Here is a 71,879-nt window from a genome sequence, read left to right as displayed (position 1 = left end):
ACCGCCACCTATCTCTCAAATGGACTATTGACACTCTGTTTACAATCTTAATTAGGAGTGTCAATGGTTTTGTTTGTGTTGTTGTTTTATTGTATATTTTAGCAGTGATTCCCATTCACCTCCATTATAAGACTGATAGACTGCAAAGGTTTGTGTTAAATACTTGGTTTTCAAAGTCTCCTACATCTTGGATGCCCTGGGGGTAAGCGGATAAACATCAAATTTTCATTTTTGGGGGAACTAAAAAAAATTTTTTTCCTTTTTTTTTTTTAGGTTTGTATGACATGCATCCGGTGCAAGAGTTGTGGCGTGACCCCAGGAAAGAGCTGGGACACCGAGTGGAATCATGACAAGGGTCTGTGTCCTGACTGCACTAGGTTGTTTGATCAAGGTGAGACTTGTAGGGTCTTACAAGCTGACAGTCAGATTTTTATATAGGCCTATAACAAGGTGTTTCAGCATTCTTCACGGATGTTAGATAAAAAGGATGTTACATAAAAGAGTATTTTCATCACCCATCCAGTCAGATGAGCTCAAGCTTAGGACCTCAGTGGAAACCCAAATAAAAATGTGATGTGCTCTTTAGAAACACCAGGGACTTTTTGTTTTATTTTTTGAGTTCTCATAATACAGTGCCCTTAGTTGTCAGTTGCCTACACTCTACAGCGGTTTCTTCAGCTGACTCTCACAGGGGTAAAGATTCCTGTTGTTAAGGAATGGTTTATGTGTGTAGTGCTAGTACAAAACGTTATAATTTGACTGGGTTTTATATTGAGAATGTAAAATGAAATTATCATGAAGTAAAATCACGTTTTTCTACTTTAATATACAAAATCTGATTTATTCCTGTGATCAAAGCTGAATTTTCAGCATCATTACTCCAGTCTTCAGTGTCACATGATCCTTCAGAAATCATTCTAATATGATGATTTATTATTGGTTCTGGAAACTGTTGTGCTGCTTAATATTTTTGTAGAACCTTTTTTCAGGATTCTTTGATGAAAGAAGAGCATTTGTTTAAAATGGAAATCTTTTCTAACAATATACACTACCATTCAAAAGTTTGGGGTCAGTAAATTAAATGTTTTAATTTTTTTGAATGAAATTAAAGCTTTTATTCAGCAAGGATGTTAAATTGTTAAGATGTGATAGCAAAGATTTAAATTGTTAGAAAAGATTTATATTTCTTTGAAGAAATGCTGTTCTTTTTAACTTTTTAATCATCAAAGAATCCTGAAAAACAGTATCGCAGTTTCCCCAAAAATATAATATAATACAAATAGTTGCCCACATTTATAATTTTAATAATCAGCATTTTAGAGGGATTTCTGAAGGGCCATGTATATACTGTAATAACAGAAATAAGTTATATTTTAAATTATATTAAAATACAAACCATTATTTTATATTGTAATGACATTTTGCAAGATTCCTGTTTTCTGTATTTTTGATCAAATAAATGCAGGCTTGATAAGCATTAGAGACTTCTTTAAAAAACATTACAATCGTATGTGATTAATCATGCAGCCCTCATTTATATATATATATATATATATATATATATATATATATATATATATATAAAAATTAGGGTGTGTGTGTGTGTGTGTGTATATGTATGTATGTATGTATGTATGTATATATATGTATACGTGTGTGTGTGTGTATATATATATATATATATGTGCGCGTGTGTGTGTATGTATGTATATTTATATATATTTTGTATATATATATATATATATATATATATATATATATATATATATATATATGTATGTGTGTGTGTGTGTGTGTTAATATAATTAATTTTATTAAAGATAATGCAAATAAAATTTTCCAACATGTAGTTAATTGATTTAGGTTGAAATAGCAAATTAACTGCTTTAAAGATAATCTTAGTTGGCGCAATCACATAAAACACGATTTTTTAAATAAATAATTATTTGTCTGCCACACTGACCTTTTAAATATGTATCCTTTCTGTGAAAAAAAAAAAAAGTGTGGTAAACCCATCTGCATAGTCAGATAACATTTTCTTATGCGTGTAGGAAACTACTGCACCATGTGCTTCAAGTGTTATGAAGATAATGACTATGAAAGCCAGATGATGCAGTGCTCCACGTGTAACCACTGGGTCCATGCTAAATGTGAAGGCCTGACAGGTGAGTGAGTGACAGAATGTGATGCATTTGATTTATTTTATTTTTATTTTTAAATACTTCATTTTATCATATTTTTATCTTATTTTATCCACCAAATATAATAAGACTTTTCGGCTTTTATTTCAATGACACTTTTAGGCAATTAAATATTTAATATTGATTTATTGTGCATTATAAATGTTTTTTTTTCCCCTTTTTTTTTTTGTATGTGGCTGTAATAAAAAAAGCATTCTTTTGAATCCACGGAGAAAGTATAAATAAAAAAAAAAAAAACGTTTTTTTTTTTTTTTTTTTTTGCTGTTTTAGTATTTATTAAACTACTCCGTTCACAGGGTTACCAATTTGCAAGCATCACATTGCATTTCCCAATACTTGTAAGACAAACACAGTGGAACTTTCCCAACGATTGCACATTTTTTTTGTGCAAATCATAATTTGAAGTTTCTTAAAAAATATATTGGTCATATATAACTCTTCAATATTAAGCAGAAGTAACTGAGTAATAATGTGAGTTTTCTAACCGTTATATGCTTATTAAGCAGTAGGAAGTGTTAGGCAAGCTACTTGGAAAATGTAGTAAGCTAAGCTAACAATTACTCATCATTTAATGAAACTTCACTACACTAAAGCTACAGCCCTGGGAAATTAAGCAAGCTAAACTACAATAACATGACAAAAGTAGTTTACGACATCTAAGCTATTTGTTTACAAAATGAATTTATATAAGTCAGTGCTCTCTCTGTGATCAACAAAACTGTATGTCAGGAAGTCAACGGCTTGTGTCTGACTCCTTCTCACAGATGACTTGTATGAAATCTTGTCGAGTCTGCCTGAGAGTGTGGTGTACTCCTGTCAGCCGTGTTTACAAGAGCAGCCTGATGGAGAGGATGTTAATGGAGCAGTCTGGAGGGAACTGCTTGACCAGGAGCTGAAGACTGGCTTGGAGAGGGTGCTTTCTTGCCTGCTGAGCTCCAGCCCCACTAAGCACCTGGTCACCTGCAAAAAGGTGGGCTTCCAGTCTCTCCTAAACCAAGTATGCCGTTCTTTTAAAATGTTGCAGCAGCCCATTGTTTCAAAAAGCAGTTTGCTTTGTTTCGCATAAACATTTTCTAGATTGTTGACATCTTAAATACCGTGTGTACTTGATTCCGATAAACCATTTTTCTCATTTGTAAACTCTGCGGTTTTCTTGTTCCGTGATGGGGTTTGGCGTCTCACAGTATTGTTGATCAAAATCTCCAGAAGACGCACATCTTGCTGACATCCTGTTGATTTGAACCAATCAGATGATGACTTTGAAACTCCCTATGTTCCATATTTTGTGGGCCTAGATAGTAGGGTTGTAGTAAAGTAAAGATAATAATAATGATAATCTTAGAGAGCACATTCACTACGATAAGTTCCAGATTAATCAATACTCTGGAACTGAGAATAAATAGAAAAAAAAGTCACTTTAGTTTGGGGACCAATTCTCGCTATTAACGTAACTATTAAATAAGGATTAAACTGCTTTTTGGCTGCTTATTTATAGTCAGTGAGGTAGTTGTTAAGTTTAGAAATGGTGTAAGTTTTAGGGACCTAAATATGGTTCTGCAGAATAAGTCATTAATATACGCTTTATAAATTTGAATAAACGGTCAACATGCTAGTAATATGCCTGCTATTATGCAATTTGTTAAGTTTTACCAAAAAAAAAAAAAAAAAAAAATTGTATAGGATTATGGTATCAATTACATTTCTTTAGCCATATTTGGACAGTAACTGTTTCTCATGTGGCCGTCTGTCAAATAAAATTACATGGGACCTGTGTTAAAACCCATTGATTATTGACGGTGGAGCAGAGTTCTGTGATGCTCATGGGGCCAGTCACATGATTGTCTGTTGAAAATAACATGTCATATGTTTGGAATAATAAGAATAGTCATGTTTAACAATATCTTATTTATTATTTTAATTATTTAAATCTACCGTTTAAAAATAGGAAAATAGACACACACTTGTCTCTCAAAATGATGGATGTCATTAAAAAATGTAGAGATTAGCAGAAACAAGTTAATGCAACCTCTTATTTGCGTGGTTTATGTTATATGTATATAATTGTATATAATATATATTTTAATATGGTTTTGTATAGTACTTGCCGGTATACCGGTTCATACCGAAAACTGGTGTATATTTTCGTTACGATGTTCATTTTTAATATACCGCCATACCGATGTATTTAATTACTCAACGTTCTGAACAAACGTTATGCTGCGCCTCGGCGGCGCGAAACTGTTTCTGACGGACCCTTTACAATGTTGCACTTCTAAGCAGCGACTACGAGGCGTGATGAGGGTAAACACAGCAGTGCTCTGGTGTTATGTTATAATGCCTGTTTCACACACACCCATGTTAACGGATTCCAGCGTTCATACTGCACAAGGTTGCGGTCCATCAGTGCGTTCATGGAGCAGTGCGTCTGCAGCAGTGCAACGATTGTTAACGTTTTCGCAGGAAAAATGATCATGGATTGACACAGAAATGCAGTCATTTCACAATAAATGTATACTAATTAAAGCTGTTTCACACGCAACACATGTTGCTGGCTAGGTTTAAAACAAGAAAAAGAGCACTTTTAGATAAACAAGGAAAACAATATATATATTCACTTTTATGGAAGCAGAAAAAAACAAAGTTCATTAAGACCTCTGGGATTGCTTGTGATAAAGATTTAAATGCAAAAGGCACGAGACTGTTTCTGTTGATGGTCATTTTAAATATTTTAACAGATGTGCTTTGGGGCTGCAATTAAATTACCATTTAAAAATTTGTATTTAATTTTTTTTATTATTACTAATAAAACTAATTGTGCTGTTTTTTTTTTTTTTTTTTTTTTTTTTTTTTTTTATACTAGTGGTGGGAAAAAATCACAACATTCTGGATTCGGTTTGCAATTAAATAATTTACAGTCTCCTATAAATGTTGTAAAAACTTGCATCCCATGTGAAACAATTACCATCCAAATCAGGCTTTTGGCTTTAAAACCTCTTTTAAACCTAGTATAAACCTTTTAAAATTGCAGCAGTCTGTTTCTGTTGATTGTTTAAAATGCAGTTAGAATGATGTACTGTAATTTCACACATGTCCATTAAAATTCCAACTAAATGTTTTTATTCTGTGAATAAAGCCATTGGAATTAATAGTCTGAAAGGTTAAAGAAAAGTCACGATTCATATAGTCCTAGTTATTTCTTTCAAACCAGCATCAGTCATTGTGATCAACTGTGAAAAGTCTTGGAAAATCATTAGTCAGAATGTGCAGAATTTCTGCGGTTTGTGCTTTTAATCGTTCCAGTCCAGTCTTACAAAGCCAAATCAAGAGGAAATGTATATATATGTCTGTGTGTGTGTGTGTATAATCTTTTACAGGAAATAAACAGGACGTCTATAAAAAGGAACAATGCTTAGTTACAGATTTCTGATATTTTGTTTTTTTATTTGTAGTGCACTATAATGGGTTCCCTGAACACTGTGGATGAAAATGTACCTGTCTGTGACTTCCGTGCTATTGGAAAGAAGTTTGAGGAAGGCCTGTACACATCCTTGGTCAGTGTCTGTGCTTGTCTTAGATCTGAGATCAACATAAGGAGAAACTCTTTAGCACTGTAGCTCAAAGTTTGCCTTCTGAGTCACAAAATGTATTTGTTATTGTTATTGCTAAATTGAAAAATGCCAGAGTTATTGGTCCATATTCCAAGGTTCATTTTAAACATAAAAATGTTTTTTAAAAATAAAAAAAATAGGAATGTTGATTTAGTTTGTGCCTTTGCCAAGCAGAAATCCTTTCATGAAGATGTGGTGAAAGTAATTCGCAATCACATGGAAGATGAGGAAATTTTACCAGAGGACCAAAGACCCACTGCCCTTGCCCGCTCGTATTACTGGAAGGTCAGATTCTTACATATGTAATTATAAATAATCAAGTTTTTTTTTTTTTTTTTTTTTTCACCCGACCAGTCTGAGTGGCTTAGGTCATTCTGTGAAAACATTACTAATGATGCACTTCTTAAAAATACAAGTGTGGCGTTTTAGTCATGGTATGACTGTAATTTCAGTTGCTATTTGACACGACAGTTGTTTAAAATAGTGACTGTTAGTTTTATCATCTAGAAGTTTAATTCAATCTTGCATGAATTTTTTTACTTTTGGCAGTCCAATCACATGAGATAAAACAAGTAATATGTTAGCATGCATTTCAAAATATAGTCCTAGAAATGCTCTTGGTTTTCGTGGTTAAAATCTGTTTTTCAATCTTTTTTTTAGCTCTTAGAGGAAGTATATGGTTGGTTTAACAGTCGGGACCCTAAAATATGGGATCCACGCTCTAAACATCTGCCAGCGTAAGCACCATCAAATTCTTTCTGTTTGAAATAAACATTCATGTATGCGCTGAAACCGTTTCTTTTGGCAATAACACATGCCTCCATTTCTGCAGCGGGATGCTTGCGCATGCTGTGATGCCGCCAAATTATGAACATGTTTATGCTCAATGGCGTGAGAGAGATGCATGTCACAAGATGTTGGACGGCGCCCCACAGATGACTGGAAGACACGTGGATGTTAAATTGGGAGAAGAGGAGGATGTGTCCACACCTTTAGCCCATAACTCTACAGGATACTTTATGGACCCAAGGGCATTACAAATGAACCTGAAAGGTAAATAAACACACAAGTATTGAATGACATTAGTAGCCATTCATGATTGTGAAAGGAAAATATGGAAAGCAGTGCAAATTATCATAACTTTAAATTTTGTTCAAGGTTTTTTTTATATTATACAGATTAGAAAAACACAAATAAGCCCTCCTTCCCCAAACACCAGACCTAAAGACAATATATAATCAATATCCATAAAGAAAACATAAAAAGCATGAAGTAAAGATATATAAAACAAGTTCCCTTTCTTTATAGTTGCGTATAATGCAAACTCCAAGGTAATTGAATTTCTTAGGGATAATTTTAAAAGGAACCAAACCTAAAGATGATAGACTGACCCTATCACCAATAGGCATTCATTTACTCTTCTGTAAATGAGGCAACTCATTTTGTCTCAGAGCTAGAGCAAGTGGTTCCATTGCAACTGCAAATAAAAGTGGGGACAAAGAACAACCCTGTCTCATGCCACGTTGTAGCTTAAAGTAAGCGAATATATTTTTGTTAGTGCATACAGCAGCCGATGGAGACGTATATAAAAGTTTGATTCAAGGTATAAACTTATGGCCAAATCCAAACCTCCATAATGTGTCAAAGATAGCCCCACTCCACCCGGTCAAAAGCCTTTTCAGCATCTAGTGAAAGCACTACCTCCAGTGTGCCGGGTGGAGAGGGTCTATAAAGAATGTTCAAAATTGTCTAATGTTAGAGAAAGAGTAACAATTCTTTATAAAACCTGTTTGGCTAACGTTGGATTTTGATGTTCTCCCAGGGAAGAAGAGTCGGCCTACTAAATCTGACCTGGACACAGTTTTGTCAAAAGACGACGAGAGACAGTGCGCTCTGTGCCAAAAATACGGTGATGCAAAGGCCAGTGTAAGTAGTTAAGACATACAATGTAAACTCACCACAGTATTCTACCTTTTATTATAGCTTTTTTTTTTACTAGGCCTTAGCATGGATTGTAGGAATGGTGCAATGGTTCACAGTACTTTTCCTAAGGGTTCTTACAAAGTTATAATTATCAGATGGATTGTCATTAAACTGCAGTATACAACTCTTACTGTTAACTGGAATTACAATCCTTTGTATTATACATTTCTCTTCCCAGGATGCAGGGAGGTTGCTCTATCTAGGGCAGGATGAATGGGCTCATGTAAATTGCACCATGTGGTCTGCAGAGGTGTTTGAGGAGGACAATGGTTCACTTCTGCATGTTCACAGTGCTGTTGCAAGAGGTCGTCTGATGGTATGTCATTAATCTCATGTAATTCTGGTTCAACTGAGCCATTGGTGACACATTGTACTGTCTTGAGTTAATAACTTTAACAAACATGGTGGTTTATAGATTGTTAATGTACAATGTAATAGTTTGAAATTATATAATTTAGTATTTAAACATGAACAGTTTGCTTCCATCAGTTAAACTCAATATAATGTTTGGCTTTGCTAATGTTATGACTTTCCTTCCATAGCGCTGTGAGCGGTGTAACCGAACTGGGGCAACAGTAGGTTGCTGCCTTACTTCGTGCCAGAGTAACTACCACTTCATGTGCGCCCGCTTTCGCAACTGTGTCTTCCAGGATGATAAAAGAGTTTTCTGTCACAAGCATCGTGACCTTATAAGTGGAAAAGTGAGCTTTCAGTTTAATAGCATTTAATTTAGTCATAGCTGCTAATTTATTCTTGGTTTATAGTATTTACAAAAAAAAATCAGTTAAATAGAAACTTGGTATTACATGGCTGGTCTGAGAGAACACTTTTCTTTCTTCTGTAATTTAACAGATCATCACTGGTCAAGGGTTTGAAGTACTACGGAGAGTTTATGTGGATTTTGAAGGGATTAGTTTTCGCAGAAAGTTTTTGACTGGATTGGAGCCGGAGTCAATCAATTTAATGATAGGTTGGTCTTTTATTGTTGAAGTATATATAAATAACACAATGTTGTAATGTGTATAAATATAAATGTAATGCACTGTTGTATAAAAATTATTGTACAATTCCTGCACAATGTTTGAAACAAAAATTTTCACCTGTTAGGTTCTTTGCTAGTAAAAAAGCTTGGAAAGCTGAGTGAATTATCTGCCTGTCATGGAAAACTTTTCCCCGTGGGTTATGAGTAAGTAGATTTGAATTTTTTGTTTGTTTTTGAGTTTGCTCCTGACATAATGGACATGCTACTACTATGACACTTTTAGTATTGGAACTTACTTGCAAATCAATACATATTGTGTTTCTTCTGCTTTTTAGATGCTCTCGCTGGTATTGGAGTACTGTGAACCCCTTAAATCGATGCAAATACACATTTCGCGTTAGGGAGGTCCGTCCAACTGTTCAGGAAAAACCAGTGGAAGAGTCAACTGATCAGGGAGGAAACTGCACAATTGCCCACAGCCCATGCCCCCAATCAGGTCAATAATATTACTAATTGCAAAGTGATAGCTTGTGCTTATGGCATTTTTTGAATAATCAAATAAAGATATATGTTTTCATTAGAATCTGAAGCCCCGGGAGTGGTTTTATCTTCAACTAATCCTTCCACTGAAACAAATTCCACCTCGTTATCTATCTTTGCCAAACCAGACCTTGGTGCTCGTCCCAAAATCCCTTTATACCCCCAGAACAGAAGACCTGCTGGAGGACTATCCAGACCACTGCCTTCTCCAGGTAGTTAATATAATTTCAATGAAGATGCATATGTGGCCTTCACAAAGTTCATAAGAAGCATTTTAATGGTTGATTGTTTGTTTGTTTTAACCAGGAGCTGCCCCAACCAAACCTCACCACATCCTGACTATAAGTGATTTGGATGACACTCGAAGGCCACGACGGCATAGCCTACACCCACAGAATAGTAGTACCCGCAGTCACATGACCTCCCCTACTCTTGGATCTCCTGCAGGCCCAATTGCATCTAGAGCAGGTGGTTCCCACCACCCTAAAACCTCCCAGCCTACCTCCCCAGTTTTCCCCCTTGGTGCTACTGAAAACCAGCTGACCTCTTCATCAGCTCGTCCTGTTGGTCGAAGTGCTTCCTCAGTCCGGGGTTCTGGAATATTGACACCCCATTCTACCTCAGGACTGTTTTCACAGTCCACAAAGCAAGGTGGCATTGGTACTAGCCCTTGCACCAAACGATCCCTCACCTCTCCCACCCACCTCTCCACAAGACCAAGGCCTTTTGATTTTAATCAAATAGACTCTGTTGAACTTCCACATAATTTTATAGCATCACCACAGGAGCATCCAGCAGAAAATGGTGCCTTGCCATTAAGAGACCTTTTGGGTACACAAAAAGGTAATCATCTAGGTAGTGACAGGGATTTCCCTTACACATCCTTCCACTTAGAGGCAGACTTGACTGTGGCACCTGAGCTGAGAACAGAACTTGAAATTGAAGAAACCGAACTGAATGAAGGTGTTGCTATGAACTGCAGTGCACAAATTGTAGTTGAAGGTGAAGACAACCAGGTAGACTTCTGGGAGCCAGATGAAGAGAAGTCCATAATGTCTACCCAGGGATTGTCTTGTCCCATTGATCCTTGTAGGGACGACTGGGGTAATAGTTCTTCTGATGGGGACATGGAAAACTACTTCAACTTCAGACGCATGGTGGTTACTTCAAAGGCTCAAAGGGATGCCTCCCAGACATCTGCATCTCCATCTTTAAGGCAGATTTCACAACTTGATGGTGTGGATGATGGGACAGAGAGTGATACAAGTGTGGCTAATAATGATAACCAGGGTGTAAAATTGTCGAATCAAGCCCAAAAGCCACACAAACCACTCAATGCTGTGCCTCATGAACAGACTGCTAGCAATGGGCTATGTTTGGCATTTCCAAATCCTGTTTCTGATTTTTCTTCAATTTGGTTAGAACCCGTGTCCAACTCGGAGGTTGTTGCTGATCAAGATTCTTTTGGTGTAACTCAAACATTGCAATCAAACCCTAGGGTGGTTGTACACTCACAAGACACTTTGACTAATTTTGTTGACCTAAAGCCTATAAACCATGCATTTTCTATATATGGTAATGATTACCAAGCCCCTCATTTAATGGTAGAACCAGAGACACCCTTAATTCTGGAGAGATGTGATCCTCTTTCACCAAATGCACATTTCACTGATTTGGTCCCAGTCCAAGATTCTCTGAGTGACCCTCCAGACTCTAAAGAATTGTACTTGGATCCTAGTAGTGGCCACTTTGTGTCGTCTATAGGTGACTCTAGAGTTCACCAAAACAACCACTTGCAAGATGATTCCCCTGACTTAATGGAAGTGAATGGAATTCAGAGTCTACAGCAACAAAATCCTGTTCCTTCCACGGTGTTACCCAAATCTGCATCATCTTCTGGACCTTTATCTTCTGATTCCTCTGCACACGTTCCTTTTGCAGCATGCCCAAATCAGACACCTTCTGCAAATGTGTCCTTGTTCCCAGTCCAAACTCCTGAGGGTAAGACGGTCTTGCCACCCATGGAGAGTTTCAGAACCAAATTACACCCACCTGCTGAAACAAGGCATCCTGCCTCTTCAGTTCCTGGAGGGGCAATGCCATGTGTTCCCACACATTTGCCACAGAAACCAGAGTCTATGCTGTCTGTACCATCAGCCACTGGTGTACCCCTTGGGACTTATGGGCCAGCTTTGGGTACAGTGTCTGTCCCGTTGCATCCCACTTACCCGCAGCCTGTTGGCTCTACAACAGTTGCCATAGTCTCCTCCTCCTCCTCTATAACTTCTCAGCCATCAGCTCTGTGCCAAGCAATGCCTTCTGCCATTCAGCCAGCCTCTGCTTCTGGTGTCATCAATGGGTACAACACCACACCTATGCAAAGAGAAACAGCTCTAGGACGAAAAATTTCCATCAATTTTTCAACCCCCAGATCAACAATTGAACCCCAACAACAGTTGGTTACCCAAGCATTACCAGGTCATGCAATTCTTACTGTAAAAGAGGTTGGTGGAACCAATGTGGATCATACACCACATGTTTTACTTGTTAATCGTCTTGGTCAGATTTTTGTCAAAAACCCTGAAAGCAACACCTTCCAGCTGCCAACTCCAAATTCCCCTTCATATAACTGTGTTACACAAATCGCCAGCCTCTTGCAAAGCAATGCCTTATCGGCAACACTTGCAGCAGCTGGGAACTTGCCACCAGTTGCAGGTGCCACCATTCCAACCCAAGTCCCGCAAATTGTGTCCCCATTGGTACAGACCTCAAACACCATTACACAGCTACTTACAACTAGTACTAATGGAGCAGCTCCACTACCAGCACCAGATGTTAAAAAGCCACGTAGGAATGCCAAAGCTTCTGGAGATAGAGTGAAAAAACCAAGGAATAAGAAGGAGTCTTCCACACCTAGAAGAACAAAGTCTGTTAGCACACATGGCCCATCTAGCAAACAATCAACAAGTCAAATAGTAACCTCCTCAGATATATCTAATCAAGCAGATAGTGCACAAGCTATCATCAACCAAGCTATGGCTGGATATTATGATCCCAACAAGACTGTTTCCCGAATTCCCTCATCACCTCGTAACAGTACTATTTTTGGGAAAATTCATACAAGTTCAGTAGTTTTACCGGAAGGACTCCTTGTCAAACAAGAGATGAAGGCTTCCCCACCAGTGACACCAGAAGCAGCACCTCGACCAAAACAGGTTCGAATGAAAAGAGTGTCCTCTTTATCTGACCGTATTGCCACCAAGAAATCAAAATCTGACTTTTTAGACCTGGACCGCCCTACTAAATTGGAAGAACCACGCAAGTCAAACTCCATATCAGCCAGGTACATAGAACCAGTAGGAATTTACTCAAATTTACAGATGTTTTCTGTGCACTCAAACTCTGCATGGAATATTCCTTTATTTTTTCCCCTTTCTGTTCCAGGTATGGAGTTCGCATTAAAACCCCAACTGTCAAGGGAATTCTAGACTTGGACAAGCTGAATGAAGAGCCTAGTAGTGACTCTGAGAGTGCAAGGTGAGCCTTTAAGTGGAAAAGGGGTAATTCCAGGGTGATTTCAATAAAGTCATTTAAGTTTCAGTATTATTTATTCCTTTTTGAATTTAAGAAATAATAAACAAACATCACCTTCTTCTTCAAGAATATGAGGTTACTGGCAGCATTGTGAGTCGTGCACTGCTAAAGTATTTGCAATATAGTTTCAGTTTTGAAGAATCACATTTTAGCACCTAGCTTTATTTTTTTTTTGCTCATCAAACAGTAAATTCAGAACATACATGCAGTTTGCCAAATGTCTGTTATTATAATATTTTATATATTTCAAAGAAAGAATACAGAATACTTTCATATTAAATAATGGCACAGTATTTTTTATGTGGGCAGTTAATTCCAGCTTTTCCACTTAATATCAGACACAAAATGTCAGACACTGAAATGGCATATTTAAACCATTTATCATTTATCACTTATATGGAATTTATCATTTATTTCATTTTAGGCCTGGACCTTGGGATCGTCTTTCCTTGCCTCGTGGTGGAGACAGCAACAAGCCAGCGACCTGGGATCCTGCTAATCGTAATGCACTGTCTGACTGGAACAAATACTCAGGTATAATTTTTTTGTTTTATTTTGCTCAATTTAAGGTGTTTCGATGGATAAAACAGTGAGACTCTTTTCTTTTAGGGATGCTGTCCTGTTCAGATGATGAGATGTCTCCCTCAGATGGTGAAGAGCATAGTCCTCCCAGCCGAGACCAGCCCCACCTACGCTTTGAGATCACTAGTGATGACGGCTTCAGTGTAGAAGCAGACAGTATTGAGGGTAGGAGGTCATCTCTTTGACTGTGGTTGGAAAAAATATGCTGTTAAATGTAAAAATGTGATCTACTTTCAGTATGAAAATATTTTTTTTACAATTATTTTGTATTTGTTTTTAGCTGTTCTACTTATGCTATTATGTTCTAATTATGCAAAATACATGGTGAGTAGGTAATATTTATTGTAAAACTTTTTCATAATTAATTTGCCATTTGCAGGCCAAATACCTAAATATGTAATGTGTGCATGTAAATTGTAGTGTTTTTACATTTTTGAATGATATATAAGTGCTATAACAAGTCTCAGTTAGCGTAACACAGTATACGTAGCAAGGACTTTTAAATAATATAATAAATAAATAAAAAAACAGATAGAATAGAAAAAGAATAGAACAAGTTAGTGTTAGAGGTCTTTACATACAATTGCATAATGAAAATAAAATAGAATACAAAAAGATTAGAAAGGAAGTTAGACTTTTTTAAAGAATAGAATTAGAATAGTGAGTGCTAAAGTTAGAGGGTCAAATAAATATGGAAGAGATGTGTTTTAAGCCGATTCTTAAAGATGGCTAAGGACTCAGCTGCTCGGATTGAGTTGGGGAGGTCATTCCACCAGGAAGGAACATTTAATTTAAAAAGTCCATAAAAGTGACTTTGTGCCTCTTTGGGATGGCACAATCAAGCAATGTTCACTGGCAGAACGCAAGCTTCTAGAGGGCACATAAATCTGAAGTAATACATTTAGGTGAATGGGTGCAGAGTCAGTGATAGTTTTGTAGGCAAACATCAATGCCTTGAATTTTATGCGAGCAGCTATTGGTAGCCAGTGCAAATTGATAAACAGAGGTGTGACGTGTATTCTTTTCAGCTCATTAAAAATTAATCTTGCTTGTCGCGTTCTGGATTAATTGTAAAGGTTTGATCGAACTGGCTGGAACACCTGCCAAGAGAGAGCATTGCAATAGTCCAGCCTGGACAGAACAAGAGCTTGAACAAGGAGTTGTGCAGCATTTTCCGAAAGAAAGGGCCTGATCTTCTTGATGTTGAATAAAGCAAATCTGCAGGATCGGACCGTTTTAGCAATGTGGTCTGAGAAAGTCAGCTGATCATCAATCATAACACCAAGGCTTCTGGCTGTTTTTGAAGGAGTTATAGTTGATGTGCCTAACTTGATGGTGAAATTGTGATGAAACGGTGGGTTTGCCGGAATCACAAGCAGTTCTGTCATGGCAAGGTTGAGTTGAAGGTTATGGTCTATCATCCAGCAAGAAATGTCTGTTAGACAAGCTGAAATGCGAGTAGCTACCGTCAGATCATCAGGATGGAATGAGAGGTAGAGTTGAGTGTCATCAGTATAGCAGTGGTATGAAAAGCCATGTTTCTGAATGACAGAAACTAATGATGCCATGTAGACACAGAGAAGAGAAGTGGTCCAAGAACTGAGCCCCGAGGCACCCCAGTAGTTAGATTTTGTGACTTGGACACCTAACCTCTCCAAGATACTTTGAAGGACCTATCTGATAGGTAAGACTAGGGCCGGGCGATGTGGAGCAAAAAAAATATCTCAATATATTTTGCTATATCCCGATATCTTTACAGGAAAAATAACCCCCCAAAAACTACTATAAAAACAAAAATGCCAAATATTACATGATTAGGGCCCTATGAAATGTTTTATTTTTTTCTTTACCATATGTTTTATTGTTATCTAATTCTGTGTTTAAGCAAGTGTAATTATTTAAATGCATAAAAACAAATTTTTTTCTTAAAATAGCCTTATGTGAAATGTTTTTTCTCCTCTGAAATTCTGTGTATTCACATTTTTCTGGTTAGCAAATGAGGGCATAAAACATTCATTTATTTTATCTTTTAATTATTGAAGATTAAGCAAACCTTTTTTTGGTAAACAAAGGGGATTTTTTTAAATAATACATGGACGAAATGTTGTGTGATTATTCCCTAAATTACGTTCGTTTCATGTTAATACTAGTAGTATTAGTAGGCTATCTACATTCTGCTGAACAATAGGCTAGTAATAGATTTCTGGCAATTACTTTTATTTTGACGGGTTTACCTTTACAGTTCTGTGAATTAGAGCTGCAACTAACGATTATTTTTTCTGTCGACTAATCTAACGATTATTTTTTTGATTAGTCGACTAATCTACCAATTATTTTTATTACAATAAATAATTAATATAATCTAATATAAGTACAACTTCTAATATAATATTTCAAACTTTATTCATTTTCAACCAATGTGGTTGAAGTTTTTACAGTATAAAATAATAAAGAGGCAAATAAAATTATTTTACTATGGTAAATATGAGTTTATTATAGCGTTTATAATTAAACCACAGTAGCCATAAATTTAGCTGTCTGAGACGTCAAGAAATGTTCTTTAGCATCACAAACCATAAAATGTAGTCAGGGTTCTGCTATGGTTTAGGATGGTTTCCAGAGATCTGGAGCTGATTCTAGGTAGCTCGGTGGTTTGTGACTGTTGTCTCGTGGCGCGCTGTCTTTGAAGGGGCCGTTCACATCACGTCTTTTGCGCGCTCAAGTTCGTTATTTCCAATGTAGGCGCGCGATAAGCACGCTCATAATGTAAGCGACGCGCTCGTTTTTTACAGGCGCGTCCGCACCGCGTCGAGTTAAAAACATTTCAACTTTTCAGAATGCCACAAGCGCAAGAATATCAGACCTGAACCAGGAAGTTGGTCACCAGATCACACGGTAACCAGTTAAACCGCAACACCGGAGAGCGCCAAGATGTTTTCCTCTGAGGTGCTCGCGCATCGCAGTTGTGCTGCCGTGGTACACCATATCGGTTTTGCAAAGGGAACAAAGGGCCATTTTATTTGTCCTCTGTTTAAAGTATTCCCATACTTTTGATAACAGTAGTCTCTGTTTTTGTGATAGAATGCAACTTTCTCCATTCCCAGTATGCCATTACGCGAGATGTAAACAAACAGTGTCGACGCGTCGTTGCAGCACTACTGTGAATGTGATACTACAGTCAATGATGTGATATGATGCTAGTTTTACTCCAATCAAACAGTCAGATGCTTATGGAGTGACACTCAGTGCAGTTCCGGAGATGTTGTTCATGTGTTCAAGTCTTTATTTAGTGAGAGGAAAGACATTGAAATCACAGAGAGTGTCACACGCGCTTCCGGGTTGTGTAATAAAACGAAGAGGCGCTTCTGCTCCATTCATTAACACAGACACGCAGAACATGCAGGATTCATATTTAAATAGACTTTCCCGGCTTAATATTTGTAGATATTAGTCCATATTGCGATTTAATGTGAGTGCAATGATCCACTTTTGATTAATTAATAAAAAAAATTGACAAATTCTGTGACATTCCACGTTAAACTGTTTTCTGCATCGTGGAAATCATAGGGCCCTACATTAGACCTCTGCCTGCTGTTCGCCCGACGCCCTTAAAACCGATGTATCTCCATATAATGCAGCCAGTTGTCTTTTTTTTTATAGTAGTTCTGCAGCCTCCGGTCTGGTTACGGACGCCGCCATGTTTGAGACATCACGCGAGGGGAGGGGGAACAAAATCAAGGAGGCGGGGGACGAGCACAGCACAGAGAAGACAAACAAGCAAAGTGGCGGAATCAGAGCACTATATCGATATATACGATATGTCAAAATCCATATCGTGTTTAAAAATTGTCTCAATATATTTTAAATATCGAGATATCGCCCACCCCTAGGTAAGACTCAAACCACTGAAGTGCGGTTCCCGGAATGCCATTTGCCCTTTGCCAATAGGGTTGATATGAGGATCTGGTGGTTAACCGTGTCAAAAGCAGCAGACAGATCAAGCAGGATAAGTACTGAAGATTTGGATTCCGCTCTTGTCAGTCTTAGGCCTTCAACAACTGAGAGCAAGGCAGTCTCAATTGAATGTCCACTTCTGAAGCCAGATTGGTTGCTGTCAAGGAGGTTGTTCTGTGTTAGAAATGCAGAGACTTGGTTGAACACAGCTTGTTCAAGTGTTTTGCAATGAAAAGAAGAAGGGAAACTGGTCTGTAGTTCTCTAAAACAGATGGGTTGAGGGTGGGTTTCTTAAGCAGTGGAGTAATACAAGCCTTTCTAAATGTTGAGGGAAAAACATCAGTGTGGGGGGATGTGTTAATGATGTGAGTGAGTGCAGGTACAACTGCAGGAGAAATGGCTTGAAGGAGATGAAATGGAATAGGATCAAGCAGGCAAGTAGTAGGATTATTAGAAAGGATGAGTTTGGAGACTTCTGCCTCAGAGAGTGAATAGAAGGATGTATGTTTGCTGGTGATAGGAGCTTGACTTATTGTGGTGTGGAAAATTGTGCACTGATGTTTTAATTTTATTAATGAAAAACGTGGAAAAGTCATCAGCTATTATAGATGAAGCTGGAGGGGGAGGAGGAGTACATAGAAGTGAGAAATGTTTTAAAAAGCATGCAAGAGTTAGGCGAATTGTTAATTTTGTTATGGTAGTATGTCATTTTAGCAGTGAAGACATTAGCAGAGAAGGAAGATAGGAGTGATTGATACACATTAAGGTCAGTAGTATTTTTTGATTTGCGCCACACCGTTTAAGCAGCTCTAAGCTTAGAACGGTGTTCGCGTAGAATATCATATAACCGAGGAGCAGAAGGGTTGTTACGGGCTGGCCTGGAAGACAAGGGGCAAACAGTGTCTAAACAAGATGTAAGAGTGGAGCAGAAAGTATCAGTAGCACAGTTTAGGGGAAGGAAGTAAAGGGAGGGTGAGAGTGAGCATAGGTTACATTGAAAGATGACATTTGGAGGGGTAAGTGATGTGTCAGGGATCATGTTGAGGTTAAGAGTGAGGAGGAAGTGATCCGACATTTGTACATGATCAGTAGAGTAGTGTCACGTAAAAATAAGGTCCAGTTGGTTGCCTGATTTGTGAGTAGCAGTAGTTGACACTCAGTTGAGATCAAAAGAGGCAAGCAGAGTGTGGAAATCAGCATACAGAGGTTTATCTAGGTGAATGTTGAAATCTCCAAGCATAACTAGGGGAGTACCATCCTCAGGAAAGGTTGAGAGTAACTAATTCATCCAAAAAGTTACCTAGTGGTCCTGGGGGTCGATAGACAACTACAAAATGTATTTTAAGAGGGTAGTTCAGTAACTGAATGAGATTCAAAGAAGCTGTTGATACCCAAAGATGGTAAAGTATTACATTTCAAATCATTAGAGATGAGCAGACCAGTACCACCACCTCTTCCAGTCAAACGGGGGGAGTGGGAAAATGAGAAATTATTGGAGAGTGCTGCAGGTGTAGCAGTGTTCTCTGGTTTGATCCAGGTCTCTGTTAGGCCCATGAGATTAAGCTTTGAATGACTAATAATAGATGTAAAGGAATTTGCTTTGTTTACAGCAGACTGGCAATTCCAGAGACCAATAGAAAAAGAAAATGGTGTATTAGCAGATATAGGCAAAGTGTGCAGGTTGTTAAGATTGTGTGATGCGTGGTTTGCGAGTGGTAGTGATAGTAGGGTCTGGAAACACATAGTTAGAATTGGTTATAAAAACTGAAACAGAAATTAAACTAGTAGAAGGAAAAAGAGATTGATCAAAACAATACTTATATTCCCTGCTGGTGTTCCTGCCTGGTGGAGTCGATAGTCCTTACACTCTTCGTTATTCACAAGAGTTGGGCTTAACTGGAGGGCTGCTGTGACCGCTGCCGCGGTATACTAACCTTTTTTATACCCGACAAAACTTAAAATTAAATTCAGTTGAACACAATTGACTGTTTATCACAACAAAGGTCTAAGCAAGCGCCCGACACTGACAACGTATGCGATAGAGTAAACCAAATAAAATGTTTATTTTTCACATTCACAGTTGCTTGGTCCACTGTTATCGAGGGAGTCCAGGAGGCCCGTGCTGTCGCTGGACTGAGGCAGCTCACTTTTTCTGGGATAAGCGGAGCGCATGTGATGGGAATGCTGAACGATGCCATAGTGTACCTGGTGGAACAGCTCCAGGGGGCCAATCGCTGCCAGCGTCACAACTTCCGCTTCCACAAGCAAGCCAGTCAGGAGGAAGATCTGCCCATTAACCCGAGTGGCTGTGCCCGTTCCGAAGTCTACCTAAGGTCAGTTCACTTGCTTAACTGTCAATTAAGTGCTGGTAACAGTGATAGAAAAAATGTACAAAGAATTTAGATTAGTGGTCGACCTTATTGTGTTTTTAATTCGGTTGTGTTTTATAATTGATTGACAGTCTTGGTTTACAATTTAGAACCAGTTACTTTGTGCTCTTAAATAGCGTAATTAATAGTAGGTCTCTGTTAGGGGAATGTCCCTATATCATTAGCTTGAATAGAAAGCAGCTAAATGACTAATAACGATCAACAAGAAAGTAGGTGTTTTAAAGTGGAGAAAATGTTCTGCACTGTGCTTCTTGGTTGCCTTGCAGACATGGGGTGGGGGTTCAAATGTATACTTGTTTAGGAGAGCAAGAAGAGATGTTATCTAGGAGCACAAGTATTGTGATATAAGTTTGCATGCCTCTTTTCTGAGTATAGTTCACACCTGCTCTTTTTTTCTGTTTCACAGGAAGTCTACCTTTGATATGTTCAACTTCCTGGCGTCACAACACAGACAGCTTCCTGACACCGACCTGTATGATGAGGAGGAGGATGAGATTCTTCTCAAATCCACCAGGTCAAATAAGAAGTGCATTAAGTCACAGTTGAAAAGCCATCCCGCTGCTGATTTGTTTTTAATTTTATTTGTAGAAATATATATTTTAATAGGAGTTATTATGAGAGATACTCATAATCTCATAATCATGACTCATTGTCATATTTTTGTTGGGAAAAAAAAGAAGACTGAAAAGATTTTTTTTATTTTTTTATGACAGTGTTCCCTTCATATTCCCTTCCCCTAATCTTTTACTGTTCGTATTTCCTCTTTCTTGGTTATTTCCCTCTTTTTTTTTTTTTTTTTTTATTATTAATCAACTGTGGTTTGATTCACATGACAAATAAATAAAATTGCACTTTGTAGGCGTGCAACAAGTTTGGAGCTTCCGATGGCGATGCGCTTTAGACATCTCGAGAAGACATCTAAAGAAGCGGTTGGTGTCTACAGGTAGGTTGACCATTTTTAAACTTTAAATGAGGAATCGAGTTTAAGTTCTTTTCTTTGATTCCAAATTTGAGCAACTTCAGTAGAAAATATGAGCATGAGATGAAGTCACCAGTCGCATGAAGGAAATGTTGACCTGTAGTTACCAAGTGATCTCCCAAAAATAAACCTGTGGAAAAAACCCTGGTGACATGGCAATCTATAAAAATGCTCATATTTTTTTTTTGTAAACATCCCCTAAGATCTACTTAAAGGGTTAGTTCAGCCAAGTATTAAAATTATGTTATTAATAACTTACACTAATGTTGTTCCAAACCCATAAGACCTCTGTTTATCTTTGGAACACAGTTTAAGATATTTTAGATTTAGTCTGATTAATCGATTACGATTAATGAACGATTATTTTGTTTTCGGTTTTGTTTTGTTTTTTGCCCTCATAGTTCACTGACTAGGTTTGCACTGTAAATATGATTGACTATCAGCAGTTATTTTATCTATGTTCGTGACATTTCTTACTAGGGTTGGGTATCGTTTGAATTTTATCGATTCCGATTCTTAGCGATTCCTAGTTTCGATTCCAATAAGATAAAAAAATCCAATATTAAATTTAATATTAAGTCAAACATTTAGATGTCAAACATTTTTACAAAGCATTCTGTTGCAGCTGAATAACATGAGCAAAAATAAGCAGCCTACAAAAACACTGCAAGAGGAATTTTGCCTGTGATAAAAAAAAAATACCATAGCAAAAACAACTAGATTAATTTAAATTTCAAATATTAAATAGTTAAAGACAAGTAATAAGATAGGTCAGTAATAAGAAAGGAACAAACAAATCAATAAGCAATATTATAAATAAATACAACTAAACTAAATTTCAGTACAGAAACTGTAATTAAAAGTTTAAAAACACAGTTTTCTTTTTATAAATAAAATTAAGATTAATCAAGTGAAGTTAAATATATTCAGTCAAGATCAGTGAATGATTTTCTTTTGTTCCTTTGTTAACATTAATGACAGGCAGTGCTTTTTTAGGCTGTTGTCTCTTTAAGCAAAAATGTGTTTTCTTTCTCATCGGTTTATGTTCACGTAAGACAAAAACGGCTGCGTTTATGATGATATACTGATGTAGTTTTCTGTATCGTAATTTTGACTCGGAACAACCTTTTCTACAGTTAAAATACACAGAACAGTCCGAGAACGGACACAAACCAGGAACCCGCAGCGCGACCGCTGCTCTCTATGCACGCGCTTGTGCTTCATGTGCGCTGCACACAAACATGTTATAATACGTTTTGAGTTTCTAAGCTACTTTAGTGATAAATCACAGGACAGCGCTGACAACTAGTTTCTGTGTTCCTCTGTGCGCGTGATCTTCACTGTTTATATGAGTGTTTGTGCCACAATGCAGCTGCGCGAACATGGTAGCTCAATATAATAATACACATCCGATCATCTAATCGCTTGAATGTCCAAACCATAAAACAAATACAATAGACAAAGTTTAGTGAAGACGCAAGGCTCACTATATATGTTGAACCGGCGTTCACCTCCGTGTTTTGCTTTTATGCCACTGACTGGACGGGCCAGAGTCATGTGGCTACACATGCGCTAGTATGCTTTAAAGTCCCCGTGAAACGGAAGTTGCAAACGGCTTTTCTCCAGTGTTGTGACGTATTTCCGAGAGAAACGGAATAATAAATGAGGAAAATAGTGGGCGTGGCTTATTTTCCAACTAGCACCTGATTGGATCTAGATAAGTAGGTGTGTTCAATTGCATGAGACATGGTTCATTTCAACTCACCGTCGTCAAACTTTGTGAGGTACCAACCGTGTACACTGACGGGACAGCGTTATCTGTTAATGACAGATATTTCAAGAACCCCATTACGTGTTCTGTCCTATTTTTGGAGTATTCGCGCGTGAAGTGCTTCGAGCACATCCGTGAACACTCTGTTATCCCTCCTTCCTCGAAATTTAATAAAATCGATCCATCTGGACTAGTGATGGGATTTATGGCTCTTTGAGGGGATCCGGATCTTCACGATCCGTTCCTTTCAAAGAGCCGTTCAAAAGAACGGCTCTTTTGGCTCTTTTTAAATATTTAGTCAGTTTTAAGAAGCCAGCTTGGGGGCATCTCAGTTTATCCTGGAAATAATCACTGGGAGGAATGATGAGGTGAGATTTGTAGTCAAATAATTAAAACTCAGATATGACACACCAATACTTATGTTATTCATACAATACCTACTCACAAATAAACATCAAAAACAAAGCTGGCTGCAATTAATTTCTGTGCAAAACAGCTTTTACTACAAACACTTCCACACAAGAACATTGTTATCACATCACACAAGAACATTTTGATAGAAAACAAAAAAATATTTAAAGTAGATAAAATTAGAATAAATAAAATGGAAATGTCTACATACTACATACTATTACTACTGTAAACTTTGCAAATAGGACATCAGCCCCTTCAAGTCAATGAACAATAAGTGGGCTGCAATGAATGTCTGTGCAAAACAGCTTTTAGTGAAACATTTCTATACAAGAACAGTATCACAAAAGAACATTTTAATGTTTTTAAAAGAACAAGTTTTAAATGAACACAAAATTCAATGTAAATAAATACATAGCAGTTCCTTACTTTATGGCTTTTTCTGCCTCTCTTTTTTTGTCCTTGGGCAAATTTAATATCATCACGCTGGGTGCGCCCCTCCCCCTATAACTGTTCTGTCTCGCGGAGGAGCTTATTTGAGTGCATCTGTGTGAAACACGCATAGGGAAAATGAATGACAGAAAGAACGGCTCCCCTCCAGCGCGACTCGGCTCCCATCGTTCATGTTTATGAGCCGTTCAAAAGAATCGGTTCGTTCGCGAACGTCACAACTCTAATCTGGACCGTAACGAGGGAATTTTAGAGAAAGGGAAAAGTGTTCCGTGAGTTCCACAACCAAAAATGCACCTCCTCGCCATCTCTCCTTTCACGCGCTGTCAATGCTCGCAAACACACAGGCAGCCTGTTTACTGTCAGTTGGAGGGGCGTGGTTACGGATTAAGCAGACGCCCAATTCCTCAAGCCTACGTCATCAGTGAAGGTCCTCCAATGCAGAGGGGAGGGGCATTTTCAGATTTTGATTAAAGATTATGAAGCCAAAAATTTTTTTTGTGTGGATTGACTCGCATGGATGAATTGTTCAGCACAAAACGATCAATTTAGGCGAACAAAGTAAATATAGTCATTTTGATTTCATGTGTACTTTAAAGGGGGAAGTGTTAACAGGATTAAAAACCCGAAATAACCGACATGGGAAAATTACGTCGGTTAGAGGTTATGAATTTCGGTTTTGATTATTTTCCGATTAATCTAAGAAAAACATAATCAAAGTAGTCCATGTGACATCAGAGGGTCAGTTAGAATTTTTTGAAGCATCGAATATATATTTTGGTCCAAAAATAGCAAAAACTACGACTTTATTCAGCATTGTCTTCTCTTCCGTGTCTGTTGTGAGAGAGTTCAAAACACAACAGTGTAGTGATATCCGGTTCGCCAAAAAAACAAAACAAATGTTAACAGCTTAAGTCATTTGTGGATTAATGCGTATTGGAGACACGAACCGTTTAAAATGATTCAGTTCGATTTGGTGAACTGGTTCAAAAAGATCCGGTTACATCGAATGATTCCTTCGCGAACCGGATATCACAAACTGCTGTGTTTTGAACTCTCTCTCTCACAACAGACACGGAAGAGAAGACAATGCTGAATAGTCATAGTTTTTTATATTTTGGGACCAAAATGTATTTTCGATGCTTGAAAAAATTCTAGCTGACCCTCTGATGTCACATGGACTACTTTGATGATTTTTTTCTTACCTTTCTGGACATGGACAGTATACCGTACACACAGTTTCAATGGAGGGACTGAGAGCTCTTGGACTAAATCTAAAATATCTTAAACCGTGTTCCAAAGATAAACTGAGGTCTTACGGGTTTGGAACAACATGAGGGTAAGTTATTAATGACATAATTTTACTATTTGGGTGAACTATCCCTTTAATATATGTCTGTTTTAGACACAGCCAATGCAAATGTAGTCTTTGGAATCCATGCTGCATTCCTTTTCTAGTTTATTCTCTTTTGCTCTCAGGTCACGTTAATTTCCTGTAACTTATCTTTGCTGTAGGTCTGCGATTCATGGAAGAGGCCTGTTCTGTAAACGAAACATCGAGGCGGGAGAGATGGTCATTGAGTATTCAGGCATTGTCATTCGTTCCGTTCTCACGGACAAGCGAGAGAAGTATTATGATGGCAAAGTAAGTGGAAATGTGCTTTTTTTTAAGGGCAGATGTGTGTATTTGTGATCACTTATCACCAGGTTTAACAACAGAAATTCATTTTGGGTAGTCATGGTCCTCTGTTTTTACCCATTTTTATTGTTATATATAAAAGAACTCATATTTTGCCTATAGAATGTTACTTTTATTACCAGAATGCAAAAATAAACCTTCATACTGTAATCTAAAAATATACATTAAATACTTTCACACATTTTTTTGTTTTGTTTTTGCTTTTCAAATAAAGTTCTGTAATGCTCACTTAGGTAGCTTTACTGACAAAATGTCAGTAAATACGATACGATGCAGGCATACGATATTTATATATTTATCCATATATATATATATATATATATAATATAATATTATTTATTTTCACATCATTTTCTGTACTATATTTGGGTCAGAGTCTGAATATCACTCTAATACCACATCTTTCCTCTGCTCTTCCTACCAGGGCATTGGTTGCTATATGTTCCGCATCGACGACTTTGATGTGGTAGATGCCACGATGCATGGTAATGCGGCGCGGTTCATCAACCACTCCTGTGAGCCAAACTGCTACTCTCGAGTCATCAACGTGGAGGGTCAGAAGCACATAGTCATTTTTGCTTTACGGAAAATCTACCGTGGAGAGGAGCTGACTTATGACTACAAGTTCCCCATAGAAGATGCAAGCAACAAGCTTGGCTGCAACTGTGGTGCCAAGCGCTGTCGGCGCTTCTTAAATTGAAGAGCAGTGCTGGAGAAGTTGCAGGGCAACTGCACGACAATGGAGTTTGACGGGTAAAAACGGTGGACCAAGGCTTGTCTGGTAAAGGCAGGTCCAAGCTGAAGGTTTCAAAGCTTAACAGTCACCTTTTCAAGTCCTTCAACAAGCACATATAAGGACCACCAATTGTTGTGGAGCCATTCACACCCTTCAACCAGGATTCCTCCCGATCAGTTGACATTCAGTCCAGTAGATGTGTGGTAACACATTTTCAAGAACATTTCCCACTATGCTGCATCGTCTTTGCTTCATTAAAAGTTTTAGCGGAATAGTTGTGGTTTTGAAATGAATCTCGGTTTCGGAGTCCTTGTATATTTTGCGGCAAAATTGTGACTACTCTTTTTGTTATTTTCGCAGGCTTTTTTGTGCTTTCCAAAAGCTGGAACACGCTTCCAAGAGTTTTGGGCATTCTGTTCCCTTGAAAAACCTTAAGTTCCAAACAACCTCCCTTTGTCTCCTTTCTTGAACTGACGTTAAAGTGCTGGATTCTTCACCTCCCTGCTTGAGAAGCATATTACTGTGCGGACCACTTGGTGTGTGTGAAAGCTTAGCGGCAGTGAAGATACTGTAAAAACATGCATATTACTAAGGAAGTGATGTGAACATATTCTAATCTGTATCTGTCAATTTTATTTTGGATCACACTTTCATGTTTAGCTGAGAAAGACTCCCACTGCTCAGGACAACACTGTAAACCCCTCAGAATGACCCATGGATCCATTCCTTGCACATGGCAGTCGGATAAAAGACTCACTCTGTTGTCTGTGACCATTTTTTTCTCTCGCTTTTATTCTCCTCAAAGGCTTTATTTTTAGTAATCTATTTTTATGGGCAGGTCTAACTCTTCTGTTTCTACGGGCTTGTTCTGTGGTGTAACTGTATAAGAGTTTTTTAAACTTGGTGACTTCCATGGTGCTAAGCCGAACATGAATCCTAAAGAGGATAAAATCTTTACTTCCTCGGTTTCATGTCATGTCAGAGATCCGATGCGAGCTGTAGTTGATGCCCCTTGTAACTAAAATAGCAAAGCAATCCATACACTATTTCCAACCTCGAGCCCATAAATGTCAATGTGTGGAAATTCTGAGTACTCATAAACGCCAACGCTTTAGCATGTTTGTGCTTTTTATACCTCGAGAGACTTGTGTCAGAAAAAAATCATGCTTGAGTGGATATTTGTTTCTTTTCATCTTTTAGTAGAGGACACTACTTAAGCTAATCGTGACTTAACAAATCCTCATTGCGTCAAGGTGTGATGATGTGGACTGTTCCTGCAATAAATCATTAATGCCACAATTGCACATACAATTGGAGTTTTACATTTATCTAGGGAGTTAGAAACTGCTTAAAATGTCCTAGAGACGTATGAGTGTGAAAGCGCGTATACTGGTTACAAAATCTATATATATATATATATATATATATATATATATATATATATATATATATATATATATATATAGAAGAGTTATTGAAAAAGTTTTTCAGTAGACGGTGGCACTTGGCACCTTAATTTTCCTTGAAAGATTTGGGAGTTGGTTCTCTTCTTCATGCAGGAGAAAAATCAACAAGCTGATGCCATCGTTTGGACTGTATGGGCGTTCTGTTTATTCCTGGTTTGTCTTTATGGGAGTTTTTACCCATAGGTCTGTGCTTTTTGTATGTGACCAAGGTCTTATCAGAGTTTTCTTCAGGGTTTTTTCTGCCGTTCTTTTAAACCATTTTCCCCATTTTCTAACTTGAACATTGAGGATGAGTTCTTGCAACGTGGCCTTTTTACGAGGTGAGGTTTTGAGCCAGCTGTTTATTTTAAATGTCTTAGTGGTCTGATTTTATTTGAGTTTCTTAAAGGAGAAGTTTCCTGGCATTAAATCATGTTGTCATCTCCTGCTTTTTCCATATTCTGTGCGTTTGTGTGGAGGGGGAATCTCCGTCAAGATCCTGAAATTGAGCATATCTCAGATTTTAAAAAGGTTAAAATTTCTGATTTTAATCAAACCACCCCAAACTTGCAAGGATTCTACCTCAAGCTGTTCAGACAACATCAAGTAATACTAATGCAAAACTAGATTTGCTTGGTCTGTTCTGTTGTGCAAATTTGGCTTGTGTGTGCAATGAAGGATGCAAAGCACTAGTCAGACCTCCTGTGATTAATGTGTCTCCCAGAGCTTCCTGGGAAAAGAAAATCTGTTTCTTTGTAGGTCATTAAAAAAAGAAAAGTTGTATCGAAATAGACTTAAAATTTAAAAAAAAAAATGTGTCTTTGCTACCTTGTACAAACAACCCCTAAGTTTGTATATAGTTGTATACATATTTCTAAACCTGTTTAATTTTTCTATGCACTTTTTTTATTTATAATGTTTTTGCTTAATAAAGATGTACAATGTTTGAACAAAGTTCAAGATTTATTGTGGCATTTGTGCTGAACATACAAAATAATCAATTGTTCACCATTAGTAACTGTGATATATTGGTTTCAGAAAAGGTTTGTTGCCAAATCCTGTTTAAAAACTGAAAACCTGTTATATTGGTTTGCAAACAATTATATTTACAAGATTTATAATTCATATAAAAAAATTGTAAGAAAAAATAACATTTTATGATTTTTATAGTAATTTAACAAAAATTTAAATAATGAAACATTAATAGTGTTATGTAGTGTTAAAGGGATAGGTCACCAAAAAATTTACATTTAATTTTTATCTGTTTACCCCCAGGGCGTCCAAGATGTAGGTATCACAGTAGAAACCTAACGAAGATTTTTAACTCAAACTGTTGCCGTCTGTCAGTGATATAGTGGAAGTGAATCGGAATCATGGCTTTGAGAGTCAAAAAAACAATCATTTCATGTCTTTACACATCAATGTATAGTCACGAGTCCCAGGGTTTATTTGGTTTTGTTAGTGTATGTTTTTTTTTTTTTACTCTCAAAGCCGTGATTCCCATTCACTTTCATTATAGGACTGACAGACTGCGACGGGTTGTTTAAAATCGTTGTTTTCTACTGAAGAAACAAAGTCACCTACATTTTGGATGCCGTGTGGGTAATTTTTGGATAAACTTTCCCTTTAAAGCTAAATAAGGGTGAAGGATGGAATGTAGATAGAATATGTATGTTAAACCCTAAGTGTGCCTCACCTTTTTTCTAAATGGCCTCAAGATGCACATCTGTTATCCATTGAATGAAGTGAATGTTGTTTTCATCCAAAGCAACCACAGACATTTTTTATTGTCTGCATTTACTTCCATTATATGACTGACACACTGCAACGGGTTGAGTTCAACATATTTGTTTGTGTTCTACTGAAGAAAAAAAGTCACCTACATTTTGAATGCCCTGGGCGTAATAAACATCAAATTTTCATTTTTGGGTGAACTATCCCCTTTAGAGCTAAATAAGGTTGAAAGATGGAATGGACATAGAACATTAAGGATAAACCCCAAGAAGTGTGTCTCGACTTTGTTTCTAAATGCTTCTAAATTGCCTCAAGATGCACATCTGTTATGAATTAAGTGCGTGTTGTTTTCATCCAAAGTAACCCCAGATTTACCCCAGGACTGCAACTATCATTGAATACTGAACTTATAGGAACAAAAATACTCTATCACGTGAGAAAACAACTATTTTCAAGTGGGCAATTTCATATAAATGCACACTACCATTTGATTCCTATGAAAATTCAAATTCAAAAATGTCCACATGTAAAATAGTTATGAGGTTATGTTGAATAATACAGTATAATATGTGAATTACTTTTCCCTTTCAATACTATACTCATGCTGTGTCTTGCTAGACGCATATGGGAAAAAATACTTTTTTCTCCTGAACAGAAGCCTTTTTCATTTAACATTGAAACTGCACGGCCAGTGGTTCGTGTAGTGTATTAAAAAACCTGGCAGAATGGGTGGGGCGTTCTGGCTATATAAGCTGGTGTTCGCCACAGGATTCTTAGATTTCTTCTCATTAAGCGACGACTACACGCTGATCCGATGCCGCTTGCCAATGAATACACCTTCGCAGCTCGAATCAAGACCTCTCTCCATTGCACTCAGCTGCAGAAAGACAGTGAGTTATGCACTTACGCAAGCATGAGTGTCGCTCTTCTCCTCTTGCGGACCGACTTTCACTGAACAGCCCCACTCTTACGTCTCTCCTCTCTCAGCAAGCCTCGGAGAGAGAAACGGTGAAGTTTGGAAACTAAGCAACCGGGTCTAAGTGATCTCACACCGATACAGAGCCTGCGTACCTGCTCTTCCCACTATGCTTCAATCCGTGTCTCGCATGTAAAGATCAATGCCCCTCTTTACATCAAGCGGCTCTATCCTCTGAAGTAGATCGGAGCAGATGCTGCCATTGGCAGCTTCAAATTTGTGTCTCACTATGACTGCGCTCACAGGCGGCCTGCTTTTTTTACCAGGAAAGCAGTCTACCCCTGTTCGTTCGCTGAAGGCGGCCTTCCCACGATCCGGTTTCTCTCCTATTTACCTTGGAGGAAAACAACGACGAGCTTGCGGGTTGAATGATCAGACTTAAGCAATCCTCGGCAAGGGTAGCTCCGCTCCCTAGCCATGGGTTAGTTTTTTTTTTAATAAACTGCATGAACCACTGGCCATGCAGTTTTACTGCATGAATGAAAAAGGCTTCAGCTCAGTATAAAAAACGCTTTTTCCATATGCGTCTCGCAAGACTCAGAAATCATTCCTCTATCTCAGGGAACCGAGGTTACGTTAAGTAACGGAGTACGTTTTGTGTACTTAAAATATCACATGAATTTTTCTTAAACACCTGCAGGAAGCTTCGCTAAAATCTCCACTGCATCATTGCGACCGATGGAAGTTAGCAGCTCAGCGAGGTGGCTGACGGTCCAGTCTGGGTTTTTGGTGACGACACCCTCCAAAACGGCGACGAGGGGGCTTTTGTGGTCCTTCATGGAATATGCATAATTGATCCAGGCAAAGGAAAAGGAGCAATGGGCGGCAAGGTGACGTGTGTTCTTGGCACCACAGATGTCTGGGTCTAATACCAACACAAGCTCCTCAAGAACATCCAGGTTGTTCAGCACGGTTTTGAGAGGTGCATCCTGGACCTCAGGTGCTGTGAATAGATTTACAGAAAATTAACAGTTTCTCACTTAAGCAGTAATCAGGAGTTATCTATGGTCACGTGAAACTAGTTTGTTCTTTGAATACCCACCTAACAGATGCGACAATCCAGTTACGTGATCATTGTTACTACTCTCTTTGATTATGTTGTAAGAGATGGCCTCCTCATATCTGCCAATGCTCTTTTTGGACAGGCTTTTATGACTAGCTCCATTACAGCATTTTTTAAATTCTGGTAAATACAAGAGAAGTTCAAGAGGAAAGTCTTTAAGGAGTTAATTTTAAAATATTTTGGATCAGCATTAGTCTGTCACAACAGGAAATATTAGTATGTATAAAACCGGCAGGATTTCCTTCATATTTTACACTGACCTTCATTGAAAGGCTTAGACCTCTTGATGAAAAGGAAGATACACACCAGAATGAGAGTTGATAAAATCCCAAAACATACATAGATCCCTACAAAAAAGCATGAGAAAACAAACCATCAAATCGGCTTTTCATCAGCATCGATGCCAACACCTTCAAATTCTCAAATTTTACGTACAAACTGAATAGTCTCAATTTTAATAAGCAATCTAGATACAGATCAACAAAAAGTACTGAACACATTTTGGGTTGGTGATATATTGTAAATGTGTACAATACCAATTCAAAAGTTTGGGGATCAGTAAAATTGATGTTTTAATTCAGCAGGAAAAAATAAATGTTTTACATTTTTACAAAATTGTATTTAAAAAATGCTGCTTCTTTTTATAGATTAAGGAATCCTTTTAAAAAGATATAAGACATATTAAGCAGTTTTTACAATTGATTATAATAGATGTTCCTTGTGCACCAAAACAGCACATTTAAATGATTTCTGATAGATCATGTGGCATTGCCATCACATGAATAAATTACATTAAAAAAAATATTCAAATGCAATAAAATATTTTTTATAGTACTGTTTTAACTTTTTTTTTCTACAGCATAAGATTAATTCTTTCAGAAACATACAAAATCGTACAGTCCTCAAACTTCTGAACTGGACTGTAGCCTATGTAGGCTATATGCTAAAGAGATGCAAAACAATACCTATGAATTGATTAAATGATGACATTTCAGTGGGACTTGATGAAGTGTTTGGCATAGAGCTTTGAGGGCTTGGAGTAAAGTTTTCAGTGACTGCAGAGGGCTCTCTAAAGACATTTTGAGTGCTCTGAGAATGGCTTGAGCTGGATACAGAGCTAGATGTGAAGACAGGCGTACTTGCAGTCTAAAAAGAACAACAGCCTATATTAAGCTCTATTGCATTTCAGTTGTATTTGTTCTCTTTTGGTTTATGCTAATATCTCTGTTTTCGATGAAAAAGCAGTAGAGAGAGCTGAAAAGTAAGTGGAACAATCGTTATTACTGTTATCTTTGTGGTCTGTGGCAGTTGAGGGATGCATTTTCCATCAAAAACCTGCTCCCTGCAAAAAAAAAAAAAGTTACATTTGCAATATTATCACTGCATATCGGAATAGAGAGAAAAGCAAGCTAACTTGTTTGTGTAGATAGAGGTAATATGGGCTCTAATCAAAAATGAATAAACGCAAACCGTTATCGTGGACTAGCCATAAATAACTTTAGCAATATATCCATCCAGATTAGACTGAATTTCTTGGTACCAACAAACAAATTAATAGTAGTAAAAAAAATGAAAGTACCCTAAAACGTACCCTTGTCTACAGCAGATTGCATCCGATGTTGTGCTGCATTCAGACGCTGGAAAAAGTGGAGTTGGGCAAGAATGACAATTTTGGCATTTGACTTGAGATCCATCATTAAATGTCCCATATCTGCATGGTTTGTAAGGTGACTTGATCTGTTGTTGTTCGTCGGACCACCCACAGTTTTCAGTAAATTCGTAACCTGTCCTCAAAACAGAACGACGATGAGTAAACGAGCATTCTTTCTTGAAAGTTACACTGTAGGCTGTTTTTCGCACAACAGACTCATTTACAGACACGTTCTCTTAAAGATGCGATCAGTGTTCTCGATGTCTAATAGATCGATGTATCACTTTATTATGAATTTGTACATCACAAATATAAAATCTGTATGTTTTGTAAGAAAGTCTTTTGGGTAATTGACTATTATCGACTGTGCTGTCGACAACATCTCTTTTGCGCGACGAGAAATTTTACCTTTAAAATTAATTCAGGATAACTTGGACATTTTCCAGGTCATCTCAATGGCAAAAAGTGTCCCAATTTATTTGAATTCACCCTACCAGTAATTCGCATTCAAGTTACATGTACATAATGGACTAAGAGGCGATTCATCGAACACACAATTTAAAACGTACCTTTTTTGATTCCATATTTAGTCTCACATGGCTCACATTTGTACCGAGAACGATTCCAGAATGTCCCTTTTAAACACCTATCCGAAGTCATCGAGGATGATATAGTGTTTCTCCCTGACGTGATCGACTGTGTGAAGCTAAGCTGCTGTGAGTTGAATTGAAGGAGTTGGGTGGGTTTTAATATAAAGCAATGACGACACACTCGTGTTGAAGAATAAAATCATCTTCACACTTTGAGTTTTGAAAAGTTTTGTTTGTCTAAAGAGGACCATGTGTAGCCTATACTACGTATACTACTAGGGGAGAGCAGGGGCGAAAGTATCATTTTACAGAAATTCTGTTAGTCTTATTTTTATTAAGTATACCTGACTATGACCTTGTTAATATGTAACTGCAAACATATTTTGTCCTTTATTTTTTGAAAATAAATAATAATAATAATAATCATATATATATAATTATATATATATAAAAATATATATAACCCGATTTACTTTTATACTGAAAAACTCTGAAAATGCAAATAACATGTAGATTGATCATTACTGTGACACATAAAACAAGAAAAAACAACACAACTAATTTGAAAAAAATTACAGCCTCAATAATTAACTTTTTGTGTTAAAAAAATTACGTACCTAATGGCAGGAAATGATGACGAAATTACGTGACATTTCCGTCAAGGGTTGCCTCTAGACATGCTGTCATACCTTGGGATGCAAATGCAGTAAGAGGCTCTGAGAAAATCGCTTTGTTAATTTCTTTCCATGTTACTTTCGACCCCGCTCTCCACTACGATTTATTTTTTATGTACTGATTTTACTGTGAATTATACTGTTACATACAACAAACTTATAATTAAAATGACAGTAGAAGTTTCTAAAAATGAGTAAAATTACAATAGCAACTGTGAACTTGTAATACTATACATACATTTTACAGTAAATAACATTGTTAAATTCAATTCGCTAAATTAACTTCCGACTAAGGTTTTGTACTGCTGTGATAGTGTGTAAACATTTGGTTAACTCATTTCATTTGAGTCCACTGAGAAGGAATATTTCTTAGTATACAACTGCAAACACTTAATATAATAGTAAAGTTCAGACATGACTTTAACTCGAATCACTGTAGTTCATCATCAGCAATAACACACACAAACGTTTCATCAGCAATAACACACACAAACGTTGTGATGAATGTTGCTGAAATTCTTAACAAAGTAATCTTTCCTGCATGAACTCCACATTTACTGCTGAAGTACTCAACAAAGACATCTTTACTGTAAATAAAGCAGCAGAACATCATGCAGTGTGACTGAAGAACAGGCTCTAACCGACTAACTAACAGATCTCTCTTCTGCAAAAACACATGAATACAGTTCAGATAATTATGTGAATTATTAAGTGATGTTTGTGCTTTAGAGATGAACAGCTGCTGTTAACAAACAGAATTACTGAATGAAAGAGAAAGACAAGACATACAACTGACTTTAGCCACAACCCAGATTAAATCAACTGAGATAAAAGCCGTCATTAAATCTTTTGAGATGTTTTAACAACTCCACAGTGGACTCAAATTAAATAAGCTAACCAACTGTTTACACACTGTCGTAGCAGTGAACATTTATTTTGAAATTAATTTAGTGAATTGAATTTCGCAAATGTTCTAATTTGCTGTAAAATGTATGTATAGCATTACAATTTCAGTTGCTCTTGTAATTTCACTCTGTCGTAACTGTGGGTCATTGTAGTGCCCCTTTCTGTCCCAAAACCAGAAGACTGCCATTCCCTCCCACTCTTTTGGATTGTTTTTCTGTTTTTGTTTTTTTGTTTTGGACGGAATCTGTCAGTTACAGTAAAGTTCAGTACATATCACAGTTGCCCACTTTTGCTGAATAAAATCCAAAATGTAGTTTTTTTATTTATTTTTTATTTATTGAACTGAAAGCCATCTTAAACAATGCAGTATGCAGACACATGAAAGTTTATGTAGGCCTAAATCATCCATGCTAACACACACTTTTTCGATTAGATTTTTTTTTTTTTTTTTTTAAGTAATTATTAAAACTATTAAAATTTGTCAAAATATTTTTCGTCAGTGATGGAAATATAAGATGGTAGTGCAAGCAAGTAAATAAGACACAATTAAACAATATTTGAATAGAAAAAATAATAAGAATTAATATTTATTTGCAACAACTTATTGAGTGCTGAATGCTGCACCCATGCTGCACTCGCAGCATTGCCAAGGTAACACTTGGTCAGTTATTTCCTTTGCCAAGGGAGTTCCAAATGCGACAGTAATGTCCTACACCCTTCAAATGACAAACTTCAAGGGCACTGCCCTTCGAAGGGAGAACGTCATGTTCACTTCCGTTTGGAATGCCCATGTTTTCTCTTGTATTTCTCTTGTAACACTTGTCCAAAGAAGAATTATTAATTCTCACTTTAGAGTTTTTTATTCATATGATCTAGTTCATAAGACATATGCCTTAAATACAGGACAAGATGATTTCCGTGTGGGTTTCATTCGGAACGCTTCTTTGATGCTTATATGAAATGATTCTGTATTATAGGCTACGTCTTAAACCCTTCATTTTAGACACAGTGATTAGGATAATTCCCAGAGAATGTGTAAACAATGACTATAATTAAAGTCTGATATTTTAGGTTTAAACAAGGTATTTTTCTCTAAGTCAAGTTCATGCTTTTGACATTTTCATCTTTTTGTCTTATTTTTTTAGTCACCCTTACCTCAAAACGGTGTAATCTGACAGAGCTAATCATTTTCAATTGTTTGGATGCCAAGGGCGATATGACATTACTGATCTGTCCTTTCTGCTGTAGTCTGTTGAGACACCTGGATTACTATAAGCTGATCTTGATTAACTTTGATGTCCAGATCGAGACATCCATATTGTTCTCAGTACTTGCTTGTGAGACCGGCTGCCCAGTGCTGTTGCTGGAATCACACTACCTAGGTAAGACTGACTGCTTTTTTTTTTTTTTTTTTTTTTAACTTTTCATGCTTTGGGGAACAAGAAAAAGTAATAAAATGCTCTATTTTAAAAGCCTTAGCTAGAAATAGCTAGAAACTGGACTTGATTTGATTTTAATTTTATTTTAAAGTGCTCTGTGCTCATTTATTTATTGATGACATGTTGCTATATATACAGTATAACAGTCTGTGAAGACACATAATGCATCTTTACACAGAGTTAAGGCTGCTCTGTGCCTGCTCAAAATTCTGGGTAAAGATGTAATGCCTGATTAAATAATGCCAGCCCACCTGGCCAGAGACTAGTACCAAGCTATATGGTTATCATATCTGTATAAATGCATTTATGCCACATCTGAGCAGCATTAAACAGTGTGAGTAAAGACATCTGATAACAGTTGTAAACTCAACGGTTGCATTTAAGCACTTCTAAAGTGGCATTTAAGTGTCTTTACACAGACTTTTTAATGATGTTCAGAGGTGGCAATAATGCATTTAGACAGCTATTACAATTGTATACTTTTATTCTAGGGGCTGAAGTGGGACTGAGCAGGCATAATTTAGTCTGGCATTTATGCGCCTTTAAACTGACTTTTGAGCAGGCTCAGAGCAGCCTTATCTCGACTTTGTAAAGACATCTTTAGTTCTATTTCAGAAGAGCTTCTCTGATACCTTTGCATTGCAATTTTGGCTCGTTGATGTAGGGAACTTTTAGTAATTATCTAAAAGATATCTTAAATTGCAAATGCAGCATTGGATGCATTTATCAGTTCAATGTCCTGATAAACAATTGGCCTATAAGCAATCATGAGTTAAACCTTTTTAATGCCTTAGTCATCAGAGTAAAGTTTATTGGAGTCTCATGTAAGCATATTAATGTCTGTTTCCTGATGGGGAAGGAAAAGACTCAATCCTGCTGAACCAGCAGCAATGAAGCTTAGAGCAGACTGTCTGACTGCTTTCTTTAAGCCCATCCATCCTTGCTCACACACAGTTCATATATTTTCATCGATTTAAAAAAATAAAGAAATAGCCTTTTGTACATTGAAGTGCTTCTAATTACTCTTAAACAGTGATGTTTTACAAGTAGTTTCATTATTTAAGACTACAGAGAAATATATGACGTTCTCTTTTCTTTAGAAGGTTTTGGATCCAACTTCACCACACTAGCGTAAAGTAGTGCCATTTTTTAGTCACGATGAGTGGAGTCAGAAGTGTTCCTGTTGAAGAAGGCAGAGGCACCTCAGGGCAGACGCAAGATGATGACAGGACCAGACCTACCACAATCATCAATCTAAATCCCAAATCCAGCTGGGTTGCGTTGTGTAAACCTGGAGATGGAGTGCGCCATCAGTTGTATATTCCTACAGTGGGTGGATTTTATCAACACACACTAATGTTGAAACATGACTATTTTTCTTTTCTTTAATCATTTTTACTCATTCTTTATAAGATACTCTGTCATCATTTACCATCATGTAGTTCCAAACCAGCATGACTTCATCCGTGAAACACTATTTCACAGAAATGTTTACATTCTCAGTAAAATGTTTATCATCCAAACAATGAATCATTAGGATCCTTTTTTTTCAAACTGTTTTCACTTTAAAATTAAGTCACATAGGTTTAGAATGTAAATGAGGACAGAGGTTTTATTTTTGGTTGAACTATCCCTTCAAGTCATTCAAAACCAGTTTTCAGTCTTTTGTTGAGCACTTAAATATAAACTGTTTATATAAAATATAAAGGAGTCCATATGACATAAGTCTTCTGAAGTGACACAATAATTTTGTATAATGAAATTATACAAGACCTTAACAACTGATAATCACTGTATAGTCCTGTTCACAGTAAGGATGAAAACTATAGAGTTTTAATAATCATACTAATTGCATGAGAATATCGACACCAGAGCTATCACTATAGCGGCTTTCTTAAGAAATGCAAAAAAACGATTTATGTCGTCATCTGTGTTATTTTCCAGATTCTCCCTCAAAGCAACATTCGCCCCGTTTCAACGGGAAGCAACTCCCTTCCTTTGCCTGACATTATGCCAAACCAGACTTCCAAACCAAGCGTGTCTATTCGGCGCCACAAGAGCACCACAGATTTACCCTACAGCCCTCAGCGTGGGTACATGCGTGGCCAGAGACCAAGTATCTGTGCCCCTACCGAGGCAGAGCTGGCACTTATGAGGCGCTGCTCTTTACGTGAGCCAAACATTCGGCCATGTTGTCGCCATGCTCTTAGCATTCCCAACATGACATGTCCAAGCACAAGCCCTCTATGCAGCACCCCGTCCCGCAGTGCTCTCTACACACCTGTACGGGACATAGAGTGCAGTCCTAAAGCACGCAACAAGCTAATAGAAAGTAAGAATGCACAGACTCCAACTTGTCCACCAGAGCTTCGCGAACAGTGCCGCTACATCTCCAAAGATGGGAAGTGTAGGGTAGACTTGGCACATATGGCTGAGAGAGAACGATTCCTGGCTGACATCTTCACGTCTTTTGTAGATCTTCAGTATAGATGGTTTCTTTTCATGTTTATGATGTGCTACGCAGTCACCTGGTTTATTTTCGCTGGGCTTTATTCGCTAAATGCATTCTTGCGTGGAGATCTCGAAGTTCCTGGTGACGCTGATGTTTGCTACCCCAATATAGATGGCTTTGTGTCAGCATTGCTTTTCTCAGTAGAAACACAGAGAACTATTGGCTACGGTGCTCGGACGGTCTCATCACGCTGCTACGAAGGTGTGCTTTTGGTCATGGCGCAGTGCATTGTGGGCTCCATGATTGATGCCCTTATGGTGGGCTGCATGTTCGTCAAAATCTCACGTCCGAAGAAGCGTGCAGAAACGCTTCTTTTCAGCCGGACTTGTGTTGTGGCCAACCGTGATGACTGTCTTTGCCTTATGTTCCGTCTCGGCGATCTGCGTGAGAGCCACATGGTGGATGCCAAAGTACGCGCTAAACTCATCAAGTCTCGGCAGACGTCAGAGGGGGAATTTCTCCCACTGGAGCAGTCTGAGATCGACCTGGGCTACGAGAGTGGCTCTGACCGTCTGTTCCTGGTGGAGCCGCAGGTCATTCAACACACCATCGATTCCAGCAGTCCTTTCTGGGAGCTTGGGCCGGAGGAGCTGCGGAAGCAACAGTTTGAGATTATTGTCATCTTGGAGGGAATTGTGGAAGCAACAGGTGTGTTCACAATCATAGCCCACTTTACCTGTTGACCCAATTACGCAAATGTCTTGCCATGACAAACCAATATGGCATGCTAAAGAACTATGAATGCAAGAAAACAAGAAAAATTGTATTAGTTGGTATATTTTATTCACTTCCTCACTGGGCTGTTGAGAAATGGGGAGTTTGAAACCAAACAAAGCATAAAAGAAGTTCAATTGAAAATAATAATAATAATAATAATAATTTTCATCAGTGAAAAACCTTTCAAGAACTTATTTAGTTTAGTTTTTTTTTAATAGTAGTATACATGGACATATTGTTATTTTAGTGTTTTGTGTTGATTTTATTTAAGGTTGAATTGTTAGTTTTATGTCAACTTTATTTTAGTTAGTTTCCAAGGCGTCATTTCAAATTTAATCTAATATTTCTATTTCTATTTCAGATTGATTTCAGTTACATCATTTAAATGTTTAGTTTTATTCAACAACACTTATAACAGCAGTGAAAACTAACTAAAGAAGTGACTAAAAGTCAAAAGTAATGAGATTTTGGGCAGATATGTGCTGAATTATCATGAGAGTGATGTGAAACCATGGGAAAAATAAACTCTTGGCAAAATATTTAATTAAATTATATTTAATTAAATGGAAAAACCGCGCCAGATTAAAACCATGCAATTTGTTACAGCGTGGCGCCATCTAGTGGACGTAGTGTTTCCTTCTGAGATAGTTTGGCAACTTTATTTTGACAGGAATGATGTGCCAAGCGAAGACTTCCTACATCGAGACGGAGATCGAGTGGGGAGCCCGTTTTGAGTCGTGCATGACACTGGAGAAAGGGGCGTTTCGAGTGGACCTGAGACGCTTCCACAGCACGTATCCCGCGCCTCTTCCGCCGTGCAGCGCGCAGGAACAGCATCATCACCTGCAGACCCTCCGAGTGGGACTGGAGCTCCAGGAATCTCTCAAAGACAGTGTTAACTGGAAACTGGGGGGAGATGACCAAGAAGACGACATTATAAAAACACCAGGAGCATGTACTTTCACTATCCACAACATCCAGGAGGAGCGAGTGTCAGAAGTCAACGAATGCGAATCTCTTTAGTTGTTGTGAGTGCGATTCTGACGGTCCTCTTTCCTCTTTCCGGTTCAGGGTCAGTTCACCATATGTTTTCGCTGTAGGAATGTCCAGAAATCTTTAGTAGCCTGAATAATTCTGAATATAAAGACTGGATCGGTTATGTCATTTAACCTACTTTTTGAGTGTGTGCGATCACCGCAGAGGTTGTTTTCTTTCCCTCTCTCATGTGTGGGAACGCCGTCTTTTGGACGGAATACGCAACATTTACGCAACATTTAGAGTCGGAACAGGTTTTTAAACACTAGGCATCGTACATTTGCCAACTTTGTAAGTGGTTACAGAGAAAAACAGAACATCATGCAATAAACGAAAACACATTAAATAAGATACACTAAACCGTTTTGTTAGGAGAGGAGGCATGACCGTGACACATCAAAACAATGTCATGTACAATCAGCTCGACTGGCATACATATTTAATATGCTCTAAGTAGGAATAATAGTCTAAAGTAAAAAAAAAAAAAAAAATTAAAACACTTAGCTAAGTCCAGTTAAAGGAATTACTTTATTTAATAATCATTCTTATGGACCATATAACCTAAGTTAAGTTGTACATTTATAAAAATGTATATGATAATGGCGTGGAAGAGACCAGTACAGTGCATTGTATTCTTGAAAAAAAAAAAAAAAGATTCCCAATTGTTGAAGTATTATTATTGCACACGTTTAAGTTGTCTGTGCACTCTAAAGCAAAATGTTTGGGTATTCTTGATGTAGCCTAGAGTTGCAGTAAGCTAAGAAGCATCTGGTTGCGTCACACATTCAACCCCAGGGTATATCCTTCCCACAAATCATAACTGCAACCACATGACCAGGTTTTGCCAGATTGAGAAAACTAACGACGATTACTTTTTATGTTATTTGACCTGCTTGGCATCTCCTGCTGGTAGATGCAGAGACTACACCATTAGTCACCTTTCACCATTGATGGCCATTCAAAATATGTCTACTCTGTCTTAGTGTTACTTTACGGTACATGGTAACTTCTGTCGTAATAATTGTAAATGAAGACAGAAATATTTTATTTGCGTCTAGTTTATCACTGTACACGAATTGTCTTAAGTGCTTAAAGCTAAAACAATATTAATTAATTTATTCATAATATACTGACACATACTTCCAGACCTGAAGCTGCTTGCTGTTCTGTATGCTGCTCTTCTTCTGCATTAAAACAGCCACTGACAAACTCTTACTGCTTTAATTATAATGCTTTTATTAAAAGATTGTATACAGTGCGTAAATAGATCACATAGTGAGTGTGCTTAGATAAATGGTACAGATTTGACCAGCTCAATAAATAAAAACAAACACATATTTTGCATGCTGTTGTGATGATATTTCAGAGAAAATTATAAGCATCGACAAATTACAGTCTACTCCATCTTAAGTACTGAGTGAAATGTTCACCCAACTAGTCGTCCTTCAAAGAAAACCAAAATCAGCTGGCATAAATGACCTTTGTATGTATATTAAATATATTATCATATTTGCATAATGGCTTCAAAATAATTCATAAATGTATTAAAAATAACAAAACCGTATTGAACCTTCCATATCTACATGTTTTATCCCCCAGGCCTCAGGTGTGGCAGTTGTACAGGTATGTGCTGCTCAGGCTCCAGTCTGGAGGGAAGTCCTGCGTGGGGTGGTTCTTCAGGTGTTTCTGCATGGCTGCCAGGCTGCTACAGAACTCCAGACACAGGGTGCACTGGTAGGGAGTGGCACCACCGTGGGTACGCAGGTGCTTGATCATGGCCGAATAGTCACGTGAACGCTGGCCACACAGCCGACACTCGAATGGTTTTTCACCTGGAAGAGAGACGAGGAGAGAGAACTGAGCTGCAGATTTTATCATGATTTCCCATAATCCCTAATCAGTTTTGTAGTCAGTGTTGTTATTGTTAACTAAAACTATAATAAAAAAATTGGAAATGGAAATAAAGATGAAATAAAATATAAATAAAACAAAATAAACTTTAGAAAATTAGAAATGTTTCCTTGGCAGCTAAAGCACTATGAAAAAAAACAAACAAAACATTTATATCTATCTATCTATCTATCTATCTATCTATCTATCTATCTATCTATCTATATATGTGTGTGTGTGTGTGTGTGTGTGTGTGTATATATATATATATATGTATAATTGCATATAAAATCTATATAAAATATTTAAAAAATTATAAGAATAAAAAAAACCCTTAAAAAATCAAAGCCTTTTTTCTGAGAAAGCTGTCAAACCAAGAGACAACAGAAAATAATCTATAGAGCTGATATTTTTAAGTCACGGAGATCACATTAAATAAAATACAGACTTGACGTTATAAGTGATGGACTTGTTTTAAACTAAAAAACAAAACAAACATAAAAAATCATTTTATATCAGCTAGCTGCCGAAGCAACATTTGTCATTATTATTTAGTTTATTATCAATTTAATGTACTAAATTATCTATAAAAAAGTATATACAAGCTATAACATAAAAAAAACAATTAGTAATAAAATGAAAAAAAAAAAAAAAAAAACTTCAACTGCAACCACAATTTGAAAAAGCAAAATTAAAGCTTAAGCAAATAAGAACTATTAAAACTAACTAAAAAAAATAAATAAGTGCAATAGTATGTCAGTGATACTAAAATACCACTTAATTTAGATTACAGATCTAATCTTGATACAGTGAAATGCCACGTTCAGTTTCTCAGAAAGTGAAATCTTTATTTAAATGAATGTTATCTGATCCTGCTCCTATAGAGCCACTTTTCAGCAGAGTTCAGCTCCAGCAATGATTAAACACAGGTCTTCATGATCACTAGAAACTTCCAACGCTGGAGGAAAGTGGCCCATGGGTTTAAAGGCCGGTTGTACCTGTGTGGACCCGGTGATGTGTGTCCAGCTGGTGTTTAAGGCTGAACCTCTTGCTACACTGTTTGCACTGGTAAGGCTTCTCCCCTCCGACACCCCTCCTGAGTGAGCGCACAGATCGCCTGTCCCGTCCACCTCGGCCGCAGAACTTACACCTGAGCGCCATCTCCCCCGAACCTGCCAACAGATGACGAGAGAACAGTGAGTGAAAAACTGGTGGACTATAAATAGAACCCTTCTCTGTTATCATTGGATCTTTCTAATGCAGTTTCATTTCAAAATAAAACCTCAGACAGCCAAATGTGGCTCACTATAAACATAGTGTTCAGAGTCTATTTATCTTTTTACTTTCTCCTTATAAGGAATAGTTCCCCCGAAACGGAAAAATGTGAAAACTCCAGTGAAAAAGTCAATTCCGTTTTGTCCTCTCACATCAAAAATCTTAAAAATCATATTGGTTAATTTAGGACTGTTTGCACTTCAAACGAGACACCTTTATTAGCCATATATGGATAGAGGATGTGTATTTTATGTCGTCTTTTATGAAGAATTTGTTTATCATAAAAATGCAGCTTTTGCTTAACGAAATGGACTGAAGTCTTCGTGGATTATTGTGATTTTTATTTATTTATTTTTATCAGCTGTTTGGCGCTCATTCTGACGGCACCCATTCACTGCAGAGCATCCTTTGGTGAGCAAGTGATGTGATGTAAAATTTCTCCAAATCTGTTCAGATGAAGAAACAAACTCATCTACGTCTTGGATGACCTGAGGGTGAGGAAATTTCAATTTTTTTTGGAGCACTTCATTTTTGTTAAAAAATGTACAGATTAATTTTTCAACTCATCTTAGCACTTACCTACGTTTCCAATTCAAAGCTATGCATGCGTTTTGAGCATCTCAAATAACCTTGAATGGTATCTCATGCAATGAACCAGTGACAGAAATAGTGACCTTTCTACTAAAACTCTCAACAGATCATTATGGTTACCGAGCCTCAGTCCGAAACAGAAGCAGCGCTTCACAAGAACGCAGGGTTATTTTAGGTGTGATACTGGTCAGCTCTTTGGCCCCTCATGTCTACTCAAATGTGTTTAAATTTGTCTGAGTGTTGTCTAACGCGCTGCTGGTGACAATTGTTCCATTCGTTAAAACACCAGTTAACCACGTGTGAAAGTGAAAGGAGACTTATGGTGTTATCTAATTATTAATATTAAAAATAAGGGTATAATATGGGTCCATTTGTTAACATAAGTTAACTTCATTCGTTAACAAGAACTAACAATGAAAAATACTTAATTTTAACATTTACTAATACATTAAATTAAAAGTATCTATTTAAATGTAGTGAACCGTACACTTACAATGAACAGTTTTAATATAAACTTACATTAACAAAGATTAATAGATATGTATTGCTCATTATTAATGTCAGTTAATGTGTTAAATAACAGAATCAATATAATTAAGCTTATTACAGAAACCACAAAAATGCACCGAAAACATTTATATTAGAATATATAAAACCAAAGTCTGATAGCACTAAGGGGGCATATATTTAGCCTTTTTTATTTAATACAATATTTAATTATTTTTTACTTTGCTATAAATTCGGAAAAGCTCTTGTGTTTCACTGCATGCAAGGAAATCTGAATTGTATCCTTTTTAATTTTTTATATACAAAATAAATTTTCATATTGACCACTCTCAAATGACTTGGGAAGGAAACCACATCTTTATCATTGAAGACATACCTATGTGGTCGTTCTCAGCCAGTGTAGAGGACTGCATGATGCACTGATTAAATGGTTTGCATCGGCCATTAGAAATTTAACACAACTCTCAAAAAAACCCCCACTAAAAATCTAAAGGTGAAACGATAAAAGAAAAAATGTATGGCCTTTTAGGGCTTTTGTATATTTCAATATATAAGTTTTTGTTATTCATTCACATCATACATGCATTATTGTTTGCTGGTTAATATCCAGTTCTGTTAAAATAAAGCGACCAAATGTTTATTTTTCAGTCATCTGTAAAGGGGGATTAAAAGTGATTTATGGTCCAAAATAAAGTGACATCTGAGCTTTGGTAGTGCGCAGCCGAGGGGCCCAATTTTAGATAAATACATCCTGTGGCAACTCTCTCTTGGTGTGCGGCCTAGTTTATAGCTCTCCCTGTCCACACACACACACACACACACACACTCATACATACACACCACATCCTCTCCTGTACAGCTTAAATGTGAAGAAAAAGCATGGTTAGCACTTTCTGCCTATATATTCATGAAGACAGATCTTGTGATAATCATATGGACACTTGCACGGTTGTGTAAGCTTATACTTCAGAGCTCGCTGAAACAAAAGCAAACGTGAAAGTCGTGTGAAACCAAAGCAAACATATGTGCCCAAGTGTGTATTCACACATATATAAACTCCCATATACCACCCACACACACAATCTCTCTCTCTCTCTCTCTCTCTTGCTCTCACTCTCTCTCTCTCTCGCTCTCACTCTCTCTCTCTCGCGCTCTCGCTCTCACTCACACTAACTCAGGATGCAGCACAGTAACATAAAACTGCTGCAGAAACCTGCGCCTTTACAGCACAACATTGCTGTTAGAAAAGATGACGTTGAGCATTCTTAAAACTGAGGGTTCATGTTGTTAGATGCATTTTTATAAATCCAAAATCTATCTGGACGATCTGTAAAAAGTGAAAACTGTTCAGCTGTTAACCTGCAAAAAGTGACTTTAGTTTGGCGCAACCTAATGTTGTCAGGTTGAATGAGTCATATGCCGCCACATTTTTAGATTGTGACAAACATTTTCATTAAAGACGAAGAAAATATACATCTTATTTTTCAGAATTGAATCTTAATTGAATCTAATATTGTTGGCATGCTATTCTTCTAAAACGACATAATACGACACTTTGCTATTTTTATCATTATTAGACATGAAATATTTAAGAGACTATATGAAATATGCATACTAAAAAAAAAAGGGGTGCCGTCAGAATGAAAGTCCAAACACTGTTGTTCTCTCACATCAAAGCAAAACTGACATGTTTGTTTAAAAATGTTTTGGACTGTTTTCACTTATAAACGGTGCTTGACCTGTGTATATCTCTCTCCTGATTCTGATGTTTTCACTGGAAAAAGAATTTGGCTTTAAAGTTATTGATGGATTTGTTTCATACAAATGAACAGCTTTTGGCGTCACAAGACATTTATTTGATGGACTGGAGATGTGGATTACTTGTGGATTGTGATGTTTTTCTCAGCTGTTTGGACTTTCATTCTGACGGCACCCATTCACTGCAGAGGATCTGTTGGTGAGCAAGTGAAGTAATGCTAAATTTCTCAGGCTGTTCCGATGAAGAAACAAACTCATCTGCATCTCGGATGGCCTGAGGGTGAATACTTTCAGTATTTTCAGCCAATTTTCACGCAAAGCCAATCTTTGCGTGATCTGTTCCTCTAATTACAAAAATATACATTTATATTTATTTTAAACTAAAACTACTCACACGTAATATACCACATAAGTTACATAGTCTCTTAAAGATAAACATCTCATAAAAATGTGTTACTATCATTCTCACCCCAATATGTTCAGGAGTGTATATGCTCGAGCACACATAAAAAGCGCTCTAACCCCAATTTGGATGAAAGAGGAACAAGCCAACACGTCTCTTTTGGTACTGTATACAAACCACCATGAAGCACAGAGCTGATCGACCGCAGGACTGTGCTGATGCACCACGATTCAAAAGCCACACAGCACTCTCTTGCATACAGCTTTACACCCCAGTTTAGAAGGTAAGGGGTCATTTGCTTCTGCCTTTGTGTCCTGAGAACAATATGCAAACCAGGACAAAGCATAACCACCATTTGAACTGCACAGTAACCCCTAAAGTGTTTTTGGACAGTCAAGGAACTTACAGTACGCAAATGTTTTTGTTAGTCGGCATCTGTGCTGCAGGAGCATTTCTCAGAACTAACTTTACTTTCGTTAACGGGTGTCAGCGTGTGTTTTTTTTAATCTGAAGTATGAAGTCATTTCCTTCAGGTTCACACGGATGTGCTAGAAGAATATCCACAGTTATAGTTCATTGCATTAATGTTTGACAATCAGGAAGCTCTGAATACGTTTAATGCTGAAAACTACATCTGTTTGAAAAGTGAGCCTGTATTGCCTTGCAAATCAGTGCATTTGAATTAAAAACATTTTCAGAAGTGGCAATGACATTCACATTTTAGTTATTAAGGTGCTAGCATTTATTTATGTATTATTCAAAAGCAACTTTAAACTGCACTGAAAGTATAGATTTTAAAAAGTTGTGCATTCCTTGGGAGTCAAAATGTGGATAAAAAAAGAGAATTGCATTACAAAATTAATTCATAAAAATCAAGAAAGTGATTTAAAAATCATTTAAATGAATTAATTTAAATAATTTAGTCAGTCTGGCCTAGGCTTGTTTCCTGGTAAACATGGAGTTGTAAATTAATATCATTAGCTTTGTAAAAAAATTGCTTTTGTTACTCTATTGTAAGTCATTTTAGATAAAGGCATCTGCTAAATGCATAAATGTACTGTGTAAAAATAAATGTACAAAAAAACATTTTAATGGGAAATTCTGGCTTGGTATTGTTTCGGAAAGATTTCAAAAGAATCAAACTCATACGATACTTCAGTTTTACAGAATGAATAAATCTTGCTACTTTTCACTGTCTGCTATCCTTTCTTTTACTACTGCAAGCGGAAGAGAGGCCACAGCCGCCATCTTTCAGCTCTTTGAGAGATACACAGCATTTACATCCTGTTGTGTGCATCCATTCCTCTGATCTGCGTGAAAAGTAGATGCATCCCGGACAAAATCTGCAGCTTACTGCCGTGGATTTCGTTTGTTTCTGCAAGCTTCTGTATGATTATCTATATGCCTTCTTTATTCTGGGCAGATAAAGAGTGTCTAGTCTCATTTTTGTGATATTACCTGAGGTTGATGACCCAGGCGTTGGCCTCCAGGGGTTTTCCAGAGCTGGTTTACCGCAGTGTCTGCAGCATATCTCCCTCTCCTCTTGAACCTTTGGCTTCCTGTGGAAAATGTCGTCACGTTAATGCTCATTTCAAAGATGTCCATATTTTCCAATGTGTATCTAGCATAGACGATTGCTTTTAGGACTTTATTCATCATCAACAAATATCTTCAAACTTAGTCACTGCCTTTTCCGCTACTGTTTTTTTTAAACCACTTGTTGATCTGGTCAGTTAACACCTGCAGGTTCAGTTGCACTTCAAGAGCTGCATTTCCACACTCTAGTGTGTTTGCTAGACCACAGCTAATTCAGACAAGCAGGTAAAGGTCAATGAGAAGTGAGAAACCTGATGCTTTCAGGTGTTACTGCTGATTACCACCAATGTGTTATCATATTTGCGGCTTTATTTAGAAGAAAAGGCGCTATCATTTAAGTTTTGTAAAAGACAAACACACACACACATGCCTCAGCTTACATTATTTAAACTAGTAGATCAGATGTTTGTAGATGAATGCACACATGCCTAGATATGACTTTCTACACAAAACAAAATATTTTTGGACTGTTGTGAAGGTAAAGCATTCTACAGATGTCTGTATGAACTTCTTAAAAGCTTTATAAAGGATCCCAGGATGTACCCGATGTTTCAGAATGAAAAAAATACTGAGAAATAAGTAGGTGTTAAGTGTGTGAAGAAAAAATATACGGACAAACATCGACATACAGCGCACACGCTCCGTAGCCCAACGCATGTAGACATGAGGCGACAAACTGCCATTCGAACTGGTCAAATCTATGTTAGCAAATCATAAAAAAAATAAAAATTAGACTTACATCACCTCGTTCTATGACTAAAAAGAGTAGGAACAAAGGTTTTGTGCTCAGGTAGCAGGAAACAAAGCAAGCAGACAATGGTTTCCTCTGCCGGAGTCGAGCAACCTGCAGCGCATCTACAGTGTGCAGGATAGCTCATCCGATTTCATGCGATTCGATGTATTTAGAATCAAAATAGAAATAATGTGCTCTTCCAAATGTGTTACATTAGTCTGAAGGGCTTTTATACATTTTACATTATTTGGGATGTTTAACCACAAAGTATGATATATTTGAGTCTAAAATGGTGTGTGGGTGGCTTGTACGGTTTCCCTATGCGTGCTTAGCTTAAGAAATACTGCATCTGCTCTCAGATGTTTCATTTCACCATACATTGAGCAAAAGAAGCATCCAGATCTCTGTCTGAATGGGGCACCTGTTTGTGTGTGTGTGTGTGGCAAATTAGGGAGTGGAACAGACTTTGGCTAAAAATGAGACCGAAATAGAACATCCTGCTCCGAGGGTGGAGATGACTGACTTTCATGTTTACTGTTTGTAAAGTTGGGGACAAATGGGGAGCTCCCCTCAGTTTCGGCCTTTATAGTAAGTGTTATGTTCCAAAACACTCCGCCAACATATCCAGTATATATTTAACATGGTGCTTCTGTGCTTTTATACTGGCTCAAACACTTAAAATTAAGCACAAAAAACAAAACACTCAAATTACTTAAATGTGTAACTTACGGCTCCTTGTGAGCCTAAGCACATATATACAAATGATACATTTAAAATTACATTTAAATTAAAATATTTATTATTCTTAACCCATTGCAACTCTAACATATTCGTCTTCATTGCGTAAATACTGTTATTCCACTGCAGTGGAACCACAGGCTGTTATTAGTTCCCCTCGTTTTAATGGAGCCTGTAGAAAGATAACTGTTGTAGGTGGAAAAGGGGGCTGGTTGGGGAAAATGTGTCCGTTGGAAAGTACAGAATAAGAGGGGTATCATCTAATTTACATTCATAGACACACACACACACACACAATTATGAATACATATGCAAGCATATATGCCACCCGTCAAAAGTTTGACACGCTTGACTGAATTTCTTTCTCAACTTAAAAACAACATGTTATAAAATAGTGTTGTAGATAAATATAATGCTTGTGTATTAGCTATTGTATAAAAATATTTTTAATTACTTAGGATGAGTTGGAGCTGATAGTGAAGGAAAAATTGTCAGATTTTTCAGTGCACATGTGAACTCCTTCAATACTGTTTAAAAAGCTTTTGAGAATTTACTACTATTTAAATAATGGAAAGTAAAATAATGGTGAAATAAAAAAAATTAAGAATGAGTATCATGTGTACTTGCTAGGCACTACAGTGTAAACACAAAAAAATTGTTTATTGAAGTCAAATATTTTAATCCGGATAGAAGTCAATTTCAAGCAATCACAAGGTTTTTTTTATTTTTTTATTATTATTTATTTATTTTTTTGGTCTTAAGTCGCTGGGCTATTTTTGTTGCAATAGCCAAATATACATTGTATTAGTCAAAATTAAAGATTTTTATTTTAATGCCAAAAATCATTAGGATATTAAGTAAAGATCATGTTCCATGAAGATATTTGGTTGCACTTTATTTTACAGTATGTGTACTTACAGTGTATTTATAGTGTATTTACGGTGTATTTATCTAAGAAAGTTCTGGTAATACAAGGGAATTACTGTACATGTAGGGTTAGGTTTAGGAGTAGGTTCGGTGGGTTAGTAACTAGTTATTACATAATACATTATTGTAATAACTATAATAAGTACACACATGAGTATGAGTAGTATACACATGAGGAACAGGACTGTAAAATAAAGTGCTACCAGATATTTAGTAAATTTCATGCTGTAAATATATCAAAACTTAAATTTTGATTAGTAATATACATTGCTAAGAACTTCATTTGGACATCTTTAAAGGCAATTTTCTCATTATTTAGATTTTTTTTAACCCTTCAGATTCCAGATATACAAATATATAATTTTTTTAAAAAATTGACCCTTATGACTGGTTTTGTGGTGCAGGGTCACAAATAATTTAAATAAATCAAGCAACACTATATTGGCCTGTACAGACAACACCAAAATTTGGAAAAATATTTTTTTAAATCTAATAAATAAAACATAAAAAAATTACTCACTACTTTAGTAGTAGCTATTCCTTTTTTTTTTGCTATTTTAAATATTGAAAAATTCAAAATATTTAATATGTTAATATTCAATGAGAGGTGACGTTAACTGATGCAAAGGCAGAAAAAAATGAAAGTAAGGTCAGATTTTGCGGTGTTTGCTCTAGGTTAAAACTGTAAATGTGTTGTTGGATTGGTGAAAAACAAGTTTAACAGGCTAATGGTGTTCCACTGAAATTAGCTGACTATAATGTGGTTTCCTGTTGAACATATCATAAAAAAAAAAAATAAAAAAAAAATTCTTTCACCATGCTGGCAACACTCAGATGGCTTCTGAAGCTCTATGTTTAAAAAATATATAATTTCGTTATTGAACATTCATTGTTTAATTCCGAGGGCTGAACAAGTATTTGAACACTTAAAGGGCTTTAACTATTTTTTTTATTATTTATTCACCTTCATGCCTGAATTACTTTCTTTCTTCTGCAGAAGATATTTTGAAGGATGTTCACCAAACAGTTTTGGTTACGACTTATTTCTATTGTATGAACATACAAAAAAAAAAAAAAAAAAAAAGAAACATGGAGACATTTTTCAAAATATCTTTTGTGATGTTCCACCAAAAATTATTATTATTAAAAATAAATAAATAAAAATGCAAGTTTAAAACGAAAATAGGATCATTTTTGGGTGAGCTATCTCTTTATAAGATGTAAGAATATCATTACATTAGATGTGAGGTGCTTTGAACATTTTATAATTTAAATCACAAAAAGAAAAATCCTTATAAATTCAGCTTGTGCTGTCTGTCTTTAAAAGAAACTCCACATCGTTTGGTAAATGATCTAATCCAATAACATTCATACATTGAAAGTGTCATATGTGTGTCATTTCTTACCTCTCTTGATCATCTGACATGGACCCTGTTAAAGCTGTGCTGATAGAGGTGGTCTTTCCTTTCAGACCAGGAATGAAGGGATTGTCTGGAGTCAACGGAGGAGGGTGTATGAGAGGGTGATAGGGCTGAAGCAACCCCGTGTAACCCATAATTGAGGAGGAGACCTGTGGCTGGAGCGAGTGGTGGAGGATGGGGTACATGGGTGTGGGGTAGGGATACGCTCGAAGGGAGTGAAATGCCATTATTTCTCTACAGTTTAACATCATGCTTCTAGACGAGCTGACCGGCGGCCAGCAGAGGCGAGGGGTGGGAGACTGAGCTCTGGAGGAGATGATGGTCTCTCTGGAGAACATGGGAGGCAGAGGAGACACGGGAGAACAGCTCTTCTTATGTGCATCGTGCACCGACCTCTTGGTGGAAGAACGTTCTTCTTCTGAAGAACAATCAAGGTGGTCTTCATCCGAATTGTGGCTTCTTTTAGACAGCTCGGTGTCCTTCTGTGCTTTGTCATCTCGGAGTGCATTTGCTACTTTTGTGTCTGTCCTAGTTGAATCTGGATCTCTAAGTTTTGCTTGACATTGTTCTACCAAAGACTCCATCTCAAGGTACCTTGCACCCCTCAGCAGCTCCTCGAGATCATCTTTGGGCACCTCCAGAGATTCGCTGTACACATAGTCCAGGATTTGCTTGAAGGTGTGAGAAGAGACTCTGTCTATTAAGCAGCAGTACTTTTGACCTGAGCCGTGCTGGTTTGTTAACTGACGCTTCAGCCATTTGCTTGCCAAGGCTAGTATCAGAGCGTGGGCTTTAAATGTAAGGCCCTCCACAATGACAAGTGTGTCACAGAGGGTTCCTGCCTGGCGGAGCTGCTCCGTCTGATGCAGAAATGGCACGTGGTGAGGGTTATGAATGCGGATCATCTTCAAAGAGCGAAAGGTGCAGCTGAAGTGAGATGATCGGGTTTGATGTCGAGATGAGAAATCTCATGTCAGCCTTTAGACGGGGGAAAAAACAGAGGGTAAGTTTGTCATGGGACAATGAGGAATAATAGTCGATCTGAAAGAAAACTACTCAGATCTAAGAATCTTAAAGTAATCTCCCAGGAAATTATAAAATATGGAAATAACTGGATTATGTAAATGACACATTTTTGTGTAATATGCTATATTATATAAAAAAATCTAAACTTTAATATATGTCACACATGTATCACATACACCCTCTCCCAATGGTAATGTTATACTATTGAATATTATATATTATATACTCAATATATACTGAAAAAAAAAACACTAATATATACTGCCAATTAATATTATTTTTATTTTTTTAAACTATAATACCCCTCTCTGATTAATGAACGATCTTTTTATTTACTTATTTATTGACACTTGTTTATTAATTCGGTAACACTTTAGAATAGGTAACACCTATAAGTTGCTTATTAGCATGCATATTACTAGAATATTAGCCATGTATTAGTGCTAATTAAGAACATATTAATGCCTACTTGACCATTCTACTTGACCTTATTCTACATCCGTAATCTTATCCAATACCTAAACCTAACAGCTACCTTACTAACTATTAAGAAGCAGCAAATTAAGAATTTATTGAGAGAAATGTTGTAGTTAATAGTTAACAAGTGTTACCTATTCTAAAGTGTTACCATTAATTCTTAAATTTTTGTATGTATCTGGATATTGTTTGGATATCTAAAACAAAGAAAAAAGATAATTAATAGTCCAAATAAAGTTCCCAAACTCAAACTATGCTTGTCCGCTCATTAGATGGCACATACACTGATGTATCCAACAGTCATGAATAAGACGATCAATATAAAGCAGACTTCTTTTTTTTTTTTTTTTTTACATGCATCTGAGGACTGATCGAACATTTCATCATTCAGCTGTTTTAAAAAGAGACCTCATGGCTTTCAGACGGAAATACTGAAAAAAAAAGACTGAAACATAGATAAGCCTGAAGACGTAAATACACTTAGCGATATAGGCCATTTGACTTAATTTCAGAGATTGTGAAAGACATATTCAGAAGAACCAAATAGGGTTTTTTCCTGAAATCATCAGCGTCACAACACCTCTAACCTACTTTCATACTTTAGACAGACAATCTAATTCACAAAATGAAACTGTCTCACAATACATTCAACCATGAACTGGAATTGCATTTTTTATGTATGGCACAACACGGAGGCGGACATGTCTGGCATTGTCAAAGGACCTTTCACATTTTGCATCACCTTTGAAATTTAGTTGTTGAGCTTTTGTGACGAAGCCACAGACCTCTTCAGAATGTGAAACTCTGACTAATGCCGGTACGCTGAGACTCGTAAGAGTTCAAGTTTGTTTGATCAACAACAATAGTATCAAAGCCATACAGTAGGTCGGTTTAGATACGCATCTACTGTAGTAGCAGTGTGATGTGGTGTCTGGTGAAGCATTTGATTACAGTACATGTCAGCTGCGTTCTAATTCCTCACAATTGCGCAGAAAGCGATGCAGACAGTGTGTGGGGTGCCGACTGGGGCAACGGAGGACGGTTTTGATACTCGATCTTGTAATGCGTGCACATAATGACACTTTAAATAAGAAACATGACCATCCTGGAATAAGAGATGGCCGTCTTTGGACAGTAATGAGATGTAACAGATTTGAGACGCACATATTTCACTCAACGCTATATTGTCGATCTGACAATGCATGAACAAGAAAGTCGAAGATCATCGAATGCCTGCAAAACCATATGCTGAAACGATCACTCCCCCTCAGCGTGGACGCAATGGTGACGGATTGTGTGGAACACACTTTACTGAGATGACAATGCTCGATGTTCTGATTACTAGAATTGATGCTGAACTGCTTAAAAGTGAGACACACACACGCATCGCACACACACACACACACCCCGCAAAGCATGAACAAAACAACTGAAACAACTCAATGTTAATATTGTATGGCATTTTACCCAAACAGGTGTGTGCAGATACTTTGTTTTCATAACTGCCCAAATGAACTCTTGAGAGTTCACACACTCATAATGTAGCTTACATTTCTAGCTAACACAGCTTATGGTGTCCGGAACGAAGTAACGTAGTAGGATAGTTTACCCCAAAAATAAAATTCCGTCGTCATTTACTCATGCTCATGCCATTACGCATTTCTTCACAAAAGAAGGTCATTGAAGAGCACTGGTGTCCAAACATACTGAACTACATTGGTTTTCATTGTGCGAGCGTGCAATGTATAAGACATTTTGTTTGGAATGACATGAGTGTATAAGTATGACTACACATATGTTTTTTTATTTTTTCATTTTTAGGTGTACGGTCCCTTTAAAACTGAATATACTCGGCTGCCAACAGAACAAATTACTTCTCCTTTACACATTTGTTTGTAGCATTAGCTTGTGTGTGTGTACCTTTTTTTTCTGAAAAAGCTAGATGAGTCATGTGTTATACTATAATATTAATAGTCTATTGTGGCATAAATAAAAGTGAGTCATATTACTGTACTTCTAGCCTACACTGAAAATGATGCTTAGAAAATAATACGCTATTATTAGTCCTTGCAAAACAAGCGATACATGCAAACCTTAATATCATATTGCGAAAGCTACCAGCCGAAACTCATTTCTTGCTTTATGTTTATAGCAATTTATAATCAAATCTGAAAATATTTTATAAAAATAGCTAGTCATGTAAAGCATATTGTACATGTATGCTATAATATAATAAAAGGATACATTTCACACATTTTCTACAGCTATTGTAAACTCTAGCAACCAAAAAAAAAAAAAAAAGTACAGGAACATGAATATTGTTGCTATGGCAATTAACAATGCTAAATGAAATGCAAATGAAAAAGTTTTAAAGTACGCCAAACAAAGAGCACTACAGCAAACGATATCTCACCAGTTCATAATCTTATTATTATTATTTTTTTTTTTGCCAACTTCTTTTAAAGCCCTGGTGCAGTTGAAGTCTCATTTGAGCATGACAATAAGAAGAATGAAACTGAGGAAGATGTGTTGTAATTGCGATGCAGTTTTGACTTAAATGACTGTAAATTCGGCAATAGTGCAATGAGCAATGGACTTACCTGCCATGCAGGTCTGTGAATGTCTATATATGAAACGCAGGTTATACTCTGTCCCATAACCAAACGGAATCCTTTCCTTCATTGTACGAAACTACAGCACATCAGATGTAAAAACTACTGCCCAACAAAAGCCCTTCATTAGCCCTGCTCACAACAATCTAAAAAGCGCTATTAACATAAATCTAAACCACTAGAGAAGAAGGAACCTATAGACTGTATAACAGACACTCAAATGCAGGTGATAACTTCAGAAAACTGCAAAAGTGTAACGGTCAGGCCCACATAAAGAAACACGGCGAGAGAAAGAGGCCCATGAGTAACAGGGGAAAACCTGTCTTCAGTGACACATCCTCTCCGGGCCTGCAGTCAGAAAAGACCTCAACACACACAATCAGACACTTTGCACCGATGCTTTTGTAATCAAAAGATGATTTTCCAGATATAGAAAGCACTGCAATTGGTGATGGGGGAGGAGAAGATGCAGGCAGACAGCAGACAAGATAGGAAATAGCAAGATGACACTAGAAGATGGAAAAGAAGCCTGACTGACAGAAACCTTCAAAGACGTACCTATGCGATCAAGGTGGAGGCTGTGTCCTGCCGCGAACGAGTCAACAGAGACGCATTAACATGCATCGCGACCTCAACCAGAGGTGTCATCGACCAGTGGAAGCCTACATGTGGGTGAGATCTAGCAAGGCCACCTCAAAACTCAAGCCAGCCCCTCCCCTTTGCACCTCAGACATCTGTGATTGGTCTTCTTTTGCTTTTTGATGTCTTTCTTTCACAATTTTTTTTCTAGAAGTCAAGTGCATCTGTGCTGTTGACTTATTTGTCCTTTAAAACCTCATACCTGATAGATGCAGAACCATGATCTGGTAAAGCTCAGAAAGTTGATTAATTAAGAGATTTCCAACAAAACATTTTGATAAGAGAACCTTGAATATAATACGTTTCTCACGTTAGAAATGGCACCTGAGAACATGACAAAAATGACAGTACATGTTCACTCATAAGTGAAACCGTGATAAAACAAAATAAATATAATTTCAATTATACTTAAAAGTGAGTTACCTACAAACCTTCTTTTTTTTCAGTGTAAAGTTCGGTTGCCAATCTAATTCTTTAAAGTGGTAAAGATAAATAGATTTGTCATGGGAGTGAGGTAAGCAACCACTTATACGTATTGGTGATATTGAACAGTACAAGATAAACAAGCTTCTCCGAAACGTATCTAGAACAGTATTGTGGAAACACTCTTTCCTCCTATTCGCTAATAGACTACCTTTGCCTTAAAAGGCAAAAATGTTTTTTTTTTGTGCCATTTTTTTATGCAACTGCCCACACTTGCATAAAAAAAGAAAAAAAAAAAATCACAAAAATATCATGTTATGGAAAACAGCCAGTAAAACTGTCACTCTGGCCTCAAATGAAACTCCCTCTCCAAAAATAAATAAATAAATAAAACATTGTAGAGTCATCTCCTCATCTCTCTGAACAAACATCCATTCACACATGCATTTCTCTTTACCGACACTGATGATATAATCCAATTTTATAAATTGAAGGGACTGGTTAATAAGCAACTCGACCCACCAGATAACAAAAATTCCATGAAGAAAATGAAAGCGAAGGTGTGCAAATTGTTATTTGAAGTCACCTTATCAGTCACTGCAGTGGAGGCTGGAGATCTTTATCAAATTATTATGTGTGATACTTCACACTGTCATGGAAACTGTCATGGAAACTGTCATGGAAAGTGGCACTTCCTTTAAATCAGCGTAATTAAAGACCTGCTCTCTCGTAATCGTTGAGCTTCTCCATTTTTACAATGGTGTTATGGGGACACAGTCAGAATCATGATATCTGCAGAACCTGAAAAAGCCAATATATATATTAAAAATAATAGCTAAATTTTTTTTGTTGATATTGACTGATAATCTTCGTATGGGCTTTTGCTCTCATAAAAATACTAAATTGCATTTTTAAACACACCACGTCGTGTCCGATCATGTGACACGAGGACATTTACGTGAGGCTTCCGTACGCACCATATTTGAATAGCCGGTTCCGCGAATTTACAACAGATTTTGTGTTACATTGTTTTCATTAGTGAAAATGAAATAGACACATTTCTTTCTTGAGTTATTTTTAAATGTAAACAGAGCATCAGATAATGGTCTTCCAGCCCTGTTTGGAGACTGGTTTTAGTGGGGTTTTGACCACTTCTTTAGCTAATCAGGAGACCAGCTAAAACCAGCTGCTTTCATGAACAACATTGTTAAAATCCCTTCCAAAATGCACCCCCCCCCCAAAAAACAAAAAAAAAACAAAAAAAAACAAAAAAAAAACAGCCAATCTAAATCCACCCAGGTTGAGTTTAAAAAAGTGGCCGGAAACAAAACTTAATTTCACACTTATTATAAAGAACATTAGTGTCCTTTCTCATGAACACTAATATATTTATAATATAGTTATCCTAGTTATAGTTCTAGGTGTGAATTTCTCTTTAGTCTCCTCCCACCTTCTACACAAGTGAGAACACCCGAATACTAGTTGTTCACCGTTGAATTGAGGTTTTAAAGCACTTGTGGTGGATAGCTTTTTGGGTTAACTATATTTTCAGTTATTTGGAAAGTTGTAAACATTAATTTCGACAAGTAATACAATTATTAATGAATTAACACTGAAATAAACCTCCACTTTCAGTTTACATCTAGTTTCTCTCAGGTTCTGGAAACACTTACTTGACAAAACCACATCTGAGAGAAGCAGCATTTAAGCCAACAACAGGCGTAGAACTTTTCACAAACAATATATATTTTGTGAATGTGTTTAGGCTAGGTTTTGTAGGTTAAATCTACAAATTTCATTTTTAAGTGCACAATGTCAAGCGTTTGGTTAGTATTTGTCGGGGGGCTTTGCTGTTAGACTGTTTAACAGTTACAGCTTTAATGCTCCAGTAATTTCCAGACAGCCCCCCCCCTCACCTTTTGAAAGAAATGTCAAGTTTTGCATACTGTACTCAACGGTTCTCACACTCACATGAACATGGTGATGCACAATGAAACTGTACTACAACGACTGAAACCCCTCAGGGAACCCGAATCACCCTGAAGACGCCCTCTGCTCCTATCCTCCTCTGATGTGTGTTTTTTTTTTAAAGAAGGGTATCCCCACCACTAAGGTTAAACATTTTAGATGTGTTTGCACTTGGGGTCTACCTATGTCTTGTTGTTATATGTATTCATCATAGTCAATTTGGCTTCATTTACAATGAACAAGGTGAGATGGTTGAAGATCTGTCATCCATCACTAGCGGTTATAAAAGAACTCTGGATTCACAAGCACAGTTTTGCTGTGCTGATGTGTTTCCTATATTGGAACAGGGATGCATAGATGCATTGAGTAAATGTTTATGAGTGAATAATGTGTTTAAATGTCATTATGACTACAGTCAGAATGCAGGGACCACCTGTAAAGTGAGCATGACATTAATATCAAAAGCCACAGTTTGGATACCACACAAGGACATCAACACGTACATATTGATACCTACACACTTGCGATTTTGACCTCGACCCCGCATGATGAGTCACTTGGAAATAGCCTGCATCATCTGTGAATGTGCATATGTGAAAAGTGTTTGTGTAATTTGAGAGAACAAGTAGGCAAAGTGGCAAATAGTTTTATTTTTACTTGCATTTGGTGCTTGGCTAGTATTAGTTTTCCTTTAGACTTCATGTTGTATCCTCTAGACTTTGACTTTAAATTAAAACTCATTTATTTTCTACGTGCGTGTTATAGATTTTACTGTGGTTCTGAATGGTTCATCCTTGTATGTTTTATATTTTATCCCTTCAAACTCATAATTTTTAATCAAAATGTTTGATCTTTCAGTAAAAAGACATCTCTGGTGATTGTTTGCTGGACCCCAAAACTGAAATTTACTATTGACTGCAAGCAAACATTGATTTCATACTGATTGCATACATTTGAATCACAATACAGAAGAAAATATGATTTTCAGTCATATCTAAGGAGAATAATATCAGAATACTTTGACTATTTCGGCAACAACCCAGAACACCTTAAAAACTATTTAGTATCTAAAGTCAGAAACTAAGAACACCTTATAAGCAACTGCATAGAAGCACACTGGCAACAATCCACTACTCTCTAAAAGTGAGTTTTTCATGAACAATAACCACTCATGCTTTCCCCCCTGCAGTAACTACAATTACATTCAAGCTAAATTAAAGGACAGTAGACTGCTGCGTCTCGTCACGAAAGCTTATCATTTGCACATGTTTTTAAGCCTTGCCAATTTAAACATTCAAATGACTTTAAAGCATTCAAATACAAGAAAAATCGGAAAATCTCAACTCAGTAGGCTACTCACATGCTGTGTTCGGTGCGCACGTAGAGAGCATCTCACGGACAGCAACACTGAGCCCAGCTCTCCTTCGCATCCTCCTGGACCTGAACGAACAAATACAAATTGCAGTCTAAACAAACTGAAAGGATTTGAAAGAGCCCAATTCAGCACCCATGCAAGTGGTGCTCTGGTGTTTAAATGGGCACACACAGTGAGGCGAGTCTTGGAGCGCTTGAACAACAAATTAGCCTCTTCTTGCTTCTTGGGTTATAGAGTTTATGTCCCCACCAATGTCAGTAGCAAACCTATGCCCTTGCTAATGAGAACCTCTTTGGTGGTTTTCCAAAGCATCACTCCCCCACACCCAAATATCAGAATATTGTTTTTGAAAGTTTATATACAAAGTTTAATAGTGCAAGAAATTAACAAACCAGTGCAAACCTCGTACATTTAGCAATTTGGTATTTGCAGTTAGCTGTAAGACCTTAAGGGGAGACCACATTAGCAGGTCATCTCTACATCAAAAGTTAAACTAAGTGGGGCACTGTTTAAAATGCTCGGAAGCTGCAGGGTGTAAACAGTTAAGGGTCCAGTTTGACTCAACAGTATCAAAACTTTAAAACATTGCAGTTTGTAAGAACCATATAAGGAATACTGAAAGGAACCAATCAAATTGTCATCTTCTAAGTTTGACTCATTTCCAAAACATACATGTGTTTAAAATGAAGACCACCCTTGCAAGGGTCCTAGTGAAACCTAACTAGAGCAAGTCTTCCGTGGGTCATCAGTTCTCAGAAACCATTACATACACCCCCTTTTAGTCTGATAAGTTTCCTGCGCAAATATGTAAAGAAATGCTGCTTCCAAATACAGAAGTGAATGGTCTTAAAATTATCATTGGCCTAATTTATTTTTATTTGAATTTCAAGCATGGTCAGAGTACGTGTTGTTTTATTTGCACAATATATAAAAATGTTGTTTTAATTAGGCAGGTTACTATCACTGGAGTAAAACTGAATGAAAGTCTATGATGGCTTACCTTGAACAAGAATGACTATCAAAATGACTAGGATTTACACAAAAGGCATGAATGACAAGTAGTTCCCAGTTACCACAACCTGACACCAGATTGATCTCCATAAACACAGGCTAGTCAGAAGAGCAACGAATGTCAAGAGTTGTGGTTTAGACAAACGTAGAGTGAGAGAGAGAGAAACAGAGAGAGAGAGAATGAGAAAACAAGAAACAGATAGTGAGCACTGAATGTGTAATGAATGAATCTTGAACGGGGGAACTCTCCAGTCGTGGTTTATCATGAAATTCGCTGTAACTTGTGGGTTTGCCGCAACGAGATGAAGAAGCCAATGGAGGCCTGCTTGGTTGCTTGTCAGTAATACCAGTGTACGGGAACTGTGACGACTAAAATGCGATTTTCCATATTACGCTGAATTGAATCTTTCATTATACACATTGTATTTGGAGGTTTTCTGTGGTGTGCCCTCATCTTCAGTTCAAAGAGTGTGATGAGCAGTACATGCTGTTCCTGTCGAGTTTAAAGGGATACTCCACCCCCAAAATGAAAATGTTGCCATTAATCACTTACCCCCATGTTGTTCCAAACCTGTAAAAGCTTTGTTCGTCTTTGGAATACAATTTAAGATATTTTGGATGAAAACTCGGGAGGCTTCTGACTGTCCCATAGACTACCAAGTAAATTACACTGACAAGGTCCAGAAAAGTATGAAAGATATCATCAGAATAGTCCATCTCACATCACTGGTTCAACCGTAACATTATGAAGCGTAGCTTTTTGAATGCAAAGAAAACAAAAATAATGGGCCCTATAATAGACCCGATGCAATGCGACGCAAGGCGCAGTGCAAGTGTATTTGCTAGTTTCAGTCCGGCGCCATTAGAATTTTCCCGTCCAGCATCACATAGTTTAATTCGCAAACCAGCGTCCATGGGCTGGTCTAAAACACGCTGCTTATTAAACACAGGGACACACAGGAGCACACAAACATGGCAAATAAAATAAAAAATTTAAGGATTGCAATGCATAAGAATTTTACGATCTGCTTTGTTTGTTCCCTGTGGATTTTTATGTTATTATTAAAAGACTCTCCAGTTCTCAAAAATCCCGGGAACCATTGTTCTTTATGTGTTTTATGGCCTTTTTCAAGTGTTTTAACATTTTTGGTTTTTCACTAACCACGCATAATATTTTTTTTCTCAAAAACACAATCATGTACATAAATGCATTTCACATATTATTATAGCCCAGTTTGTGCTGATTACAGTGAGATTAGACTTTACCCATTTAGATATTTATAAGAAGCTGAAAAAAAGCACAAATGTCAGGGCATGACAAAACTTCTACAGGCCCCAAAAATACCCTTAGACTCCAGAGGGTTAATAAAAATAAAAATAAAGACACACTTAAAAATATTTTGAGATAATAGAATTATTGAAGTGTTTAAAAATTCATTGCATTGCCACTTACCATTTAAAACTGTTTATTTTATTATTATTTATGTGTGTTTTTATTTAATTAGATGAAATAAATAATTAGTGATTAACCAATAAGATATATATATCTTTAGGTTATAGAACGCAGCATGATAATTATCATATCTTTAGAGTCAAATGTTCAGGTCATTTGGCCCATGACTAAACCTTCCTTAATCTTAAACAATACTCTACCATAATCCCATAGTAGGCTGTCAGTGTCAGTATGGTTTTAGGGGGGCTGCCCCGATGTACACAAGTGGGATGAGTAGCCCCTTGGGTGAGTAATGCTGTCCACTGACATATTTTGTCACTGACCACACACATCATAACTACATCTAACTTTTAGTGAGGTGAAAAGCACAACGTCTAAAAAACAGTTCCATTGTGTCATGACATTTACTGCCCATCTTTGAGGTCTGACCCTAAATTATGTGAAACAATACAGCTGTCTGTATAGCTCTGAAGAACTGAGATGAAAGGTGAGAATGTGGATGTTTTTCTGGAGAAAACAAATCTTTATATATATATATATATATATATATATATATATATATACAGTCTTGTTCAAAATAATAGCAGTACAATGTGACTAACCAGAATAATCAAGGTTTTTAGTATATTTTTTATTGCTACGTGGCAAACAAGTTACCAGTAGGTTCAGTAGATTGTCAGAAAACAAACAAGACCCAGCATTCATGATATGCACGCTCTTACGGCTGTGCAATTGGGCAATTAGTTGAAAGGGGTGTGTTCAAAAAAATAGCAGTGTCTACCTTTGACTGTACAAACTCAAAACTATTTTGTACAAACATTTTTTTTTCTGGGATTTTGCAATCCTGTGAATCACTAAACTAATATTTAGTTGTATGACCACAGTTTTTTAAAACTGCTTGACATCTGTGTGGCATGGAGTCAACCAACTTGTGGCACCTCTCAGCTGTTATTCCACTCCATGATTCTTTAACAACATTCCACAATTCATTCACATTTCTTGGTTTTGCTTCAGAAACAGCATTTTTGATATCACCCCACAAGTTCTCAATTGGATTAAGGTCTGGAGATTGGGCTGGCCACTCCATAACATTAATTTTGTTGGTTTGGAACCAAGACTTTGCCCGTTTACTAGTGTGTTTTGGGTCATTGTCTTGTTGAAACAACCATTTCAAGGGCATGTCCTCTTCAGCATAGGGCAACATGACCTCTTCAAGTATTTTAACATATGCAAACTGATCCATGATCCCTGGTATGCGATAAATAGGCCCAACACCATAGTAGGAGAAACATGCCCATATCATGATGCTTGCACCTCCATGCTTCACTGTCTTCACTGTGTACTGTGGCTTGAATTCAGAGTTTGGGGGTCGTCTCACAAACTGCCTGTGGCCCTTGGACCCAAAAAGAACAATTTTACTCTCATCAGTCCACAAAATGTTCCTCCATTTCTCTTTAGGCCAGTTGATGTGTTCTTTGGCAAATTGTAACCTCTTCTGCACATGCCTTTTTTTTAACAGAGGGACTTTGCGGGGGATTCTTGAAAATAGATTAGCTTCACACAGACGTCTTCTAACTGTCACAGTACTTACAGGTAACTCCAGACTGTCTTTGATCATCCTGGAGGTGATCATTGGCTGAGCCTTTGCCATTCTGGTTATTCTTCTATCCATTTTGATGGTTTTCTTCCACGTCTCTCTGGTTTTGCTCTCCATTTTAAGGCATTGGAGATCATTTTAGCTGAACAGCCTATCATTTTTTGCACCTCTTTATAGGTTTTCCCCTCTCTAATCAACTTTTTAATCAAAGTACGCTGTTCTTCTGAACAATGTCTTGAACGACCCATTTTCCTCAGCTTTCAAATGCATGTTCAACAAGTGTTGGCTTCATCCTTAAATAGGGGCCACCTGATTCACACCTGTTTCTTCACAAAATTGATGACCTCAGTGATTGAATGCCACACTGCTATTTTTTTGAACACACCCCTTTCAACTAATTCAACTAATTGCCCAATTGCACAGCCTTAAGAGCGTGCATATCATGAATGCTGGGTCTCATTTGTTTTCTGAGAATCTACTGAACCTACTGGTAACTTGTTTGCCACGTAGCAATAAAAAAATATACGAAAAACCTTGATTATTCTGGTTAGTCACATTGTACTGCTATTATTTTGAACAAGACTGTATATATATATATATATATATATATATATATATATATAAAACTCTCTATAACTCTCTATATATAAAACTCTCTATAACTCTCTTTTTGGCATGAAACACCCCCATTCCACCTACTCCATGGCTTTAGTGTTAAGTTTCTTGTTCCTCAGAAACGCCAGCATCACAAAACCTAACCCGGCTTCAGAAGAGGCGCTCAATGGAGGTACAACAGTGGCACCCAGAGTTGTGGTTTGACTACAGGTATTTCCCTGTGTGTTCACTCAAAATGTACATTATGTAAACACAAAGTCACCACATTTACCACATTTATTTTAGACATATGCACATAGACGACTAGGTTTACATACCTTAGGTTTACTCTCACAAATCTATATGCATATATAGAAAATGATCAACCTAGCCGGCAGCCATATCACCCTGGAGCCCAAGACCTGTTGCCCACTGAAGCTAAGCAGGGCTGAGCCTGGTCAGTACCTGGATGGGAGACCTCCTGAGAAAGCTAGGTTGCTGCTGGAAGAGGTGCTAGTGAGGCCAGCAGGGGGTGGTCACCCTGTGGTTTGTGTGGGTCCTAGCGCCCCAGTGTAGTGAAGGTGACACTATACTGTCAACAAGCACTGTCCTTCGGATGAGACGTTAAACCGTGGTCCTGACTCTCTGTTGTCATTAAAAATCCCAGGATGTCTTTCGAAAAAGAGTAGAGGTGTGACCTCGGCATCCTGGCTAAATTCAACCATTGGCCTCTGACCATCATGGCCTCCTAACAATCCCCATATCTGCTGATTGGCTTCATCACTCTGTCTCCTCTAGCGTTCTGGCGCACTATGGCTGCCGTCGTATCATCCAGGTGGATGCTGCACACTGGTGGTGGATGAGGACATACCCCCTGACTATGTAAGCACTTTGAATGCCTAGAAAAGCACTATATAAATGTCATTAATTATTATTATTATAACCATTTTGGAATATTCTGCTTATCATTACGTAACAGGGTACTAAGATGTGCAGGATACAACTGCGTTAGACAGTCACATTCTATGTTATACATATTTTATGTATTACTTTAGATATAAAAAGTGATGACACCCTTTCAGTATATTATCTTTTCATCACAAGTATGTGATGGTAATGTAAGGTCTGGGAGTATGAAGATCAACTAACTATACGTGAACCTGTGTGAGGGTGAGGTGTCAGGTGAAACCCCCGTTTAGCCCACATATAACTCTGCTAACGCAATCTTATAATGTGGCATGTCTATCAGTTCTATTGTGCAGGAGTTGCTCTAATTAAGTTATTTTGTCTGAGGTGTGGTTTTGTCTTGGTTATAAACTAAACATTTGTATTTGTTTAACTTACGTAAACATGTAAATATTAAATGACCATAAACAAGACAAATAAACAAACAAACAAATAAAGGGGTTAAAGACCTTTATAAAATACTTGTAGTCAAATTCATATTTGAGAAGTAAGTATGTTTAAAAAAAGGGGAGGAATAGGCAAGGTTTTTCATGAAAAAAATTATTGCAAATTGATGACATAATCCAATGATGTATTGCTGTATTGGTTTGTCTGAACATTCTCAATGGCACACAAATCCAGTTGACTTTCAACTATGATCATCTGTGGTCATTTTAATTAGGTCATCAGGGGTGTGAGATATAAACATATTTGATTGTGGATGAATAAAATGACACCATGATCTGTTTATATATATATATATATATATATATATATATATATATATATATGATTAATGATTATTAAACATTTATTAACATTGACAAATGATGGGAAGTTTCAACAAATAATTAATATATTATTTGTTAAGGTTTGTAAAAGTTGTCTATACAACAAACAAAGACCAACAATAGATCATTTGAACTAAAGGTTTACTGCCATTTTTTTAAGCATTTCAATTTACATTAAATAATGGCATGTTAATCATTAGGTAGTTTAGTAAGTTCATTAATAAACATTAACTAGAACATTATCTCATATTTTTAGCTATGGGAATATGGTAGTTTTTCATTTCTGTGTCATTTGTCAAAAGTGTGTTTGTGTAAATATTAATGTTAAACTGTATTTAGTATTTTAGTATTTATTCTGTTTAATTTGGCAGTATATTCAGATCAAATTCTGGCCTCACAACTGCCAGATTCAAGGTTCAGATTATTTTCCGACCTCTAGTGGTTGATCAGGAGCAGAGTGTGACGAAGATTTATTTCAGTTCAGGTCAGTGTACACTCAAAACATTATTTTTGTAGACTTTTATATTTTAGTCATTCTTTTGCAGATTTCACAGCAAGGCCATGAATCACCAAAACATGCATTACTAAAAATGGACAAAGGTCTACACAACTTGCCTAGAACTGGATCTGCCAGACTGTTGCAATGTAAGTAAATCATAATCCTGAATACCAAGAACATGCAACAGGTCATTGTTCACAGGCTGAGTGCATTTTATGGTTGACATTTCCTTCTTGTTAACACTATTGTTTTGGGGTAGAAGGAAGTTTTCTATTATCAGATTCAGTGTGTGGACTTTTACAGACAATGGCACATGTTATGATTTAGTTGCTTCTTTCTTGATATATATGGATATATGGATATATATATATTCAGTGTGAATCTTCATGAAAATAAAGAAAACTCTTTGAATGAGTTTTCTTTAAAAACTTTGAATGAGAAGGTGTGTCCAAACTTTTGGTCTGTACTATATATATATATATATATATATATATATATATATATATATATATATATATATATATATATATATACAGTCTTGTTCAAAATAATAGCAGTACAATGTGACTAACCAGAATAATCAAGGTTTTTAGTATATTTTTTATTGCTACGTGGCAAACAAGTTACCAGTAGGTTCAGTAGATTCTCAGAAAACAAATGAGACCCAGCATTCATGATATGCACGCTCTTAAGGCTGTGCAATTGGGCAATTAGTTGAATTAGTTAAAAGGTGTGTGTTCAAAAAAATAGCAGTGTGGCATTCAATCACTGAGGTCATCAATTTTGTGAAGAAACAAGTGTGAATCAGGTGGCCCCTATTTAAGGATGAAGCCAACACTTGTTGAACATGCATTTGAAAGCTGAGGAAAATGGGTCGTTCAAGACATTGTTCAGAAGAACAGCGTACTTTGATTAAAAAGTTGATTAGAGAGGGGAAAACCTATAAAGAGGTGCAAAAAATGATAGGCTGTTCAGCTAAAATGATCTCCAATGCCTTAAAATGGAGAGCAAAACCAGAGAGACGTGGAAGAAAACGGAAGACAACCATCAAAATGGATAGAAGAATAACCAGAATGGCAAAGGCTCAGCCAATGATCACCTCCAGGATGATCAAAGACAGTCTGGAGTTACCTGTAAGTACTGTGACAGTTAGAAGACGTCTGTGTGAAGCTAATCTATTTTCAAGAATCCCCCGCAAAGTCCCTCTGTTAAAAAAAAGGCATGTGCAGAAGAGGTTACAATTTGCCAAAGAACACATCAACTGGCCTAAAGAGAAATGGAGGAAAATTTTGTGGACTGATGAGAGTAAAATTGTTCTTTTTGGGTCCAAGGGCCACAGGCAGTTTGTGAGACAACCCCCAAACTCTGAATTCAAGCCACAGTACACAGTGAAGACAGTGAAGCATGGAGGTGCAAGCATCATGATATGGGCATGTTTCTCCTACTATGGTGTTGGGCCTATTTATCGCATACCAGGGATCATGGATCAGTTTGCATATGTTAAAATACTTGAAGAGGTCATGTTGCCCTATGCTGAAGAGGACATGCCCTTGAAATGGTTGTTTCAACAAGACAATGACCCAAAACACACTAGTAAACGGGCGAAGTCTTGGCTCCAAACCAACAAAATTAATGTTATGGAGTGGCCAGCCCAATCTCCAGACCTTAATCCAATTGAGAACTTGTGGGGTGATATCAAAAATGCTGTTTCTGAAGCAAAACCAAGAAATGTGAATGAATTGTGGAATGTTGTTAAAGAATCATGGAGTGGAATAACAGCTGAGAGGTGCCACAAGTTGGTTGACTCCATGCCACACAGATGTCAAGCAGTTTTAAAAAACTGTGGTCATACAACTAAATATTAGTTTAGTGATTCACAGGATTGCAAAATCCCAGAAAAAAAAAATGTTTGTACAAAATAGTTTTGAGTTTGTACAGTCAAAGGTAGACACTGCTATTTTTTTGAACACACCCCTTTCAACTAATTGCCCAATTGCACAGCCTTAAGAGCGTGCATATCATGAATGCTGGGTCTTGTTTGTTTTCTGACAATCTACTGAACCTACTGGTAACTTGTTTGCCACGTAGCAATAAAAAATATACTAAAAACCTTGATTATTCTGGTTAGTCACATTGTACTGCTATTATTTTGAACAAGACTGTATATATATATGTGTGTGTATATTTTTTATTTTATTTATTTATTTTTTAAGTGTCTTATATTTAGTGCACGTTTAGGTGCAACAGTGTTATATAATATATATAACACTAATATAGTTCTTTATATATATATATATATATATATATATATATATATATATATATATATATATATATATGTTTCTATTTTTTTTTTTTTTTTGCTATCATACTAAATAGCTAACTTGGTTCATTAAAATGTTATATTATTTTATTTTAATATGTTTTAAATGCTACTGTTTTTGACAGCGTTGATAACGTTTATGACATATAATATTTATTTATTTATTTATTTATTATTGTCATTAATTTTTATTTATTTCGTTTCCCTTACCGAATGTTGTATCTATGGGCCTTTTTGATACTGTCAGTATAAGTGCCGGCGATGAAGTATTGCCAGATATGTCTATTAAAATAAACAAAAAACAAATAAACAAAACAAAACCAAAAAAAAAAAAAAAAAAAGTAGGCCTACATTATTTAGCAAAAAAGATAACAAAGATATCCCTAACCCTAAACTTTTCACTTTATTAACTCTCTAAAAGTCCAAAAAGGCTTAAAATAGCTGGATCTGCGCCCTCACAGCTCTCTCCCTCGTTAACTTTTTATACCACGAACGTTAAACATTCTTGCAAACTGTCTAAACTGAATTTTACATGTCTTGCAGACATTAATATCAGGAGTTTAACAGCAAATTAGTCGTTCAGAGAACAATTTACCTCAACGCTGGCGATGGGCATGCACAGACTGCATTTTCACTTCTCTTGGCACAGGATTGCTGATGTCTTTTCATTGGCATAGTTGTCCATCAATTATAATTTGCATTCAGTCGGAAACATGAGGTGCGAGTGGCTGCGAGGATGGTGCCCTACTCAAACTGTGTACTCTGCGAATATGTAGCTGCGTTATTTTACTGCAAAAATGTAATGACTAAGCAGATTGAGCAACAATCTTTAATAGATTCTAAGGGAATGTTTTCAACATGATGTGACTTATTTATCATTAAATTGCTTTATAAGCAGTATCAGTTTGTAAAGGTTATGTACAAGTACAAAGGTAAACAATGAGTCCGCACACCAGAAAATGCTCCTTAGCAATTTTAATGATTGCTCACCACAATCATGAGCAATCATTAAAATTGCTAAGGAGCATTTTCTGGTGTGCAGACTCATTGTTTACCTTTGCAACTACTTGTCTGCCCAGCACCCAGTTTTAAGGTTTAGGATGTGCGTGCTGTACCTTTGAATTCTATGTACAAGTACAAAACTGCACGTACATGCCACAGGTTTCAGCACCATGGATAGAGGATCGATTTAAATATTCATGTTATCTTGGATCCTTCTGATACATCATTTTGTCATTTTTCTGCATTATTTTATGTCGATTATGGCAACATATCCCCATTACATTTCAAATTATTGTGATTAATTACACTCTGCAACATTCTTCTTTATTTTTTTGTGATCATATCGTTTATTGAAACATTGTCATTATCTTTAGTGTACAGGTGAAACAGGAAAACAGTTTGAAGTCACAGACTTCAGCATGAAGTCATTGACTGACCCAAATTCCAAAACCTTAAACAAAATGACCACCAACAGGGAATTAAAGAAAGCAAATACATTGTCAGACTGGTGCTCTAGTTGGAAGCAATAGTCGTGTCGATCCAGGAACGCAGTTGGGGGACGCTGGCGTAGACTGAAGGGAAAAAGGTGTCACAAGTTGTTCTTCCCCAGGACACAACGCCCACCAGAGACCAGACCCCTGAACGCTCACACACCAGAGGACCACCAGAATCACCCTGAGAAA

The 71,879-nt window shown here is 37.0% G+C and overlaps 5 protein-coding genes across 6 annotated transcripts in view; 2 read left to right on the top strand and 3 right to left on the bottom strand.

Annotated features, from left to right (window-relative positions):
• Positions 1-26,083, top strand: part of LOC113077794 (histone-lysine N-methyltransferase 2B-like) — a 42,840-nt gene extending 16,757 nt beyond the window's left edge. The window contains exons 15-37 of the mRNA XM_026250063.1: positions 274-391; positions 2,052-2,165; positions 2,966-3,234; positions 5,651-5,752; positions 5,984-6,094; positions 6,470-6,546; positions 6,642-6,862; positions 7,632-7,735; positions 7,971-8,108; positions 8,335-8,493; positions 8,645-8,762; positions 8,900-8,978; positions 9,110-9,270; positions 9,356-9,526; positions 9,621-12,657; positions 12,759-12,851; positions 13,333-13,442; positions 13,518-13,655; positions 19,525-19,777; positions 20,241-20,348; positions 20,694-20,777; positions 24,961-25,090; positions 25,569-26,083. Of these exons, the coding sequence (XP_026105848.1) occupies positions 274-391; positions 2,052-2,165; positions 2,966-3,234; positions 5,651-5,752; positions 5,984-6,094; positions 6,470-6,546; positions 6,642-6,862; positions 7,632-7,735; positions 7,971-8,108; positions 8,335-8,493; positions 8,645-8,762; positions 8,900-8,978; positions 9,110-9,270; positions 9,356-9,526; positions 9,621-12,657; positions 12,759-12,851; positions 13,333-13,442; positions 13,518-13,655; positions 19,525-19,777; positions 20,241-20,348; positions 20,694-20,777; positions 24,961-25,090; positions 25,569-25,844 (6,171 nt within the window). The 3' untranslated portion in view covers positions 25,845-26,083. The remainder of the gene's footprint in view (positions 1-273; positions 392-2,051; positions 2,166-2,965; positions 3,235-5,650; positions 5,753-5,983; positions 6,095-6,469; positions 6,547-6,641; positions 6,863-7,631; positions 7,736-7,970; positions 8,109-8,334; positions 8,494-8,644; positions 8,763-8,899; positions 8,979-9,109; positions 9,271-9,355; positions 9,527-9,620; positions 12,658-12,758; positions 12,852-13,332; positions 13,443-13,517; positions 13,656-19,524; positions 19,778-20,240; positions 20,349-20,693; positions 20,778-24,960; positions 25,091-25,568) is intronic.
• Positions 26,084-29,543: 3,460 nt separating this feature from the next.
• On the bottom strand, positions 29,544-33,409 carry LOC113077787 (IGF-like family receptor 1). Its single transcript, XM_026250055.1, has 7 exons — positions 33,319-33,409; positions 32,690-32,882; positions 32,383-32,440; positions 32,138-32,244; positions 31,359-31,447; positions 31,078-31,218; positions 29,544-30,978 (listed from the first exon to the last, which is right to left on the bottom strand). The coding sequence occupies exons 1-7, from the start codon at positions 33,407-33,409 to the stop codon at positions 30,662-30,664; spliced, it is 996 nt and encodes a 331-aa protein (XP_026105840.1). The 3' UTR covers positions 29,544-30,661.
• Positions 33,410-38,332: 4,923 nt separating this feature from the next.
• Positions 38,333-42,336, top strand: LOC113077815 (G protein-activated inward rectifier potassium channel 3-like). 2 transcript variants are annotated; one of them, XM_026250079.1, is made up of 3 exons: positions 38,333-39,518; positions 40,258-40,615; positions 42,222-42,336. In XM_026250079.1, the coding sequence occupies exons 1-2, from the start codon at positions 38,369-38,371 to the stop codon at positions 40,608-40,610; spliced, it is 1,503 nt and encodes a 500-aa protein (XP_026105864.1). In that variant the 5' UTR covers positions 38,333-38,368; the 3' UTR covers positions 40,611-40,615; positions 42,222-42,336. The 2 variants fall into 2 exon arrangements, with proteins under 2 accessions (XP_026105864.1, XP_026105863.1); XM_026250078.1 differs by lacking the exon at positions 42,222-42,336 and having other exon boundaries at positions 40,258-40,637.
• Positions 42,192-52,688, bottom strand: LOC113077793 (zinc finger and BTB domain-containing protein 16-A-like). Its single transcript, XM_026250062.1, has 4 exons — positions 52,447-52,688; positions 48,505-48,605; positions 43,511-43,684; positions 42,192-42,454 (listed from the first exon to the last, which is right to left on the bottom strand). The coding sequence occupies exons 1-4, from the start codon at positions 52,686-52,688 to the stop codon at positions 42,225-42,227; spliced, it is 747 nt and encodes a 248-aa protein (XP_026105847.1). The 3' UTR covers positions 42,192-42,224.
• Positions 52,689-71,709: 19,021 nt separating this feature from the next.
• LOC113077784 (chymotrypsin-like protease CTRL-1) overlaps positions 71,710-71,879 on the bottom strand; it is a 1,779-nt gene continuing 1,609 nt past the window's right edge. The window contains exon 7 of the mRNA XM_026250053.1: positions 71,710-71,871. Within this exon, the coding sequence (XP_026105838.1) occupies positions 71,710-71,871 (162 nt within the window). The remainder of the gene's footprint in view (positions 71,872-71,879) is intronic.

This window comes from Carassius auratus, unplaced genomic scaffold, assembly GCF_003368295.1.
Source record: "Carassius auratus strain Wakin unplaced genomic scaffold, ASM336829v1 scaf_tig00023221, whole genome shotgun sequence".
NCBI lineage: Eukaryota > Metazoa > Chordata > Actinopteri > Cypriniformes > Cyprinidae > Carassius > Carassius auratus.
Note: the sequence above shows the minus strand (reverse complement) of the source record. Positions and strands in the feature narration are given on the sequence as shown.

What these genes read in the sequence shown, in the direction of transcription:
- LOC113077787 (XM_026250055.1), bottom strand. Translation starts at nt 33,409, where the DNA reads ATGACTTCGGATAGGTGTTTAAAAGGGACATTCTGGAATCGTTCTCGG. An exon ending in GCAATCTGCTGTAGACAAGG is followed by an intron (nt 32,441 to 32,689) that starts GTACGTTTTAGG and finishes TTTTTTTTGCAG; the next exon opens with GGAGCAGGTTTTTGATGGAA. An exon ending in CACAGACCACAAAGATAACA is followed by an intron (nt 32,245 to 32,382) that starts GTAATAACGATT and finishes TGTTCTTTTTAG; the next exon opens with ACTGCAAGTACGCCTGTCTT.
- LOC113077815 (XM_026250079.1), top strand. Translation starts at nt 38,369, where the DNA reads ATGCCAAACCAGACTTCCAAACCAAGCGTGTCTATTCGGCGCCACAAG. An exon ending in GGGAATTGTGGAAGCAACAG is followed by an intron (nt 39,519 to 40,257) that starts GTGTGTTCACAA and finishes TTATTTTGACAG; the next exon opens with GAATGATGTGCCAAGCGAAG.
- LOC113077793 (XM_026250062.1), bottom strand. Translation starts at nt 52,688, where the DNA reads ATGGCATTTCACTCCCTTCGAGCGTATCCCTACCCCACACCCATGTAC. An exon ending in ATGTCAGATGATCAAGAGAG is followed by an intron (nt 48,606 to 52,446) that starts GTAAGAAATGAC and finishes CATTTTCCACAG; the next exon opens with GAAGCCAAAGGTTCAAGAGG. An exon ending in ACATCACCGGGTCCACACAG is followed by an intron (nt 42,455 to 43,510) that starts GTACAACCGGCC and finishes TCTCTCTTCCAG; the next exon opens with GTGAAAAACCATTCGAGTGT.